At 49.0% G+C, this 71,689-nt stretch overlaps 1 pseudogene across 1 annotated transcript; it reads right to left on the reverse strand.

Moving 5' to 3' along the window:
* Positions 1 to 16,428: 16,428 nt before the first annotated feature.
* Positions 16,429 to 48,022, reverse strand: LOC308232591 (ankyrin repeat and MYND domain-containing protein 1-like; annotated as a pseudogene). Its single transcript has 13 exons — positions 47,379 to 48,022; positions 44,824 to 45,253; positions 43,608 to 43,824; positions 42,650 to 42,814; positions 40,910 to 40,962; positions 39,285 to 39,456; positions 38,661 to 38,801; positions 32,761 to 32,874; positions 31,493 to 31,654; positions 30,397 to 30,586; positions 29,108 to 29,174; positions 16,863 to 16,872; positions 16,429 to 16,443 (listed from the first exon to the last, which is right to left on the reverse strand). The product of its transcript is annotated as an ankyrin repeat and MYND domain-containing protein 1-like (transcript).
* Between the last annotated feature and the right edge of the window lie 23,667 nt (positions 48,023 to 71,689).

The raw sequence follows: 71,689 nt of genomic DNA on the forward strand, positions 1-71,689 counted from the left end.
ACAACTTCCGTGGGCAACCCATTCCAGTGCCTCACCACCCTCACAGTAAAGCACTTTCTCCCTACATATAACCTAAGCTTCCCCTATTTAAGTTTGAACCTGTTACCCCTTGTCCCCTCACTACAGTCCCTGATGAAGAGTCCCTCCCTAGCATCCTTGTAGGCCCCCTTCAGATACTGGAAGGCTGCTCTGAGGTCTCCACGCAGCCTTCTGTTCTCCAGGCTGAACAGCCCCAACTTTCTCAGCCTGTCTTCATACAGGAGGTGCTCCAATCCCCTGACCATCCTCGTGGCCCTCCTCTGGACTTGTTCCAACAGTTCCATGTCCTTTTTATGTTGAGGACACCAGAACTGCACACAATACTCCAAGGGAGGTCTCATGAGAGCAGAGGAGAGGGGCAGGATCACCTCCTTCTACCTGCTGGTCGCGCTCCTCTTGATGCAGGCCAGGATACGGTTGGCTTTTTGGGCTGTGAGCGCGCACTGAAGCCGGCTCGTGCTCATTTTTCTCATCAAATGTAGCATTAAGAAGCAGGCATTATTTATTATGGCACCCGATGCATGGGGGAATTGCTCCACCAAACGTGCATGTCGATTCTTACAGATTTCTTGCTTATGAGAATTCATCTCATTCATATACGTTATAATTCCCAGGAACCTTGTGCATAATTTCTTCCCAGAATTAACTGACGTAGGTTGCAACCTACTAGAGCATGCATGGTAGCTCGCTCTGGCGGTCGTAGGGGTTGTTACTTCTCTCTTGTCTTCCTCGGGTTATCCAAAGGTCACACGGAGGATGATGAAGATGTGATAGTTCATCTTTTTCTCGCTGTAGCAATCCTCCACACCGCAGTGTCAGATGTCCTTCTTGATTGCCTGCAAGAGCTGGTTCTCTGTGAAGCACATGTATATATTATAATGTGTTTCCATGGTATGAATGGGCTACTTTTAGCTGAGTTTGCAAGCCTCGAGTCACTTAAAACAATTGAGCATTGTAGGAGCGGTTTTAGATGTATTATCAGGGTGCGCTTCCAGTGGTGGAGACTGCTGCTGCTGCCACCAGCTTTTTCCTCTTCCTCCACTGCAGGCCTGTAAAGCAAAGGCTGGGGAAAGGAGAGAGGGGGCCCCTGGAAGCAGCCCAGCTGTGCTGTCCTCTCTTGCTGCAGCTGGAACATCTCTTGGGAGGCTTCCACAGGCTTAGATCTGGCAAGGGCCTTGGTCCTCACAGCGTGAGCGCTGCGAGCAATTGGCATCTTTTTCTCTTCCTCCCACAGGAGCCTTTTCACAGAGGTGGAGCTGACGAAACGCATTTCTCAGTCCAATCCCAGCTCATCCGCTCGAGGGCCACCAAAGTGTCATGACAAGGCCACAGCACTTGCAAGTAAGCTCAGCACTGGTTCTTGCTGCAGAGTCCTTGGGGGTGAGCTCCGAGAGCTGCACTGTGCCACAAGCCTGGCAAAATGTCACGAGTGGCTGGAGAAATGCAGGCTGCCCTGCTCTTCACCCCAGAGAGGTGGTGCCTAGGACTCGGTGCTTGCCTCCCTGCAGGGAGCCAAAACACTCTTGGCTGAGCATCCTGGAGAAGAGACCTCAAGAGAGAGGCCTAACTTTTCTCTGGTTTCTTTGCCCAGGGACGGTCTTCAGCCTTGTTTGCCGCCCAGCAAGTATCCTTGCATCCCCGTGGAGATACTTGCTGATCATGTGCATCTTCACTGTGTATGTACTACCTGTTTCTGCTGTTGGGCTTTTGGGGAGGCGGTAGCCTCATGCTGCAGGGGTCAGGGTGCAGGGAGGGAGGGGGTGAGAACTGGGCTGTGCTGCCGGCTGTGCTTCAAGCAGTGGGGACTGCTGCTGCCGCCGCCAACTTCTTGCTCTTCCTCCACTGCAGGCTGCATCTTTGCTGTAAAGCAAAGATGGGGAGAGGAATATGTATGTAACTACATGTTTCTGTGTTGGATACGGGGAGCAAGAAGACGTCTGAGGGCCGGTGCAAGCAAAGGGGAGAGCAAGGGGTGTTCCTCAGCCAGCTTCCCACTCTCACGAGCACTGCTCGTCTTGTGGCCATTCTCAGGGAGAGCCAAGAGTAAAGCCCCTGGGCGGTCTCACTGCCACACATTCGCCAGAGGCCCAGATTTTGGTCATGGTAGGACAAACTGCTGTGTAGCCAGATGCAGGGGTGCAGAGCCAACAGTCTTGATTTGCTCAACCTCTTTACTTTCTGGGAGTAGTGAGTCCTGGAAGTTCTTTTGGGGAAGAGCTGCTGGCAGTTTTGAAAGGTGTGGACAGAAAGTGTTCCTTCTGGGCGCTTCCCTGGCAGCTGTCTGTCAGCAGCAGGCTTCCAAAACAGTGGCTTTCCTGCCTGGAAGTGGTAATGCCGCTGCTTTGCTCAAAACCTGGCTCATTGACAGATATAGGACACCCTCCTTTTTCAGGCAAAAGATGGCCGTGCACAAGAAGAGGTGCTTGAAATTCATTATCTTCTTGCTTCCGATGGTTCTTGGTGAGTCTGCCTGAGCAAACATTTGAGAGTAACAGCCTGGTTGTGCTGGATGCCAGCTTTTCTTTTTGGCCCATACGTGTGGAAACTCGCAGGGTCCAAGTGTTTCTGGAGTGCGTCCTTGACAAGGACTTGCTTTTCAGCTACCAGTAAGACTGGTAGCCTCCCAGCCATGCTGCTGCACTGGCCACAGAACCAAAGGGTTTGCTTAGTCTGCAAGCCTGCGAGAGAAGGGAGTATGTATTTCCAAGCCTGAACGGGGGGATACCCAGAGGGGCTGTGCAGGGTGACTGATGCCCCTCCTGATACCTCTCCTGGCTGATGCAGCCTGGTCTTGGGGCTCACAGAAGCAGTAAGGGGAAATGGGGAATAGCTCTGGGTCACCGAGCACACCTGAAGATCGTGGCTACACAGTGCCCTGAAGCCTGTGGTGATGGCTTCCAGTCAGAGGCACGTCCTCTCTCTGCACCCCATGTTCCCCACCTCCTCGGCTTACCTGCTGCCCCAGCCACAAGGCAACCAGGAGGAGACCACGGTGCTGCAGGGATCACTAGCAACCCAGGTCAAGTAACTGTCTCTTGGTGATGTGTATTGCAGCTGGTGTTTACTGTGGGACCTCCCTGCCAGTGTGGACAATGCGGGCAGAGGCACAGAGAGAGGTTGGTGACCCTTTGGGACAGGCAGCTCCTGCAAGGGAGCAGTGCTGACAGTGGCTGGCTAAATCATGGGCTTTTCTGTGTGCACACAGAGTGACCCAAAGAAGCAGCAGCTTTTGCCGGGGCTTCCTAGGGAAGCCTCTCCTGGGAAGCCCCAGCAGCTCTGGGGGTGGATACTCTAACAGAGCGTTTTTCCCTTTCAGGATCTGACATGGGCATCTGCAGCAGAAACAAAGATGCTGAGGTAAGAGATGTTTCCTGGGCTGGAATTAATCTGTGCAGAAGCATCAGCCAACCTGTCACGGTTTAATCCCGGCCGGTAACTCAGCACCACGCAGCCTCTCGCTCACTCCCCCTCTTCTCTCTCCCCGTGCTCCCCGAGGGATGGGGAGGAGAATCGAAAGAATGTAGCTCCCATGGGCTGAGATAAGAACAGTCCAGTAATTAAGGTATAACACAAACCGTTGCTGCTACCACCAGTAACAATAATGATGAAGGGAATAACAAGGGAAGAGAATACAACCGCTCACCATCCGCGGACCGATACCCAGCCCGACCAGAGCAGTGATCGAGCCCTTCCGGGTAACTGCTCCGGGCTTCTATAGTGGGCATGAAGTGCTGTGGTATGGAATACCTCTTTGGCTAGTTTGGGTCAGGTGTCCTGTCTCTGCTTCTTCCCGGCTTCCCCTCCTCCCTGGCAAAGTGTGAGACTCACAAAGTCCTTGGTCAGAGTAAACATGACTGAGCACCAACTAAAAACATCGGTGTTATCAGCGCTGTTCCCAGGCTGAAAGTCAAAAGCACAGCGCTGCACCAGCTACTGAGAAGGAGAAAAATGACTGCTACAGCTGAACCCAGTACAGCCTCGTGCTACCTGCACCCATTTTTCTAACAGCCACGGTTCCCGTACTTCCCTCTGGCCATTGCCTTTCTTTCAGCCTGGGGAGGAAGGGAAGCATTCACAAAGCAGAAAGCCCCTGTGTCTTTGCTCCTTGCTGAGCTCAGACGCTCCCAAGGGAATGGGCTGCTCTCTGACAACATCTGCTTTCCTGTTCCTGCAGGAATTTGCACACCTCTTTGACAGAGCAAACCCAAAAGTTGCAGCTTCTGCTGGAGGAGATGGCTCATCTGGAGGTGGAGATAAGCAGTTTGAAGAAGGTAACCCTGCATTTTGGAGAAGAAGGCTTGGCTGGGCAGAAGCCCTGAGGAAGCACTCCTTGGGATTAGTAGTGGGCTCAGCCTGCTGGCCGCAGCAAGCCAGCCTTTGCCAGGGGATTGCTGGGTGAGCTGTGGCACTGCCCAGGCCCTTCTCTGGGCCCAGGTTAACTGGTGCTTTAGGCAATGTGGGTCTTCCAACAGCCTTCCCTTGGCACGGGCACCTCCGGCTGCTGTGGCTGGGCCCTGAGCAGCAGTGAGACCCAGGCCCTCTCCCATGGCCAGCCATCGTGTGCATGTCCTGAGCAAGGAAGGTGGGACAAAGGGAGTGAGGACACCATGGTCGTGGCCGCAGATACTGTGCTCATAACTCACGTCAGCTGCAGGCTCTGAGCTTACTGGACAAGGCGTGCCTTGTGTTTCTGACACTGACCCTTTGCCTTTCTGGGTGCTGGCAGCCATGCTGAACTGCCTGCTGATGTGCTCGTTTTCTGTGCTTGTTTGCGTCTTTCCCAGGAGAGTCAGGAGGTGAACCAGGCAGCGCTGGAGCTGGCTTCGGAAATCTACGTCGAAAGATCTGACTGGGCCCTGAAGAGTGCTGGTATGGACACAGCAGCCCATTCTCCTTGTCATGCACTTGTCTGTAGCACTCCCCAAAGGAGGATGTCCTCCAGGTGCTGCTCTCCAAAGCAGGGGAGCTGAAAGCAGGGGAGCTTCATGAGATCCGAGAGCAAGTCTGTGGCAGTGGCTCTCTTGGATTCCCTCCTGGTCCCACCTCTGCGCAGGTGCCTCTGGCACTGCCCCACACACATTCCAGGGCTGATGGAGGGGCTCCTTTCCTCATCAATGCATTTGGAAAGGGAACGGATGGCTCATCCTTTATTGCCCACACAGCAAGCCCTCAGCTTTGGTCTGCTGTCATTCACCGGCACCCTCAGACCTTCTACTTGTGGTGCTGAGAGGAGCAGACACCAGGTGTACGGGTGCTGCCGTCCTGTGCAGCTGGCACCCCTACCAGCATGGAGATGAGGAGAGGACTGACAGACACGGAGCTGTCCAGCAGCATCAGAAAGAGGGTCTGAGCACGGAGTCCTACTCTGTGGCCTCTTGCAGTCACCTGCTCTCCCTTCCTTACAGGTGCCATCATTGACATGCAGAGAACTTCAAAGACTTATGACTGCAAAGAGAATTGGGTCTGCAGGCTTTTACGGTTCCTCCACGCTCCCAACCCTCCTGATATGATTTTGCAGGTATTGTAGCAGAAATCACCGGTGCATGTTTCCTTCCTGTGGAGCTGGGGACTGACCTTAGGGGTTGTCCTCTCAGTCCAGTGGTGATGCTCAAGCCCACAGTGCTGATCTGTTGCCTGAAACCAAAGCTTGAACTCAGGGCTGGGCTTGCTAGAAAGCAGTGGTTCCCCTCAGGAGGGGAACAGAGCTCAGCTGCTGCATCTTGCCCACAGTCCTCTGTCACGGCTGGGTGAACGACTTTCTCCCTGGTGACCTCATTTCCATACTCACCCCTAACAGTACCTTTTTGGGGTGGGAGGCAGGGGGTCCTCTGCAGAGCCACTGGGCACAGAGGTGTATCTGTAAGGCCCGGACTAGGTTGGCTTAGTAACAGGGATTCTCCTCTTTCCGTAATACCGAGAGGCTGCTGCGTTTGCCCATTTCCCCAGACGTGCCTCATTTTCAAGCTGGAATAGACCCCCCAGACACACCAGCACCTGTGCTTCAAGCTACATGAGCAGCTGTGTTGAACTGAACGTGGGCTCACCTTTCATTGCTCTCACATTCTGATTGCAGCCGGATATTTCGCCAGGAAAGTGCTGGCCTTTACAAGGGCACCAGGGCCAGGTGGTCATCAGGTTGCCCGCACGAGTTCATCTGACTGCTGTCAGCGTGCAGCACATCTACAAAGAGGTCTCTCCATCTGGGACCGTCCTCAGTGCCCCTTGAGACATCGCTGTCTTTGTAAGTCTCTGCTGGGTGCTGCTGGCTGGCATGTGGCCCTGGGGGAAAGCTGTGACTGGAACTTGCTTGCTTTGTGCATCCTTGGAGGTTCGTGTCCTGCTTTCTCCTAAGCCCTGCAGCGCACTTGCAGGATACTTCAGGGGGTCTAGAGGTTCCATCCCTCTCAGGACTCGTTCTGGTGAGAGCACCTTGAATAAAACACAAGGTGGAGACAGTGCTTAACTGCTGCTAGAGCCCCAGGAGAGGCTGAGTAGATAACAGCCCACGCAGCATGTGCCGATCCAGCACACACAAACATCCTCTTTGTTGGAACAAGCCTGAGCTTCTCTCCTTCCTCCTTGTGCTTTTTCCTCGAGGGAGTGAATGTGGACAGAGAAGAGGAAACTCTCCTTGGGATGTTCGTGTACGACGTGGCAAAAGAGGCCATTCAAACCTTCCCTCTGAAGGTACGGTCCACGCAGGAGGGCAAGATGCCCAGGAGAAAACCAGGAGTGCCTGCAAGTCCGTGGCAGGAAGAGCGTGAATGCTCTCTCCCCTGGCACAGGGGCCCGGACCACTGCCGGGGAGGTGTGGTGGAGCTGGGAGGGCTGAGTAGCCTGCGGTGGTGGTAGCAGCAACAGCTTTGCAGGGGCAGGGTTGTTCCTGTGGGAGCTTCAGTCCTGAGAGAGCCCTGGCTGCAGCTGCTGCCTTCAGCGGAGCCAGCTGCACACAGGGCCTCTCCACCAAAGCAACATCTTCGTGCCAGGAGAAATAGAGATGCCTGGTGGGGAAAGCTGCCAGGCAGCATTGTCGCTCCACCTTGTGGCCTGCTGACAGGCTGGACAGTGTCTTTTGCTCCCAGCACAACACGTCCCTTTTCTCCTGGTGCCCTCACACCTGCCAGTAGGAAGGCAGGCAGAGAGGATAGCGGGAGCTTCATGGGGTTTCACACCACCTGTCTCACGCATAGGAGGACCTCCCCAGCCTCTCTGTCAGCACGGAGCAAGCCGCAGAGGGAAAGGGGCAAAGGGAAGGGAGGTGCAGTCCCCAGCAGGCCAGGTTGCAGAGGGTGCCTTCTCCCTTCCCATGCCTCCAGTCTCTGCAGGAGCCCCGCTGCCAGCAGGGAGCCTCGGGTGCCTACAGCCACTCCAACCCGCTTTTGGAAGCTTGTTCCTGAGCAGGAGCAGGGCTGGCAGGAGCAGAAACGTCAACGGCACCGTCACACTTAACGCCTCAGTTTCCTTGTCACTCTCTTCACAGAACACACAGAGAGCCTTTTCACACATCAAACTTACCGTGAAGAGCAACTGGGGAAACACAGCCTACACCTGCATTTATCGAGTGCAGGTTCATGGAAAGATGGCAAAACCAGAAAACCTCAACTGAAACCAGAGAAGGAAAAGAACACAAATAAAAAAGAGGGAGGAGGGATAAATGGTTTGTCAGATCAGAGTGGTGTAGAAGATCTGTCTCCAAAGTAGAGTGTGCAGGAAGGACCACTGGGGGATGGGTAGGAGCACCCACTGACATGGCTACAGGGCAGCCTGCAGGCAGCGGATGTGGGTCACCAACAATCCTTGGGACAGCTCCTTGGGGCTGCCAGGGGCTTGTGAGCTCCCCCTTTTAATTTCCCAGTAGAGGGGCTGGAGAAGCACCGGGTTCCCCAGTGCACCATCAAAGGGGTGTGTGTGATGGCTGCCTTCTCCCGGGGATGGTTTCAGGGGTGTGCAGCCAGGGGTACCCAGGGTTGTCCTTCCAAGCAGGGTCCCTGCACCCCAGGGGCTGTGTGCTGGAGCAGTCTGGGGGAAGTCATCTTCCTGCTGAAAGACCCAGCACAGGACAGCTGAGACCAAAGCTGATGGACAGATGAGATCTTCTGAACAGCTCTTTGATATCTCGTCTGAATTTCATCTGACACAACACCCCCATAGGTGCTCCCGCCATGTTCCTATTTCCTTACTGCTGGAGGGCAGGACTGGCTCTGCCAGAGCCCCCAGCAGAGCCCCCTCCTTCCACTGACACCCTCAGCCTGCAGCAACCAGAGCTCATGGAAGGGACCTGCCAAAAGTCTTCCTGAAACCAGAGAAGAGGCAGTTTCAGGGTGTTCTGTGAGAAATGCATTAGGTTTCACTCAGAGAATTCTCCCCTAAATTGCCACTGTCTTTTCCCTTTTGGAAAGCCCCCATAAGAAGAAGCAGCAAATGTCCAGTGGCAGCTCCGTCACCCGCTTCCTCCGCCTGCCATTTGCAGACACGTGGGAGCTGCAGCTCTTGCATGCCTGACTCTTCCTCGGCATCTACCTGGCTGTGCTCCTGGGCAACGAACTCATCCTCACCACCACAGCCTGCAACCAGTGCCTCCACACCCCCATGTACTTCTTCCTCCTCGACCTCCCCTGCTGGACCTGCGCCCCATGTCCACCACTGTCACTAAACCGATTGCCAGTTCCCTCTGGAACACCAGGGCCATCTTCTTCCTGGGATGTGCTGCCCAGGTCTTTTTCTTTCTCTCCTCAAGCACAGACGAGTTTTATCTTCTCACCATCATGCCCTACAACCACTCTGTGTCCATCTGCCAACCCCTGCATGACGGGACCCTCCTGGGCAGCACAGCTTGCGTCCGCAATGGCAGCAGCTGCCTGGGCCAGAGGGTTTCCCAGTTCTCGGCTGCACACTGTGGGACTTTGTCACTTCCCTCTGCTAAGGCAATGCCCAAAGGACCAAAGCTGGGGGAGCAGAGTGGGTTCCTGTCCCCTCTCTGCCTGTTCTGGGACAGTTCCGCCACTGTCCAGATGCTCTGGGAGAGCTTGGGAGCCCTTCCCTGAGGCCGTGTATGAGGAGATCGGTTACAGCTCAGCATGGAAGAAGCAGGCAAGGTTCGGTTGCCCATGTTCAGCGAGTCCCCTCCATGGGGCACATCCGCCAGGCTTTTCCCCCTTACTGCCCCACCCAGGGCTGACCCCTGCGCTGGGGTGTGTGGGGAGAGCAGCAAGGTCCTGGGCCCAAGAGAGGAGCTTCATCTCACCAGTTCTTCCTGTCCCCGCCAGGGACAGCCCCTCTCTGTGTGCTCCTGCGTGCTGCGTGACACCTGAGGGTTGAGGGAAGGTCCTGTCCCAGGGCAGCTCTGGGAGACCCTTTGAGACAGGGCTTGTCCCAGGGGAGCAGGGTGAGTCCTGAGCCCTCCTCCCACTCAGCCTTTTCTCCGTGGCTCCCCCCAGCAGTGAGCACAAGCTTGGCCACCAGAGCACATCCCATAACACCTCCAGGTTCCTATTCAAAGAGGTCCCTGACTTCTAAGATTCTGTGATTCTTTCAGAGCGTAATTCGTGATTCTCTCTCCTTAACTGTTGGTGTTTTGGGAGACTCCTCTGTGGTATTTACCCCATGGCAAAGGTCACGCAGAGCATCTGCCTTTCTGGCTACACCCTTCAGAGAAGCCACCTGTGTGCACTGCAAAGGGGAGTGCTGAGGTGGGCTGTGTCCTTGGGGAAAGCCCTGTTCCTGCGGGGGACACAGCCCTGGGAGAGAGCATGCAGGGAAGGGCTGTGCTGCATTCACAGGGCAGTGTTTAGCTCCAGTCAAGTGACGTGATGCTCTCAGAGCTCTGTGCCTTGCTCACGCTGCTCCTCTCCCTTCGTCCTCACCTTGCAGGGTTTTGGCTGAGGCACAGACATGGAATGACGACAGCCAGTCATCCTCAGCCATGCACACCCTCGAGCCATGGCCTTCCCACCAAGGAGGGCAGTGCTGGGGGCACCAGGGAGGAGCAGATCTCGGGCACCCCGTACACTCACCCTCACTGGGGCTCCTCACTCCCCTGGGACAGGCTGGAGCCCAGAGGTGAGGGCAGTCCCAGGGGAGCAGCCTCATGGCCAGGGTGCCCCTCTCTTTCACTGCCCTCCTTGGTGGGCTCTGCCACTCTGGCTTAACCTCTCCAGGTTCCCCCTCAGCCCCCCATTATGCATTCTCATGAAGCGGCAACTTGCAGAACATGCTGGAAGCAACAACATGCTCTTGCTGACAGGTTCCTGTGCCACTGGCCCTGGGCAAATACAGCTTATCAGCCACACACACACAGAGGAGGGATGACAAGAACAAACATCTCTCCTGTTGCCATGAGAGCTCTCTTGTTCCTGCAATTAGCTCCAAGTGGCTGCCTGAGGACAAGCGCCTGCTTCTCGGTGTCCCTCTGGATGGCCACATCCTGCTCGGGGACAGAGCTGGCCTGGCCAAGGATGAGGGCATTGAAGGGACATGCCTTGGGGACAAGGGCCTTGGGTGACCAGTGTCTGAGTGCCACCCAGGGACGTGGCTGGAGCCAGAGCCTTGTTGGGGACAAAGTCATTGTGACCCCCCATCTGGAGGCAGCTCTGCAGAGTGGGACTCCAGTGATCGGGGTGGGTATGGTGGCCCCAGGCAGTGGCAGGCTGGTGGCCAGGGCAGGGGATATTCTGCTCTGTTCTCTGCACTGGGGAGGCTGTGGCTGGGGACCAGACCAGGCTGGGGCCTGCAATGTGTGGGAAATGGGGTGGGCTGGAGCTGGGCATCGGGACCACCCCAGCACGCTTTCAAGCCGAACCCTCATCTCCCAGTGCCCAGCACTCACCAGTGCTCCCCATTGCCTCCCGTGACTGAAGGTCGCAGTCACCCGGCAGTATCCCCACCTGCCAGTACACCGCAGCTGTCCTCCCACCTCCCAGTGTTCCCTAATGCTGGGATCCTTGATGCCCCAGGAAGAGGGGTCATTCCCAGCCCCCTGTTTACCCAAGGGATGGAGAGGGGACAGGGACAGTTCTGCTTAGAGACCCCTGGTCTGAGGCTAGCATCATCCCTGGGGGAGTCCTGGGGGGAAGGACAGTCCTGGGAGGTAGGCGGTACTGGGAGATGGTAGTGCTGGGAGGTGAGGGACACTGGGAGATAGGGGGATCCGGCTTTGGGGGGCTGTTGGAGGGTGCTTTTGTGTTGGAGCAGTGGGCAGACACTGTAGGATGTCTGGCTGTCAGGGGTCCTTTGTCTGTTCCCCTTCACCACCCCCAGATGCCTGGGCACTTGCATGTCCAGCTGCCTCGTGCAGGAAGCTGGACTGATGCCGGCAAAGGTGGCTGAAGCCATGCTGGAGGCAGGGGTGACTGCGCCTAGGCCGGGCTTGCTGCCAGGGCTGGTGTCTCTGCCAAGTCTGGCTTTGCCCTGGGGGCAAAGGAGGAGTTCTGGGAGGGATAAATCTGCCCCTCACCTTCTCCAGCCTCATCCAGGACTCACCACACCGCAGAGAAACATGAAGGTCGCAGTGCTCAGCATGGCCCTGCTCTTCACCATCCTGCTGTGCACCCCAGCAGATGCTCAGGTGAGTCCCCAGTGCCTCATGGAGGGGCTCAAGGCTGGGAACAGGTGTTGGCTGCAAGACATCAGCTCCCCTGCAGGATGAAATCACAGTGGTGAGCACGAAACCCCTTGAGTTGGCTTCTCCCTTTCCCAAGCAAGAGGAAAGGGAGAAGCCCCAGGCGATGCAGCTTTCTGCCTTCCACAGTTCTGTCTGTTCCCAAGCTTCCCAGCAGTATAGCTCCTGATACCCAGAGCCCAGCTTCTTCACTGCATGGTCGGATCTATCTCCTCGCTCGGAGGGCCCCAAATGGTTTCTTTTCTCGATGCCCCCACACCCCTCCCTTTTGGGCCCCTTCATCCTTTTGGTCCCCTCAGGCATCCCCTCCCTGGGATCTCCTCTGTGTCCTACCTAGGGTCCCCAGATGCCCTCCCTTTGATCGTTCCCAATGCCTTTGGGACGTCGCCCCCCTCAGTCCTTTACCTTTCATCCTGTCCACTGTGGTAATGTCCCCAAAGCCACTTCCTTGAACCCCAGCTCCCAAACACTCTCCCAGTCCCCTCACTTTGGTCCTCTGCAGTCGGCCTTCTGCCTCTACCAACCACCACACTTGAAGTCCCCCTATCCTCTGCACCTGAATTCCTATACCCCACATTAACATCCCACACGGTCCTGTCCCTTCAATGCTATCAGCCTGGCTAGTTCACACCAGTGCCCTATCTTTGGGTCCCAGTCACCCCATCCCCTTTGGAGACCCCTAGTTCTCCAGGCTGTCCTTACCTCTGTCCCCACCCCTGGTCACTGCATGAACAGGTATCCCAGGTGAAACTTGGAGTAATGGGGTGGGGGGGAGCAGAAGGGATCTTCCTGCTCAGACCAGAGGGAAGCTGTGGGCCTGGGGAGGCTGGGGACACCTGTGCCCCACACAAAGCCCCACCGAGGTCCAATCCAGACAAGCTCTTTGCTCTCTTTCCCAGGCAGTCTTAGAAGAAAGTGGAGATTATGGCCTGAGTGTGAGTATTGGGGTGGACTTAGAGGGCAACCAATCTGGGGAACTAGATGGCAGTTTACGCCTCCCATCCCTTGCTGGTCCCTTGCTGGTACTGGGGACATACCAGTGACCAGTGAGGTTTTGTGGTCTCTCTACAGGGGGAACTCGAAATAGAGGAAGGGAAGAAGCCTGAGGTAGGTATCATGAGTTCTGCTGTCCCCAGATGCTCCCCCCTCACGGCCACAACACCCCAGTGTTTTTCCAGGGAGGCCCCCTTCCCCTGGGTCCCCCTTGCACTCCCATCCATCCCATTACAACCCAAAGCACCCCAGGATGCCCCAATACATGGCCATGCACCCAGGTGACCCCTTCCCCAGGACCCCCATTGCTTTCTGTGTACCACCATGCAAATTCTTGTACCCCATTTCTCCCTGAAAGCACCTTCTCCAAGGACCCCATTGCTCATCGCTTTTCCCTGCCTGCCAGTACACCCCAGTGCACCCAAGCGTGTCCCTAACCCTCCCTTTCTCCCCAGGTTCCTCTGGTGCTTCTCCGCCAGAAACGCCTGGCTGTAGGTCTTCGTGTCTAGGTGAGCAGCATCAGGGCATTTCCAGCCCCACAAGGGATTCTGAGGCCCAGGAAATCCCTGAGCCCTCAGGGGTGGCCAGAGCTTGGGTATGGAAAAGGGAAACAGAGGGGACTGTCCATGATCCATGTGCCAGGGCAAGCTGGACAGAGCTGCCTTTCCTTGCACTCAGCGGGGCTCAGCAGACCCAGAGGATCACTGTGCAGGCCAGGCAAGGGCTCTGGTGCCATACAGACCCCCAGGATGACCGTGAGGGCTGGGCAGGGCTCTGGGAGGTTTCAAGGCTTCCTGTTGTAAGGGAGTCTGGGTGCCCTATGGATCTCACAGGAGCCAAGCCCTATCCCAGGCATATTGGGGTCTCCAATTCCCTTCTCCTTCCTCAGGTCTCTGCAGAGAGACACCGGGGACAAGGCCCCTCTCGTGTTCCAGCAGACACCGCGGGCGGGTGTTTCATTTAGGGATCTGTCTTTCAGGACCGAAGTGGTGGTGACCTCCTTATCGTGTCCCCCTCCAGCGCCATGAGGAGATGGTCATCCCTGGAGGACCCCACCTGATCCCCTGGGAGCCCTGGGCCGTTTCCCTCTCATGATCAATAAACCCGTTCAGCAAAGCTGCACTCTGTGTGTCTGTGTCTGTGTCCCCTCTCCTCTGCCAGCGGCCGCATGCCTGGATCCTCTCCGGCTGCATCACCACAGTGAGCAGAGTGGCTGAGGGAATGTGGGCTCCTGTGGTGTCTGTGTAAAGGAGATTCCCTTCCCGCACACCGTGTGCCCCAGGTAAGGGCAGATGAGGGCAAACTGGAGTGTCCCTCTGTCCTGGTTTAAACCCAGCTGGTAGCTCAGCACCAGGCAGCCGCTCGCCCACCCCCTGGGTGGGATGGGGAGGGGAATCGGAAGAATGTAAAACCTGCGGGTGGAGAAAAGAACAGTTTAATAATTGAAAGCAAGTAAAAGATAGTGATAATATAAACAACACCAACAATAACAGAAATTATAATAATACTAGGAAGCAACAGAAAAAGAGAAATGAAAATCCAGAAAACACAAGTGTTGCCCAATACAATTGCTCAGCACCCGCTGACCGATACCCAGCCTGATCCAGCATCAAACGGTCCTTTCCGTCCAACTCACCCAGTTTCTATACCGGTCATGACATGCTGTGGTCTGGAATACCTCTGTGGCTAGTTCAGGTCAGGTGTCCTATCTCTGCTTCCTCCTGGCTTCTTGTGCTCCTCCTCACTGGCAGAGCATGAGAGACTGAAGAGTCCTTGATCAGGATAAGTGCTACTGAGCAACAACTAAATCACTGGTGTGTTACCAGCATTGCTCTCAGACTGAAGCCAAAACAGAGCACTGCACCAGCTACAGGGAAGAGAATTAACTCTGTCTCAGCCAAAACCAGGACTACTGCCTGGGAAAGGGAAAGCAGCCTGCCCGCCCCTCGTCCTCTGCTTTGCAACTACCAGCCCTTGAGTATCCCCACCTTCTGTTGGGGCTTCTGAGAACACACAACCACCTTAGCGGAGAGACCAGCCACAGGACAGCAGGCCTGCTCCCTGCCTTGGCCCAAAGCTGAGCAGAGGGAGGCCAAGGAACACATCTTTGCCTTTCACTAGCTCAGCTATTCAATGCTGATGCGCGCTCACACATCACGAGCTGTTCAGAAGGCATAAGCAGACCCTGGATCGGACCTTTCTCACACACTGGGGATCAGCTGGCAGAGCAGGGGCATCCAGCAATGTCTGGCTGGAGCTAGGAGGGAACTGGAGCTAGGACTTGGAACCAATTCCACTGCCAGCTCAGTTCCAGCCACGAGCTTGCCCTGCCACGTGGACAGGGCATGTCACTCCAGTTTGCATCAGAGACTAGATCTTTCCTTTGGGAGGCCTTCTAAAACCCCTTGAGGGATGTATTTTATCTGCCCCTTAGCTCTGTCTCTCTTGCCTTTATCTTCCTCACCAGAAAGGGGAGAAATGCCAGTCAGTAACAGCAGCAGACCATTAGCAATGTCCTGATAACACGGGAGTTTTCCATCAAGTTTTCTCCCCGCCACTGTGACAGGGGGACTTCAGCTAAAGGTGCCCAGGCATGCACACAGCAACACACAGCAACACACAGCAAAGGGCAAATGCACGTACAGCAACTCGTTATGCCAGACGCCTGCACTGCGGACAAGTCTTCTGGAGAACAAGGCGCTATGGGCACCTTCTTTTCCTCCCTTTTCCCCTTTCAGGTGATGCTGATCAAGCCACAGCCACCTGCTCTCTCTTTTGGGCTCAAGAGGCACTTTCCTCTTGTCCTGCTCCTTGTAAGTTTTGAAGAAGAGACTGACCCCCACCTCTCTCCATCCTCCTTTCATGTAGCTGTAGAGAGTGAGAAGGCCCCCCCTCAGCCTTCTCTTCTCCGGACTAAACACTCCTAGTTCCCTTAGCCATTCCTCACAGGACTTGCTCTCTGGACCCTTCACCTCCTCTGCTGTCCTTCTTTGGACATGCTCCAGCACTTCTCTGTGTGTCCTGTAGGGCACCTCCTGCATGTCTTTCAGGACTGCGAAGAACAGATCAACTTCCAAACTAACAGAAAGCTGCATCGGTTGTTAACACACCTGTGGAGAGAGAAGAGAGGGACAACTGGAATAAAAATAGCTTCAAATTCCTCCTGACCTTTGACAAAGAAGCAACCAAGTTTTCCATAGCAGTTGCACTGAGGTCTTGAACGGATTTTATCTGACCAGCCCCTTGACAGACATGATATTAATTTGCTGCTTTACTTGGATAATCTTGATTATTTCCACTTGGAATTGGGCAAAAGAGAGCAGCTAAATCATATGGTGCTCTCAAATCACAGGGGAAATCCATACGCCGGCCTCTTCATCATGTTACCACAAAATCTATTTCCTCTTTCATCGAGACAAATGTCAGTAATTCAGTTGGTGGGCTGGCACAGGACAGACGCTGTGGTGTAGGGATTGTTAATAGTAATTTCTGATTCATTGAGATTGTGCAAAAGCACCAAGAGTTGAAGACCAATTGACCCACGGTGGTCTGTCTCCAAAGGCTTACAAATTGGGGTTTGGGGCTTCTTTGTTTGTTTGGAGTTTTTAAATAGGATTTTTTAGATATTTTCTAAGTGGTCTTGCAAAAAAACAATCGCCACTGAGCTCTGAACAAAAGAAGCCACCTCATAACTTCTCTGGTGGTCCACCGAGTTTGTGGACTTTGATGTTCGCAAAGCCACCAACTCAAAAAGCCATTTCCTGGATGCAGCTGGTCTGTTACAGCCAGTCGTCCTGTGCAACAGGAGAGACAGAATTAGAGACATCAGCTTGTCTTGGAAAACTAAGTGGAGTTGAGCAGAGTAAATGCAGGAAGATCTCACAGCAGGAATCCAGTCCTGCAGGCATGATGCAAAAAAAGTGCACATCTCCCTTTTAGTGTCAGATGTGTTTTACTTGGCCATTCCTGTTGCTTTTATATAAAAGTCTGCCACACAACAGAATTACAGAATGGCGATGTTTAACTAACATATATTACAATAGTAAAAAGTGTGGGAAAAGACCCTAAGACCAGGCAGAGCCCTACTGTTTGCTTTAAAAACAAAACCCTACACAAACCCACAGAGCAGCGGAGCTGCTTTATGCAGCCTGCATGTGGCCTTCAGGACAATTCCACATTCAGCCTGTGCTTTGAGCCTCCCTATTCCTCTTACCCTCAGGCTCCTAGAGGGCAAGCCACAGACCAAATGGCAGAAACAGGTTAACCCTCATCATTCTTGTTGCTGGCAATCCCACATAGAGCTACCACTTGGGCCATGGAATGCACAGGCATTGAGAAATCCCTCTCTTTTCCCAGTGAAATAGCATTGGCTATGCTTCTGAAAACACATTTCAGGTGGTCACCAGGAACGTACAAATTCCAGGAAGCTGCAGGATCAACTGCAGCTGCTCATCACCTTCTGAGAAAAACACCCCCAAAAGAGCAACAAACCACAGAAAGGCAGCCAAAGGAGTTGCCCTTTAGGGTGTTGTAAGGGGCATATGAATAGGTACAACTCATCTAATTCTTCTCTGTCTGTCCGCCTTCACCACCCCCAGATGGCTGAGCCCTTCCATTTCCACCCTCCCCGTGCAGCGCTGGGGAAAATGAGGGGAATTAGAGACCAGAAGTAGAAGAACTGGTGCAGACTGGGTGAACGAGAGAGCAGACCTGGGAGCACAGGGGTAGGAGGAGAGAACAAAGAAGTGGCCCTGGAAAGGTGGGAGAGAAAGGAAGCAGAAGTGGGACCACTGGGGCAGACAAAGGGAACCAGGGAGTGGTGTGGGAGGGCACTGGGGCAGGTGGATGGACTGAGGGAGTACTGGGAGCACTGGGGTTCAGGGGGTTGAGGTGATGCTGGGATCGCACTCAGGGTGTATGGGATGACACTGGGGGCAGCACTGTGGAAATAGGGGTTGCTGGCAGGGGTGGGGTGACTGAAACCCTGGGAACAGAGAACCTCTGTGCCCTGCTGGAAGTTGTCACCTCTCTATTGTTCTCTAGAGGCAGCTGAAAATCGGAAGTGACCACAAGTAACCACCAGCCAGGCCAGGAGCCCCACATCTCTCCCCCCTCCAAGTCATTTAGATACTATCTGGTGGCTTCCCACCTCTCTCTCTTCTCACATTCAGGACCATTATCCCCCAGATGGCTCTCACAGTCCCTAGAGGTGTTGATTGAGGTGGTAATCAGTATCCTCCAGCCCCCTAAATTACAGGTCCTTGCAGATGATGTTCCAGTTGGGCATGAAGCTGTAGAAGGAGGCAGATCAGCTCCTGCATAGTAGGCTTCACTTGTATGCTCTGATACTGCTGATACAGAAGGTCCAAGGTACAGAAAGTCTCGAGTCAATTTACTGATGATAAAATCATTGCTGGTCCATTTGTGCTGCTCCCAGTGATATTTGTGGATGTTGGTGAGTGAGTGACTCAGGAAGGATGAAAAGGTAATGGATGGAGGGATGAAGGGATGGAGAGAGGGAAGAAATGAAGTGGGAAGGGATGGGGAAACCAACAGATGCTAGGTGAGTGAAGGGGGAATGGAGGGGATGGGGAGATAGAGGAAGAATTGAGCTCACTGCAAGGACGGAGCGAGTGGCTGGGTGGGCTGCACTGCCCACTGCACTTAACTACTTACATGCATGCAATGCCTTGAACAACGACTTCACAGCTGTGTCATAGCCCTCTGAAATGCTAATTATTCAGCACTCTGTGGCTTCAGCAGCTAATGCACAAGGCAGAACAATTTTCCAGTTGACTGCCTCTCCTTTAAACAATCTCCAAAGCAAATATTCAGAAGTGCTTGATATCTTCTCAGAACTGTCCAACAACAGTTCTCTTCTCTATACCAAGTCTTCTGTAAAGAACAAGCACTCATCATGTAATGGGTAATCTTCAGAAATGACCTTTAATGTTTCACTGGAGAGTCCCAGCTATTTTCAGCTCTCAGCCACACACAGTGCTTCTTTGTTCCTAGCTTTCCATCTGAATCGAACTAGGCAGGCTTTATTTGAAGCTACGACAGGAGTCTGTATCATAATGGAGACAAACCAGGTGACCTCTTGCTTCCCCTGAAATATCCCATGGGCTTCAAGATCCAAGTCAGGTTTTCCCCACCAGCCTTGTAGAATTATCCTCACAGTGGATTATTTTAGTTATTTTAGAGGGAGCAAGTGCTGAGGCTTCTGCTTGGTATGTGGAAAGACTGTGACACTTCAGGAGAGGACGAGTCTGAAGAATAGGACAACAACTTGGCATTCACAGCTCTGCTCTTCTGACACTGACCTCAGAGGGCCTCAGTATGGCCACTCAGTTCAGTGCTGCCGTTGCTCAGAGCGGTTGGTGGGTTTGCTGACAGTTGCACATGAGCACTTCTGATGTTCTGCTCCCTCGAGAGACTGGTAGACAGGCCACCCCAATAGGGATGGGGGATTGGAGTGGTTCTTTGGGAACAGCAGCCTTTGTCCCCATTCCTGGTGGGACACCTCAGCCAAGCTGTCTTGGGGAGGAGAGGTGAACGGGGCTGGAGAGAGAAACCTGACATGCTTCAATGGTTACCTTTCAGAAACAGGCAAGAGAAACAGATCTTTGTCCTGATGTGAAAATTGCCCGGGATTGGCCAGAACTATGAGAGTGCTCTCAGTGTTGTTCTCCTTTCCTTCTAGCAATGGCACGTGGACAGCATTTTGCTTGTCTCATGGAAAGAAGCCAGGCTGACAACCATGCTTTAAGGCTCTATTGCAATTGCAGTTGATTGTTGCGCACGATGAGGTTGCAGTGCTTGAAAACAGGCATGAACAGTTCCAGGCTTGGCAAGTTCCCAGGCTCTCATGGCTGCCCCTACCCCACACTGGTCAGAGGATGCTGCCCAGGATAGGCAGGGAAGGAAATCTCCCCAGTACCCAGGCATACCGGATGCTTCAACTGCCACAGCCCACCTGGGTCAGGCTCTTTCCAAGTTTCCTCGACAGGATCCTTGTCCTGTGGGCCCTGGACAAACAAAAAAACCCGCATCTTATCAGAGGTGCTGTGGGGACAGACATCCTTCCTACAGCCAGGGGAGCTCTGTTCCTGCAGTCAGCTCCAAGTGGCTGCTTGGGGACAAGCAGACAATTCATTGTGTCCACTCTGAATGGTCACATCTTGCTCGGTGACAGCGCTGACTTAGGCTGACAATGACGGTGGTGGTGTCGCAAAACTTCACACTGACTGAGGTAAGAGAGGTCAGGACACGAAGTACAGAATTACAAGAACAAATATTTATTCACGCACATAAGGTGTTTCAGCTAAATTGAGGCACCCAATTGTGGTTTTACACAGGGTGCATGGAACCTTCAAATGTTCAGGTAAGGCGTGAATCAAGTGATCACTAACATCTTTACAACCAATTAATAAACATAGTAAATCAAAGGAGGAAGATGAAGATCACAGTGCTCAACTTGGCCTTGCTCCTCAGCGTCTGGTACACCAAATCAGATGCACAGGTGACCCCAAATTATTAAACCTCATTAATGAATAAGGCTGGAGGTTGGTCTAGGCTGCAGGAGATCCCAATGACTATGGATGTTCTTTGCCCTCATGGACATCTGGGTCCCAGCATAAGGTATGGATCCGCCTCTGGAGTCCTGGGTCCTTAACTCTCATCCCATTGCCCTCTTCTCTCTCTCCAGAGCTCAAATCATACCTCTTTGATTGTTGAACTTGGACCATGTGGTAAGTGCCCAGATGGCCCCTCAGGTGCCAGCCTGGGGTAATGGGATCCCAGGGAGCCTGGAAATGCCCCTCCAGAGACATCTAGGGAGCTCTGGGGAGACTGGGGTAGGATTTCTCAGCAAGCTCATATCATCAATCCTGCAGAAGAAAGCTGCAATGTTGGGGACCAAGCCTCTTCGGCTTTGCCTCTCCCTGACCAATCAAGGGGCTACCCAATCCCATCAGTCCCTCTCCTTCCTTCCATAAGTCTTTCTTTCCCCGGAGCCCAGGTTCACAGTGAATAGTCACATCTGTCCCATGCCTGTGAAGACACATCCCAAACTCATGGAGGGGCCTCCACCAAGTCTATGGTTATGTGTCCATAAAGAAATCCTCCTTGCTCTCTCTCCATGACCTTTCAGTTCTTCCTAGATCTATGCTTATTATTTTGTCTGGTCCATAGCCTAAATTCCCCTAACAGTGGTCCTCCCAGGCCCCTTAACTTGGATCTGTTTCAGTTCTTTTCCTTCGGTGCCTACCAATCACCTCAGCTGGACTTCCCAAAATCCCCTCCCTCGACACTCCTCCATCTCCTCTCCTTGGGTACCCAAATTCCCTGCAGTGTCCTATGTGTCCATCTCCACCCAGCTTGTCCTTGCACGGTTAGACATCCCAGACAAACCTGGAAAGCAATGAGGCTGGGGGTGCACGAGGAGGAAGCCTGGGGAGGGATGAGGGGAAACATCTCTGATCCTCCCCACCTCTCAGGTCTCATCACAACTGCTTTGTGGATCTCCTTCCCTAGGACGTGGCAGATTCTCATCTCCCAGCAAATGGAGATGTTCCTTTAACCACAAGTAGCTGAGAGAGATTGGACTTGGTGCCAGACACCATGGGAAATCTGTCCCCTCTGCTCCCTTATTGCCCTTGGGAACATCCCTGTGACCCTCAAGGTTTCTCATGGCAACCTTCCTGTTGCGGGCGGCTGACATTCAGGAGGAGGAATCTCTGGCCAGCACCATGAGTTCTGCAAGCTCCTTCCTCTCTTCCTTCTCTCTCTTCTTTTCCTCTTCCCCAGACCCAAGGGAGTTGGGGAGAATCAAAATCATAGAATCATAGAATAGTCAGGGTTGGAAAGGACCTTAAGAGCATCCAGTTCCAACCCCCCTGCTATGGGCAGGGACTCCTTACCCTAGACCATGTTGCCCAAGGCTCTGTCCAACCTGGCCTTGAATGCGGCCAGGGATAGAGCATTTACCCACTTGGTTTTTTTGGGCAACCTGTTCCAGTGCCTCACCACCCCCACAGTAAAGAACTTCCTGCTTATATCTAACCTGAACTTCCTGTTTTAATTTGAACCCATCACCCCTTGTCCTGTCGCTACAGTCCCTGATGAAGAGCCCCTCTCCAGCATCTTTCTAGGTCCCCTTCAGATATTGGAAGGCTGCTATGAGATCACCACCCTGGGAGATAAAGGCAACAAGAACTGATGGATCAGGCACTATCAGGTGGAATATTTGTACCCAGTCATTGATGGCTTTTTGATCCTATACAAATTGGTAGGCAGGTTTTCCGTCCAGGCATAGTTTAGGTAGTTGTTAATGGGTTGTTAACTTTGCCTGCGGTTTGCTGTGTAAATGCGTCCCTAAGACGCTGGTTGGGCTGTTTTCAGATAGTACAAAAGAACGTGTAATTGATAGGTGGCCCACCTGGAAGGGTGTCTTTTCTGAAAAAGGGCACGTCTTGGGGACCTTTATTCAATTCCCATGCTGTATTGTAGTCCCACTGTGTCCATGTATTGTGGTCATTTGTTAGAATCGTAGAATAGTTAGGGTTGGAAAGGACCTGAAGATCATCCAGTTCCAACCCCCCTACCATGGGCACGGACACCTCACACTAAACCATGCCACCCAAGGCCTCATCCAGCCTGACCTCGAACACCGCCAAGGATGGAGCATTGACAACCTCCCTGGGCAACCCATTCCAGTGCCTCACCACCCTCACAGTAAAGAATTTCTTCCTTAGATCCAATCTAAACTTTCCCTGTTTAAGCTTTAACCCATTACCCCTTGTCCTGTCACTACAGTCCCTGATGAAGAGTCCCTCCCCAGCATCCTTGTAGGCCCCCTTCAGATACTGGAAGGCTGCTCTGAGGCTTCCACACAGCCTTCTCTTCTCCAGGCTGAACAGCCCCAACTTTCTCAGCCTGTCTTCATACGGGAGGTGCTCCAATCCCTGATCATCCTCGTGGCCTCCTCTGGACTTGTTCCAACAGTTCCATGTCCTTTTTGTGTTGAGGACACCAGAACTGCACACAATGCTCCAAGTGAGGTCTCAGGAGAGCAGAGTAGAGGGGCAGGATCACCTCCTTCGACCTGCTGGTCACGCTCCTCTTGATGCAGCCCAGGATACGGTTGCTTTCTGGGCTGTGAGCGCACACTGCAGCCGGCTCATGTTCATTTTCTCATTGACCAACACCCCCAAGTCCTTCTCCGCAGGGCTGCTCTGAATCTCTTCTCTGCCCAACCTGTAGCTGTTCAGAGATGAATGCATGGTGCCCATATCTACTGGGCACAGATAATTCCCCCCCTCCCCCTTCCTCCCCTGACGGGTGTGTGGGAACTCTTGACGTGGGTTTATGGTATTTAAAATCACGTGGGCTTTACTGAAGGTTGCTGTATAACAGATTCCCAGTAATTGTGAATTTTGGGTGTATTTATTTTCCTGTGCAGGTGCAGGGGACTGGATTTGGAAGTCATGGTTAAACTTGGCATAGCTTGCGATGCCAGAGAAAAACACAGCTTAAAGGGGTAATCTTTTTTCCAGTGGCCTTATGATTCACAATATTTGCAGCAATTGGCTTGGGCAATTTCAGGGGAAAAAAGTCCTTGTGGTATACTGTATCCTTGCCCTTGTCCCCTTCCTTTTGGGAAAAAGGGTCCTGGACCCCTAAGGGCTGTGGGAACTAGCAAGGGAACTTGCATTGTTCCTCAGTTTCTCCTTGTGATCCTTCCTCCCATTAAAGACAAAAGTTGCTACGCTAACAATTTCATCTCTTCCTTGCCCTTGCCGTGCTGGAGCATGTTTAGAAAAATCTTTTTGGATGTCAGGAGTGGGTTGGTTGACAAAAAGGGGAACAATTATTTCCAGGGTGGACCCTCCCATACATACCCCTTTGCTAAGCTCATCGAGCACAAACATCAGATGAGTGCTCTGTTGACCCTTACTGACTTTCCCTCACCTGACTGCAACTGGTTGTTTTTTATCCTGCTCAACTCCAGGGATTCTAAAAGTCCATCTCTACACTGTCTCAAGGTATCCCTAACTGCTTCTGTACCATGATCCCACCCTGGTTTGCCACCAGCTGCAGCCTTTTCCCAGAGGCTCCTGCAGCCCAGTGCTCCTGCACCCATGCCCGTCACTGTCTCCGTCCCCACACTCAGAGCCATACCCATCCAGCCTTCCCATCCCAGCGTCAATGCAGTCCCATCCCCATGCTCGCCCCTGGCTCCAGCTCCATGCTTGGCCATCACCTCCAAGTTCTGTGTGAGCCCTGACCCTCAGCTTGGCCCTTTCCCCACATTTGGTGTGGTCCCCAGCCCCATGCTCAGCACTCATGTCCCACGCTGGCAGGGTTTAACCCTGTGTCCTGGGTTCAGCTGTAGCAGTCATTTTTCTCCTTCTCAGTAGCTGGTGCAGCGCTGTGCTTTTGACTTTCAGCCTGGGAACAGCGCTGATAACACCGATGTTTTTAGTTGGTGCTCAGTCATGTTTACTCTGACCAAGGACTTTGTGAGTCTCATGCTCTGCCAGGAAGGAAAGGAAGCCGGGAGGAAGCAGAGACAGGACACCTGACCCAAACTAGCCAAAGAAGTATTCCATACCACAGCACTTCATGCCCACTATAGAAACCTGGAGCAGTTACCTGGAAGGGCTCGATCACTGCTCTGGTCGGGCTGGGTATCGGTGCGTGGATGGTGAGCGGTTGTATTATCTTCCCTTGTTATTCCCTTCATCATTATTATTATTGTTGGCAGCAGCAATGGTTTGTGTTATACCTTAATTACTGGACTGTTCCTATTTCAACCCGTGGGAGTTACATTCTTTTGATTCTCCTCCCCATCATGTCATGGGGTGCTTAAAGTCTTCCCTTAGGACTTGGGCCTATGAGCATGAGGTTTCTTCCAGCTGTTTGACAAAGACCTCATCTACTTCTTCCTGATCAGGCAGTCCATACAGATACCTCAACTCACATCACCCATGTTATTCTGCCGGCTAATCCTGAGCCATAACCTCTCAACTGGCTTTGTTCACCCCAAGGCAGAGCTCCATGGATTCCAGCTGCTGTCACAGTAAGGGCAGCTCCCGCTCATCCCTTTCCCGGTCTGTCTCTCCTAAAGAACCTGTGTCCATCCGTTTCAGCACATCTGTCATGTGAGCTTCCCCACCACATCTCTGTGACTTCACTGAGACTGTAGCCCTCTAATGGCATGTAAACTTCTAATTTCTTCTGTGTGCTCCCCATACTGACTGCATTAGCATACAGACACTCCTGAAAGATGAGGAACAACCCCCACACACCCCTTGCTAATGTCCCCTCAGCAATTCCTTATTTGTGAGTGTGCACCGTTCTTCCCTGTTCTGTAGATTTTGAAAACCGTCAACCACATCACTCTGCACCTTTGCTTGCCAAACCAATTCACCGCTTCCTCACTTGAAGTCATCATCTCCCTCCTATCTTATTCTAGTCTCCTCAGGTTTGCCAGTCTGTTAGCAAAGAGGGGTTTCTACCTTCTTTGTCGGGAAAGTTCTACTTGTCCCTACCAATCCTTGACCCCCAAAGGTGGTCCTGTGGTTTTAAAATCACACCGTTGTCATTGACACAGCTGCACAACAACATGCTGAACCTCAAGATACATCCACTCCTCCTTAAGCCTTTCTAATTTGGCAATAGGATTAAAGAGAAAACCATCTGGACTCACGCTGACCTTAGCCCTCATCCCCCCAGCCATGTAGTCACTCTCGATATGCTCAGATACTCCCTCCCTACTGGAGTATTTGTGATGATGTTTAATAAGGGGCAATAGTGTGGTTTAAAATGTATATACATATATATGTGGCATTAGACCATTAAAAGCAATCTGAAGTTCACTGTATTTCTAATTGCAAAAATTTATAGAAACACATAGCTTGCATATACATACACACACCGGTTTTCGATGGCATTATAATCCTTGAGCTCATATGCAGTATCTTCGAAAGATGGGTTTGGCTTTACTTTCTCAAAACATGTCAAATTAGATCACTTTCAAGCTTAGCAGAAGTGCATCACAAGGCAGAAAGAACAGTGGAATTAAAACTTGTCCTAACAACAGCAGGAGTGACTTGAAACAAGTCAGTCATTCTTTGCGATGCTCTCTTCCACCAGTCCCAGTTTTACTCTTTCTTCCACCTCTCTCTTCATCTTTTCTTTCTCTTCCATTTTCCCCCTTTTTGCCAGTGACATTCTTTTGGCATCCTGCACTGCTTCCATCCGGAGCTGCTCGAGCTGTACTCTTCTCTGAAAAAAAAAACCAAAGCCGGCCACGTTTCTTTGTGTGACTTTTGTTTCTCTGAAACAATAAACTGGAAGCACGTACAAGATTCCTGGAAGTTCCTGTTTTGGCATAGTTTATTAAATGTGATGCTAACAGACACAACTCTTGGGGTAGCTGCGGCTACCTACTCACCTATAAACTTCCTAGCAAACAATGACTACATATGCGAGTGTAAATGACACTTGCTTCTTCCAGTAAATGTATCTGCAGTTAATACTATTAGTTACTTCAAAACTCAGATAAACATTGAGAGTTTTGCTTATGAAGTACAAAATAAATGCTAATCACATCGTACTACAGTGAAAAGGAATCAGGAAAGGGGGCGAAGGGCATCAGAGCCTCTCAGAGCAACAGACTGAATTGCTAAAACTCATCTGAGGGAATTTCAGGTCATTTTAAATCAAGGACACAACGGGAGAGAAAATACTATAACAAAGGAACAAACAAAACCCTTTCCACCTCAAAATTAACTAGACAGGGAGACACTACTGAGGAAGCTTGTTTATTACTGAGAAAAATTCTGTCTACAGAAAGGCATTCACACTTGCTCTGAAGTCACTGAATCTGAAGTTAATGAAATTTTGCATTTGCCATACAGGAAAAAGCTTACCTCAAAGAGCTTAAATAACGACCAGTTAACATCCTGATGTTTCACCCAGCTGTACCCATAATGCACTAAATTTTTAAACACAAGGTAGGAAAATTCTGTTTTCTAAACGAACGTCCTTTTTTTCATGTTTAAGTCCTTCAGTGTACAGCTGCCGTATACAGCTGCCAACTTTCAGTCTGATGTCTATTCTGTTCCGTTCTGTAATATTTTGATTCTCTAGAGCCCATACTGGTAAACATCTATGTTTGATATAACTTATCTCCAGTGGGACAGACCCCACTATTCCAAACACACAGGGTTTTATATGTATCCAAGATTTAAAAGTCCCATTCAAGGCAGACGCTAAAAGATACATCAGTTGCAGAACTTCTGTGAATAAAGCAGTTCTGTATCCACCTCACACTTCATACGTCAGATTTCTCATTCAATCTATGTGAGCATCTGATATAATTCAAATAGTGTAATTTCTACCTTGCCAGTCTTCTACTGCTAGGTAGCATGGGGCTTCATTTTTATGAGCACAAGTGTGGTTTCCAATAAGCACAGTGGTGTGGTATTAACGACTCCATGCGTAAAAGTCAGAAATCTCATTGATTTCTCTTCTAAAATACAGGTACAGATGATTAATTGGTAGAATTTGTACCGAAAGCTCCACCCTGCCTAACTTGTTTGCTCTATGGTGGTCTTTCAGCCTGGAAAGTTGTCTATGGATGTTCACAGTAGCTAACCTTAGTCTCGGAGAGAGCATTTCCTTTGCTCTGCACTCACCTTAAAGATTCTTTTCTCCTCACGTTCCAAGTAATGACACAGTAGCAGCTCTCTTAAAGCTGGTGGGTTTACAAAGATCACAGCCACTAAAGTGAATGAACTGAACCTTCTTATTTAAATTCTTTTGTAAAACACATTTTACCGGTCCGTTACATGGAAGACATACCCCAGTCAGTATACAAGCACAAACCACTGTACTCAGATCGTAATGATGGGAAGACTTGCTCAGCAATCCCAAACACTCCTGCCTATGCCGCTCATTCCAGGATTTCTTTTTGCAAATATCACTGCAAGTGAAGACTTCATGACAATGCTGGCAAGGTGAGAGCTGAACACCAGCTGAACGTCCACACTGATAGCAGTATTTAAATAAAGGTAATCTAGAACAAAGACAGTTGTAAAATGAAAGCACACTGTTGTTTGGTTAATGCTTTCCTCAAGCTGACAGCATGTTTGCAGATCACAGTAAAACTGCATTAAAACGGCTACAATACAAAAATAATAATGTTCAACAATAATGCTCAGCAATAAAGAACAGGAGTCTCTGCAGCTTATCACAGGGGTTTGTGGGGAGCAGACTGCGTACCAGCTGCAAAGCCAGCCCCCAGAAAAGCCTAGTGAGAAAAATGACCAAGCTTTTACCAAACCAACATCCACATCCTGCCATACACTAGCACACTGCATGCTTTAGTGTACACTCGGCCTGGAGATGTCTCTTTTCAAACTGGCATGCAAACAGATCATATATGGCCAGAGATAACAAAGCCAAGCTGGCAAACTTAAAACACTCACAGAACACCCTGGAATACTGCAGAGACAAACAAGGGCTTTCATAGGCCTCTGCACCACAACAGTTATTCCAAAGTTGGAACATAAAACAGATTGCTTGGACTAAGGCTGTCAGTGGGACAGGGAAGCAGAATATTAGATATAAGTGCAAGCTGGACTACAGATTCACATCCTTTTAAAAGCATCTAAGGATCATTTCCAAATAGCAAGCTTCACTAAGGTTTCATTTGTTGCTGGAAGTCATCATTGAGATTTATTTGTAAAATCTTGGTGTACTAGTTTAACTTTCCAGGTTTTAGTTTGAGTTAGTTCATGTTCTTCTAGGTATTTCTGCATCTTATGCTACTATTGATCTATCTTGGTTCAGAAAAAAATGCTACCTCAAAATTTCTGTCTTCAAAAAGGCCCCAGCTCCTGACACCTATCTTACTTCCTCTTGATTCAAATACTGAGGCAAAGTTCAGAAGCCTGTGAATTCCATACAGTATGAGAAACTGGTGACAGAATTCAATATCCTTGAGGCCAGTATTCCATTATTACTCAAACTTTTGTTAATACACAGTTCCAAGAATAACATTCAAACTGTACAACTTATTCCTGAAATTTCTGGAGAAATGTAAGCTACAAAATTTGTACGGGCCTAATTCTTAGTATTTGCATGCTCCTCTAATGTACTGATGTCATTAATTGGTTTAAAACACAAGGACACTCTGCTTCTCACAAGAAGACTGAATATTATAAACAGTAATAGCAAAGTCTGGAGCTGAAAAGGAGGGATGTGATCAGAGCCCAGAAAGAACCTAATGGCAGCTGGTAAGTCTGGATAGACTGGAGAGAAACATTAGAAAGGAGAAAAATGGCAGGGCGACAATAATTTTGGTGAGGAAGAAAAATCCCCAGGGCATAGGATTTTTGACTTGTAATAGTCAATCCTTGAGAGCAGTATCCTGTAGTACTGTCCTACCTCATTTCTTCCACATGCTGGCTCCCTCCTTTCTTCTTTGAAACACGTTTATGAATGGCTGAATCCGCTACACCAGCAAAAGAGAACAGGGGGGAAAACAAAAATTGGTATTCTGACATAAGAATTCAAATACTAGTCACAAGACCCACTGTCATTAAAAGTCTGCTTGGCTTTGTCTACTGTAGAAAAATTGAAGATACATAATAAAATGCATCTTCCATCCACAAGCTTCAGAAGCCAAGAAAATAGGAGCCAATTGCTGCCTGTCACAGCCAAGAGGAAGAAACCATACAGATAACTTATTCTTACAACCTGCTTGTGACAAGCCACAGAGTCACAGGTGATGCTGAACCGCAAAGGTAACAGCCTTACATTCTGAGTTCACTTCCCGAGTGTGCTACATCTTTTGTCCCAAAGACCTATCAGAGACCTAGGATCTAAGCCTCATTTCACCACGCATTTGACCAGTACTGAGGGTGTAACTCAGACCATCCAAATTAAGATTTATGTAACATATTAATATATTCATTGTTGCTACTTTAATAGCAGAAGAGCACTGACATAATGGGAGAGGACCTGATAGTCAGTTGCCATAAGGAATGAAGGTACACTAGATATCCGCAGTGACCACTGCATGTATCCTGATCCCTGCAGTAATGACAAGCAATTCCAAAGTTCTCCCATGAAAGAAGAGCCAACTCCTCCAATCACTCCTTAACACATGGTAGTAGATCTTGTACAGGGATTTACCAGGAAGCAGCTGACAGGCACTAAACTCATATTCAGATTTCTTCACAAAGCCTGTTCATTCTCTTTAATATTTGTAGAATTGGGGAGGGACTCTTCATTAGGGACTGTACTGACAGGACAAGGGGTAGCGGGTTCAAACTTAAACAGGGGAAGTTTAGATTGGATACAAGGAAGAAGTTCTTTACTGCAAGGGTGGTGAGGCACTGGAATGGGTTGTCCAGGGAAGTTGTGAATGCTCCATCCCTGGCGGTGTTCAAGGCCAGGCTGGACAGAGCCTTGGGTGACGTGGTTTAGTGTGAGGTGTCCCATGGCAGGGGGGTTGGAACTAGATGATCTTAAGGTCCTTTCCAACCCTAACTATTCTAGGATTCTATAACCCCTGCATCTCCTTACCAAACATGGATAAGCAGGTTTTATTAGGAGTTACCTTTTCAGACAATAATGAGAACTATAATAATCAATTCCCCTTCACACCAGGTGATGCTACCTTTAATCTTGAACTAATCTTAGACTTGAACTAATCTTAGACTTGAACTAACATTTCTTGGATCTTCTCAGCTCTTCCTGATCCCACTCTTTCTCTTTCAGGATGACACGCTCACGGAGCTTCACTCTAAAGTGTTCCAGCAGTGATCGGCGTGTTTGAAAAGCTTCCTGCTCAGATGCTGGCAGTATGTGGTATGGTGTGTGAGCAATTCTATCCTGCAATATGAGATAATTCACTAACACCTGGGAACAGTAGCACACAAGTTAGTGTTTCAGAGTTAAAGCCAACCAATTCCAAAAGCACAGCATCGTCCCTGCTGGATCCTGGCTTGGATCTCAGTTCATGCTATGGAGCACAGAACATGTCCAGGTTAGATGTCCTAGTTGTTCCAGTTATCGGTTTGGTGAGTGCTCAAGAAATTAACTAAAACAATTTCCAGATGTTTCTTCAAGAGAAAATCATAGAATAATAGAATAGTTTGGGTTGGAACAGGCCTTTAAAGGTCATCTAGTCCAACCCCCCTGCAATAAGCAGGAACATCTTCAACAAGATCAGGTTGCTCAGAGCACCACTAAGCCAGAGATGGTGTTTCCAGGGATGGGGCATCCCTTCCCACTGGAATAGGTTTCACAGAGAAGATCTTTCACATCTTCTCTGTGAAACCTATTTCAGTGTTTCACCACTCACATTGTAAAAAATTTCTTCCTTACATCTAGTCAAATCTACTCTCTTTCAAGTTTAGAACTCCTTGTTCTATTGCAACCAGCCTGCTAAAAGGTTTGTCTCCATCTTATAAACTCAATTTAAGTACTGAAAGGATGCAGTACGTTCTCCCCGGAGCCTTCTCTTCTCCAGGCTGAACCAGCCCAGCTCTCTCAGCCTGGCTCCAGAGCAGAGCTGCTCCAGCCCTCGCAGCATCTCCATGGCCTCCTCCAGACTCGCTCCAACAGCTCCACGTCCCTCTTGTGCTGTTGCCCCAGAGCTGGATCAGGACTGCAGGGGGGGTCTCCCCAGAGAGCAGCAGAGGGGGAGAATCCTCTCCCTTGACTGGCTGCTCATGCTCTGGGGATGCAGCCCAACACAGGGTGAGGGGTTCTGGGCTCCAGTGCACACTGCTGGGCCACATCCAGCTTTTCAACCACCAGTACCCCCATGTCCTTCTCTTCAGGGTTGCTCTCAATCGCTGCTTCACCCCCAGCCTGCACTGATACCAGGGGTTGCATGGACCCATCTGCAGGACCTTGCACTTGGAAGCTGCCCTCATCTTGCAGAGCTCTTCTCCCAGCACGTCTGGAAGCACCACGAAGTTTCTTGAAAATTAAAAGACAGCTGGGGGGCACTGTTTGCCCACTACTTCACTCCTCAATTTCCCGTGCTACTTCCCTGTAGCAAGTGCCAGGAAGGAGAGCATAGAAAAAACGTCCAGAGCAAGACAGTAAGATACATGGAGTACAGTGATCAAATTTGACCTGTGATTACAGCTATGAATTGCTTAATTTATTTTCCTGTTTGAGAATCAGCTATGATCACAAGGTAATATCTACGCAGAACATTGGTGAGGGATGAAGAAACCCTCAGTAGTTCTAAGCAGGCTGCTCTGTGAACAAGGTGACCATTACTATCGTTCTTTTCAGAACAACTGCTGTTTATGTTTCAGACATAAGCAATCTGCTCAACATGTAAGTTTTCTTGTTAATAAGAATACTATAAAAAAAAAAAGAGGTTTAATTGAACTGTCACAGAATCCCAGGCCTTTTTAAAGTAGTTTTTTTAAACAAATATATACAGAAAAAACACATCAGCAGAAGTTTCTCATTATACTTCACAGTGAGATTCTTTTTATAAGGCATTACTAAATGATTAAAGATCCCTTTAGTAAATTCACTTAATAAATATATATTTAGTTATTTATCTATAACATATAATGCATAATACATATTTTAATGTATTTTTTATTTAAATATATGTATTTTAGTTAGGAAATCCATTATTTTTAAATTTGACCAATAATGTCCTCTCATGGCTTACAAGACATCAAAAATTAACATGATTTATAACCCATAATAACTTCCCCTGATTTGGTTGTAGCCTCACAGAAACACACACTATTTTTGGTTTTAATGCCCAAGTTTAAGACTACGAGTAACCCTGTTCAATCAGATTATGAATGGAATCTTACGATAAGATGGACAGCAAGGATTGTCTTTACAGGCAAAACTATCAGAGGGTGTTGAAACTTAACTGATTAGTGTTTCATTTGGTGCTGAACTGAGTCTCACCAAAAAAAGAAGAGAAAATCAAATTTCCATAAAAGGTTTTGAAGGAGGCCCTGGTCAATTCATAAGGACATAACAGGCCATATATTTGAATGGATGCAAATGCACAGGACTTTCAGATATGGAAACTGAAGTTATACCTGGTAATACTCATAATAGGCGTAGTCAACAACTGTTCCCACAGCTTTTCTCTGTCCTTCCTGAAGAGTAACTGGTGCAAGGATATCTGCACCAGCTTCAAGCAGCTTATCAACCTGAAGACAGCAAATCATGACACATTCAAGCAAAAAGAAAACCTTCCCAGAAACTGCATTCATACCACAGCTACAGAGACAGTGCTGAGCATCAGAGCTTAACCTCTGTTTGTGAGACCATTTTGTGCACCAAACCATGCATTTCTTCTGCCCCTTTAGAGCTGATGATGAATTGTCAAATCTAAACATGTTCTGTAAGTAAAACCTTCTTGCAGGCAGTAGCTATTTGTTTCTGGATATCTCACGATATTCCAGCAACACATGAAGCGCAGACAACTAGTGAGGGAGGGTTCAGAACAGAACCCACCTGAGGAAAATTCCCTCCTCTCCCAGACCCATCAGCTGTAGCCTTTCACCTCCACTCCGAATAAGATCAGCCCTGTGCTCCCTTGGATGAGGAGAAAAAACTCCAGTTTTCACAAGGCCAAATGCTGTCATTGACCTAATTATGAATGAGAAAGCTCACTCATCACCAGTGGTATTGAATATTTTACATTAACAATCAAAGACAACGCAGCTCTCTTCATGTGGATGCTGGTTGGGTTCATAAACAAGGTTATAGTCAGATTTGATAGGACTGTGGGCACTACAACTACCCCATCTGACTTTAATGCAGTTTTTCCTTTTCTACACAAGGAAGTTATCATCCTCTTTACTTGAACATGAAAATGAATTTCCATACAAAACACCTGTTCCTCAGGACAGAAATAAACAGCATTAGGAACAGACACAGGAAGAGTGGGGAGAAATCAGATTACCCATTACAGAGAAAGGAGACAGAACTCTCTGGTTTTCTGAGGTTTGAAAAAAAACCCAATAAACACCCAGAAGTTATCTCACCAAGGCAATCCTCTGTGCTGCCGTCCTCTGCTGCTCATAAGCCGTACTGACAGCAGCACACAGGGCACTTCTTACTGCTCCAATCAATGGCAGATTTGGGTCAGCCCCATGTCTGAGGAGTTCAATCACTGCCTGCAAATGTGCACATGCAAATGTGACACGTTAGTGACTGGAGAAGCCTTTATTGACAGTTCTACAGCAGGAAACCCAGACCCTGGTCAGATCAGGCAAAGCCCTAAAGCTTTACAGTATTTACCACAGCACACTTGCAGTATCGGCCTGTATTTGTCATAGCTTCAGTAACACTCAAAAATTTAGTCACCAGACAGTAGTTTTTACTTCTTTTAGCATGAATCATAGCATCACCATTGAATCTGGAATATTGTGTCCAGTTCTGGGCCCCTCAGTTCAAGAAGGACAGGGACCTGCTGGAGAGAGTCCAGCGCAGGGCAGCTAAGATGATCAAGGGAGTGGAGCATCTCCCTTATGAGGAAAGGCTGAGGGAGCTGGGTCTCTATAGTTTGAAGAAGAGGAGACTGATGGGTGACCTTATTAGTGTATATAAATATATAAAGGGGGAGTGTCACGAGGATGGAGCCAGGCTCTTCTCAGTGGCAAACAATGATAGGACAAGGGGTAATGGGTACAAACTGGAACACAAGAGGTTCCACTTAAACTTGAGAAGAAACTTCTTCTCAGTGAGGGTGACAGAACACTGGAACAGACTGCCCAGGGAGGTTGTGGAGTCTCCTTCTCTGGAGACATTCAAAACCCGCCTGGACACATTCCTGTGTAACCTCATCTAGGTGTTCCTGCTCCGGCAGGGGGATTGATGATCTTTTGAGGTCCCTTCCAATCTCTAGCATACTGTGATACTGTGATACTGTGAAAGGGTAGCTTTAAAAATCACCTGGTCTGAGTCATAACGTATTTGGAAAAAAAAAAACACCAAAACCTTTACTACAAAGATAAGGATTAGATAGGTTGATCCCTTACAGCCTATTAGATCATTACTTTATCAGACATAAGGAACCAGTAGAAATTGTTGGATATGGGACTATTTCATTAAAAATCATGAAACCTAAATTTTTGTGTTGCAAGAAAACACTTTTGCCCAGAAGAATACCAAAATTGACTTTAAAATTATGAAGACAGCATACGGAAAAAGGTTGAGAAACAAAGACTTGATACAGAATCTATTTCATGTTGTATGCAGTTGTCAGCCCTTTCATAGCACACACTCTAGCTCCTCTAGCTGTATATATTGCATTCAGATTTATTTTTATAGATATTTGATACCCTTCCAGTGAACGGAATATAGTTAAAGAACAGCAACACACTACAAATATTTTCTTTGTTCTACTACTTATCCTATGTAAAGTATAAATTTTGTAGTGACAGAACAAAAGGTAGAATGTTGGTTTCATAAAAAATACTGAAAATGGTTTCCTCTAGATTTGCTCATGGCTGAGTTTCCAACAGAATGCCGCTCTGGATTATTGGTATGCTTTTGTATTGGAGAAAGATAAACAGGGATGCAGAAACCACACTCCAATCCTGCCCCTTTCAGCTTTTCGGAACTGCTAGGCTTGCCTCCCTTTGGAGTGTTCTTACCATGGCTTGCTCAGCCCCACAAAAACAATAGCCACCCTTTTCCTACTTTCTTTACATTCATGTCTTGCTGGCTTTCGCACTACTCACTAGGAAGTTTAGTAAAACGACTGGAGAAGTCTGGGGATAGCAAATTTGAGAGATAGATGTTAATAACTTTCACTGGGCCACATGACAGAGAGTTGGGCGTGAGAGGGAAGCAGCAAGCTTTCAGGCACAAAGGACCTGCCTTGAGTGGGGCTCATTCACATATTCATTTAAGCTCTATGAATAAAGGGTTACCAGATCAATATAAAAGTGATATTTGAAAAAGTAAATTTTGCCTAGACTGTGTCTGGGCATTCTGTAACTAAATACTGTTGATAAATAGGTATTAAGTTCTCCTGTTTACTAGTTAAGGACAAAGTACTAAAATACAACTCCATGGAGATGAAGCAAGCAAGTCCCATAACAGACATATATATCTTCAGACATTTGAGTATGGATCTCTGTCTGGGGACAGGTGATGAGTCAACAGAGAGCTTGTGAGTCACAGTCAAAGGAGATCTCGTACAAGCTGCTGATCAGGAGGACTCTCTGGATGAAGTGCTCTACAGACAGATAGGAGCAGCCTCGTGCTCATAGGCCCTTGTCCTCATGGGGGATATCTGTTGGAGGGACGGTACAGCCTGGCACAAGCAGTCCAGGAGGTTCCTCCATTGTGCGGAAGACAACTTCCTCTTGCAAGTAATAGAGGAACCAACAAGGAGAGGTGCCATGCTTTACCTCGTACTCACCAACAAGGAGGGGCTGGTTGGGAAAGTGATGCTCCAGGGCAGCCTTGGCTGTAGCAATCACAAGATGGTCGAGTTTGAGATCCTCAGGACAGTAAGAAGGGCACACAGCAAGCTCACTGCCCTGGACTGCAAGAAAACAGACTTTGGCCTCTTCTGGAACCTGCTTAGTAAGGTTCTGTGGGATAAAGCCCTGAAGGGCAGGAGGGCCAAGACTGCTGGTTGATATTCAGGGATCAACCAGGTTGAGGGAAGGGATGCTTATATCCTGACTTACAAGCTCAGGAGTGTTGTGTAACAACTAGAAGGAAATGTGGCAGGAAGGCCAGGAGACCTCCATGGATGGATAAGGAACTGCTGAGAAAACTTAGAGGGGAAAAAAGAGGCTTATAAAAGGTGGAAGCAAGGACAGGCAGCCTGTGCAGAATACAGGGACATTGCCCAGGAAGCTAGGGACCAGGTTAGGAAAGCTAAGGCCCAGTTAGAATTAAATCTGGCAAGGGAGGTGAAAGATAACAGGAAGGGCTTCTATAGGTATGGAGCAAACAAAAGACAGACTAGGGATAATGTCGGCCCTCTCCAGAAGCTATCAGGAGAACTGGCTACCCTGGCTTTGGAGAAGGCTGTGGTTCGCAATGACTTCTTTGCCTCAGCCTTCATCAGCAAGTGCTCTGACCACGCTGCCCAAGTCTTGGAAGGCAGACACAGGGACTGTGAGAATGAAGACCTTGGGCCCACTGTAGGAGAGGATCAGGTTCAAGACCATCTTAAGAACCTGAACGTGCACAAGCCCATGGGACCTGATGAAATCCATCCGCGGGTCCTGAAGGAGCTGGCAAATGAAGTTGCTAAGCCACTGTCCATCATATTTGAAAAATCATGGCGGTCAGGTGAAGTTCCCGACGACTGGAAAAAGGGAAAAAAAACCCCTCATTTTTAAGAAGGGGAAAATGGATGACCCAGGGATCTACAGACCAGTCAGCCTCACCTCTGTGCCTGGCAAAATCTTGGAGCACATTCTCCTGGAAAGCATGCTAAGGCACATGAGAAATGGTTGGCGGTTGGTGACAGCCAGCATGGCTTCACTAAGGGCAAATCATGTCTGACCAATTTTGTGGCCTTCTATGATGGGGCTACAGAACTGATGGATGGGGCAAAGCAGTTGAAGTCATCTCTCTGAACTTGTGCAAAGCGTTCGACACTGTCCCGCATGACATCCTTGTCTCTAAATTGGAGAGACATCAATTTGATGGATGGACCACTCAGTGGATAAGGAACTGGCTGGGTGGCCACATGCAAAGAGTTGTGGTTGTCGGTACTGGGACCAATCCTGTTCAACATCTTTGTCGGTGACATGGACAATGGGATTGATGCACCCTCATCAAGTTTGCCAGCACCACTAAGTCGTGTAGTTCTGTTGATACGCTGGAGGGAAGGGATGCCATCCAGAGGGACCTCGACACGCCTGTGAGGTGGGCCAATGCCAACCTCATGAAGTCCAACCAAGCCAAATGCAAGGTCGTACACCTGGGGCGGGGCAATCCCAGGCATGGCTACAGGTTGGGTAGAGAAGAGATTCAGAGCAGCCCTGCGGAGAAGGACTTGGGGGTCTTGGTCGATGTGAACATGAGCCGGCTGCAGTGTGCGCTCGCAGCCCAGAAAGCAACCGTATCCTGGCCTGCATCAAGAGGAGCGCAACCAGCAGGTAGATGGAGGTGATCCTGCCCGTCTCCTCTGCTCTCATGAGACCTCACTTGGAGCATTGTGTGCAGTTCTGGTGTCCTCAACATAAAAAGGACATGGAGCTGTTGGAGCAAGTCCAGAGACGGGCTACAAGGATGACCAGGGGACTCGATCACCTCCCATATGAAGATAGGCTGAAAAGGTTGGGGCTGTTCAGCCTGGAGAAGAGAAGGCTGCGTGGAGACTTCATAGCAGCCTTCCAGTATCTGAAGGAGGCCTACAGGGATGCTGGAGAGGTACTCTTCATTAGGGACTGTAGCAACAGGACAAGGGGGAATGGGTTTAAACTTAAATCGGGGAAGTTTAGGTTATATATAAGGAAGAAGTTCTTTACTGTGAGGTTGGTGAGGCACTGCAACAGGTTGCTCAAAGATGTTGTGAATGCTCCATCCCTGGCAGAGTTCAGGGCCAGGCTGGACAGAGCCTTGGGCAACATGATCTAGGGTGAGGTGTCCCTGCTCATGGCAGGGGGGTGGGAACTAGATGACCTTCAGGTCCTTTCCGTAACTATTCTATGATTCGATGATTTTATGATTTGTACTGGACTACACATAAGAAACTTCTAGACTCTGTCTTATGTAAGACATGACAGAGTGTTCTGGGGCACCGGAAGCATGTGTTTATTTACAACCTAATACAATACACTTCAAGTGACTCTAGTTTTTTGGGGGTTTGGTTTTCTTTCTTTTTTTAAGGCTCTTTCAGGGAAATGCAAAGCTTTCACTGCAAAATCAGGCAGGCAGTAATCTCAACTCCCTGCTCAGGTCCTCTGCAATCTGAATTTCAATAGCTGAAAGATGAGCTCAAAAAGCAACATACCTTGTCTGGACCATATAGCTCATTTCCATCTTCTGCCCTTGCATTAAGATCTGGGGCAGAATGCAGGAGGTACTGAGTTATCTGGACCCCTTCCTCCCCAGGAATCGAGGCAGCTATGTGGAGAGCAGTTAACCCCCCTAACTGAAAACACAAATATAGCATTAAGACTCCTGTTTATCAGAAGCAGCACTTAAATAGTGATAAATATTATTTTAAGAATAATCCAAGCTCACTCTTCCCATATGCTGCGCCTCACAGACAGCCACCAGAAATCTAGAGCCCAGACTTATAAGACTGTGGAATACTAAAGGCCCCAGACACTTGGCCTGTTAAAATATCACAACAGCTATAACCAACGTGAGGACCAGCTTTGCAAATATTCCTCAACCACTCACAAGCTTGGCAATCAGAAAACATAGTAAGAAAGAGAAACTTGGAGAGTAAGGAGCTTTGAGTTCTTTCTACTAAAAAACAGAAAAATAAATCTTTGAACAGGATAATCGCTTTAAACAGCTTTCTGGCCATTCTAAAGCTGATTCTGACATGCAAGATATTTTACAGTAGGGCACTGAAGCTGCAGTACACACCTTGAATCCCATATTATGAAATATCATTCAGTAAAACCTTCGATGGAAGCCGCACATCAGACATGGCTCCCCTTTTTAAGAGGAGTTCCACTGCTTCTGCGTCTGCAGCTTTATCAGCAAAGAACAGAAGGTGTGGTGGGGCCCAGGATGCGTTGGGATCTGCACCTCGATGAAGCAGTAGCTGGATTGCTTCCCATCTCTTCTGTCGTCTAGAATTGACATAGAAAATACCAGAATAACATATTAGCACCTTCCAAGAAAAGCTAGTGGACTAAAATGGCTTGCAGGTAATAGACATTACAACTGTCACTTAGCAGAGGGAAGACATGGCAGTCTTTAGGGTCACATCACAACTGTCATACACCAGTCAGGCAACAACATTATGACCTGAAGAGGAGACAGTACAGTCAGTGTATCTCAGCCCTCTAAACTAAAGCAGTGGCATGCAAAGAGCAGTCTCTGCAGTCATGAAAAGCTGCAGCATAGGGACAGGTAAAAAGCTAGGCAAGGTTATCTGCGTCTTTACCAGTCTCACATGTGACTTGTAAAACATTTAGTCTTCGTATTGTTTAATGAAAGAAACAGAGTCCTCCCTCCTGCCATCAAAGACTGCTTGGAAGTTTCTTTCCTCAAGTAAACTTCATTCACCCATCCATCCCAACAAAACAAAGGTCCAGTGTTTCTCTTAAACAAAAGCTGGAACCGGAGCTATGCTAGATTAGGACAGTATATTCCAGGTGCCATCTGCATTTCTATGGAGGCAAACTATCCACACACACAAAAGAATCTGACACCCCTACAAAATGAAGCAGACAGCACTTGGATGCTTGGATATCACCCAGAAATTCCATCACAAAGTGTTCTCACGGTATACTCATCTTTGCAGGCATTGTAATAACTCGGCTTTACCCACAAGCCCTACATTCAGCAGATCTCTATATTCCAATGAACAATATGCGGTATGCACAGTATTTCAGACAACAAGAATCATGGGAGGTGGGAGCATGTTTTACTTTTGTGCCACAAAAGTAAAATGTGGCACAAATAAGGGATGGAGGTCAGAAGGCCAACCACGAACTTTCAGTCTGAGGGGTCTGAGATGTCAAAACGACCTACACTGCCATAAAACCCACACAAAAATTTTGACATCTTTGGTGACTGCTCTGTAAGCAAAGCAAAAAGCAAAATGTGTCCCTTTCAAAGATCCACAAATGCAAAACAGTTGGACTGTTTCAGTTGACACTGGTGAACAGACACTTGCAGAAAACAACAAGCAAGTTCCTATGTAGTCAAGACTTCAAGTAACAAATATATTCTCCTTCCTCAGGTCTGCACTACACTGCAACTCTCCTTGGCATATTTAGAAGCTTTTCACAATCTTCTAACAAGAAATCTTGTCTTGTTCAAGCATGATGTCCTTTGCTTGAACTGCACTTTTCAACTATAGTCTTTCTCAGTGCTGCCGTGAGCCACATTAGAGCGTATAAACAGTTAGTGGTTTCTACTCGTAAACAAGGTTTGCCCAGTTAAACAATCAAAAAATATCTTTCCTTGCAACGGATGCACATTTATGTGAAATATGTGAAATAATGTTACCTTCTTTTTGCAAAACCATTTATGAGAGTTGGTCTCCCATTTCTAGCGCATGAGACTTACTCTCACACTATGCCTTCAGCATCACTCACAGTTTCTGAGGATTCTGATTTTTCAGTCCACTTAAAGATTAAAAAAAAGAAAAAAGAAGTGTTACTAAAATGAAACAAATCTTCTTCCAGTGCATGACTCAGTATATTAACACACCTGTTAATCACAGCTTTAACGCAATACAGCATATAATGATACTGGAATTTTGTTAAGCGCTGTTAGGGATATAATTTAGAAGTAAATTGTAACTAAGTTTTTGCTTGTTCATTTGTTTTAATTTCTTAAAATAACAGAATATTTCTCTTGTTCAATTTCAGGGCAAGTTCAGGTTAGATATAAGGAAGAAGTTCTTTACTGTGAGGGTGGTGAGGCACTGGAACAGGTTGCCCAAAAAAGAAGTGGGTAAATGCTCCGTCCCTGGCAGTGTTCAACGCCAGGTTGGACAGAGCCTTGGGCAACATGGTCTAGAGGGGTTGCCCGTGGCAGGGGGGTTGGAACTGGATGATCTTAAGGTCGTTTCCGACCCTCACTTTACTATGATTCCATGGTGTCTAAAGCGTGTTCAGAACAGTTGAATCTTTCTTCCAGTATACATCACCTAACTTAAGAGAAAAAGAATTGCTGAAATAACACGAGACACACACAGATTTTCAACCTGCATTAGCTTGCATGAGAATCTGATACTAGGATCTACAAGGCTAATTTTTCCAAATCTGGATGCAAGTTCAACTCAGAGGAAAAGTGAAAGCAGTGTATGTCTACTCGCCAGATCTCACAGACTGCTACAGACAACGACCAACATAGAAAGATCCCCTCTCTACTCCTAATTACCTTATAGTACTATGAGAGGTAATAGCTCTACACTGATTTTCTGTGTAGTTTTCAGCAGCAGTTCTCTCTCACTCCCCTTCTCCCTTTCCCATATAGTTGCCTTGCAACTTTAGCAGTGTTTCGCACGACCACATGATCGTACTCTTGGAACTGGAACAGTGACTTCAGAGCAACCAAGGATTATTTGGTACTTAATTTCCAACAAGTTTCCTCAAAGCACAAGCCTAATCTGTCTAACCTCATGTGAAAGTTCCAGAGGCACCCCTCCATTTCTAGGCTACGCGGAAGCACTTCTAAGACCACACAGTTCCTGCCCAGACCCCTTTTTCAGCTGTTTTCTCATCCTGGCTGGTGAGTCCCAGCATCCTTGCTTTCATTGCTTTCCCATTCCCAGGTTTGTACCCTTACAAAATTCATATCCTGTTCCTACACAGGAAGTAAAAGCAGGTGTTTCATTTTGTGGCAGAAGAAAGGTTAGGGATACGACTCTTCCTTTTTGAGTACTCCCCAAGCATCACCAGACTTCTGACAGAACAATCGCTTCGTAGTAGCCACCTCCATGATGCCAGCAAGGTTACGTAGTACCAGGAGAATCACCTACATCCTACTGTTCTACTTACATTTTTGTAATTCCCATTAACTCTCCCACTGCATCTTCACTGTGTTAAACACCTAGCCAGCACAGCCTCGCATTCTGCTATTGATATAGTGCCTTATTTCAACTGCTGAGTAAGCTTGTAACTGCATAGGAGCATGTTCTTCGACTTAGGAAGTGAGTGCAGTGAGAGCAGAGATTATTCTGCAGTTTCAGAATGTAAAATGTATTAAAGTTCTGAGTTTTATATACAGCAAATTTTAAAAGCAAGCTTGCAGGTTGGCAAAATACTACATTATGATTCTGTTATTTTAGATTAGAAGTAAACAAACCTTGTAACTGTGCAAGCTCCTCTCAGCAATATTACCCTTAAAAGATTCTTCTGGATAAACAAGAATAAAACACATGGAGAGAGCAGAAAATCCTTCATCACTACACTTACTCACATCAGCTCCACTATCAAGAAGAAGATTGACAAGAGCATTACGGGAAGGAACCTGTAGAGGGGAAGCATCCATATTTGCATATATAAGTACACACTTCTTGCCCGGGACATGGAAAGAACTGACAGCACAATTTTGAGGTAATGATGCTCTACACTGTTTATCTAATTCACATTGATATTTTCCTCAAAACAGAAGCTCAATGTCTTACAGGGTTCAGAACATAACTTTTTTGGTTAATTTCAACTAATGGATTTTGCAGGAATTCATCGAGGTTTCATGCACAGAGAGACTAGAAATGACTGAGACGGCTATAGGAGAAATACAGTGTTCTAAATTATCTAGCTTCTGCTTGGCATTTACAGTGAATGCTGAGTATTGAGGCAGCTGACAGAAAAACAAAGAAAAAGGCAGGGGGAGAGATTGCATCCCCCTCCTACAGAAACTGGAGTTGTACATGCGTAGTTTCAGCCACAACCGCTTTTCAGCAAAAACAAAACAACTCTGTGTGCATCTGATTTCAAATAGGATCAAAAATAATAAGGGCACAATCACATCCAAGAACATAGATCTAGCCCACTGCATAATCACAACCTGAAATCAAACCTGACATTTGAAATCACTGCTAATATTTACTGAAGGGCTTCTTTTAGGTTCTTTGTTTACCATGGGGGTTGGCACGATACCAGTCATTACAGACACTACTCATGCCACACCGCTTTTCTGGGTTTCCTGCTTGTTGAACATTCCTTCATACTATGTAATGAAACAAGAGAAAAAATTAATCCAGCCTACTACGCCAGGAACTTTCTCATCATGTGGTAAAGAGTCATGCTTAGAATCTTACAGCCGCAGCAGCAAGTGCTGTGTATCCATGTTTGTCAGCTATGTCTGGATGAGCAAGCCCGTTCCTCAGAATCGCAGAGACCCCATCATAGTCTCCTCTTGCTGCCTTCTTAATTAGCTGCTCCGAGGCAAGTTCTCTGGGGCCTGAAGGCCCATAAGCATTGCGGGCTCCACTGAGAATGAGGTTGACATCTGAATTGAACTCCACTTGACAGCGCCTAGAAAAGGAGAGAAAAGCACAGCACATTTAAGCAGCTAGGTACTCTTGGACCACTACTGCAGCTAAAGAAAATGCATCAAGAATAAAATATGCTGGTCCGCAAGATGGGAAAATAAGGCCAGCTATCATTTTAAGAGCTATTTTAGATAGTGTGAGCTTGCTTATATTAATGGGGTGCTGGCAGTAGCATATAGATTTTATCTAGACAAGTTAAAAGTATTTTAGTAGATGTTTGATGGACGGGTAAGAAAACAAAATCTAACTACCATGTGTTTTTATGACCCAATTTATCATGCACAGTCATGACATTTGTTTATGATCTAATTTTCATCACCTGCTTTAACTATGACTATAAAATATACGTATGTAGCTTGTGTTCCTATCAGAAAAGCAAACAAGGAAATCCTCCGTGGGCTCAAAAAGCATCTGCACATACAAGTACCAAGCTACATAAAAACTGATGTGCAGTTGGCAGTTCTACTAGCTGTTGACTTTTTTGTTACAGCGTATTTTGAATAGCCTTGAAGAAGAACAAGAGTCAAGACAACCACAAAGAGTTATCAATATCCATATTTTCAGTACTTTTGAAAACCTGGCGCTATGATTCCCCATATTTTTTTTTCTATGCCAGACTACACTCTCCGGACAGCGAAGGTCAGAACAGGTCTCTACAGCCCTTGACTCCCAATTCTTTTCAAAACTGGACTTCCAGAAACCCTGACTTGTTAATGAGTAATGGGATTATTTTTCTAGGTGTGACCAGGATAAACCCAATGTTTAACTTAAAGGAATAAAATCTATAAATTGAGAGATGAATATGTTATTTGCTTCCTTTTTTAACAAAAAACAACCCTTATTGGCAACTTGTAATCTCAAGGCCACAAAACCCAATCTCGAGTGCAGCTTTTATCCTGCAACGTAAATTTGAAAACAACAAACACCCATGGGTAGTAATTGTTAAAAATCCACACATAATAAACAAATCATCAGCAGTTACCTCTGCTTATGCACGTGCATCTACCTTCGAACCAGCAGGGAGGTTACATTTGCAACAGGCCAAGGGTCCTCCTCAGGCAGCTTCTTCTGAAAATACAGAGCATCACACTCTCCAGGAAGGAGTGAGTCAGAGTAAGACGATCCATGTTACGAGAATATGCAAAGACTCCTTCAGGTAAAATATCATTACCATCAAAAGGGAGATGTTTATAGCTACGGAGAAATGGGTCTTCCTCAAGTGAAATATACCCCTTCTGAGATCTGTCATCAGTGTACCTGTAGTGCGCTGGATAATCCAAGACAGGAAAATAACCAGGTACTTCAGTACATAGCTTAATTAGATGATCTCTGAGCCACAAGCCAACATCCTGACAGCCATCTGGATAGCTCTCAACCCCTGGTCCAAATCGCTCATCAGATTTGTACAGCCCCTTAAGAAACAAGTAAACTCACGAGTATCAGTCAGAGAGCAAACAATTTGTACAGTTAAAGTCTGGATTGTATTTAAACCAATCTGGCTGCTTTTGGCCTTACTGGTCCACTTACTATTGACAGAGCAATAACTGCCAAAGCCAATCTGAACAGCAAAGCCTTCACGTTCACTTTGGTCTATTAACAGCAAACACAAATCTTCCAGCACACGAACAGTGGAAGGCCCTAAATTTAACTACAGTAGGATGTATATGTTTAGATTACAATTCCTGACGCTTTTAAGGCCTAGGCAAGATTTTATTTTAATTTTATTCTGTGATCAATTTTAGATTGCAGCCTTTTGGTCCAGGACAGGTTTTTGGTTAGATTTTACTGCCTTCTCAAAACAAACATTTCTGAAACACATCTGGCGCAGACACAGATTCTGGAAATGGCACATTTCTTTTCTTACAATGTAACTAAATTTAGGGTATCTATAGTCTTGCAAGCATGACACGACATGCCAACGGAAGAGTCTCAGCAGCAAATAGCGCACTACAGGACAGGAGTTTCAGTCTTCCTACAAAAGGTATCCTAGTTTGACCTTGACACTGTGGTAGGTAAGGCATAAACATCATCAAATTCAAGCAGACTCATGCGTATCTGGACCACACAGATGGTTCGAGACAGGTTCACACTGAGCTATCACAACCTCAAAACAGCCATTTGGAGCAAAAATCAGCAACTTCACACTGAAATGTTTAGCTACACAGATAAATGAGTAGGACAAAAGCACTATCACTGGCAGAATATACTGGCAAGAAAAAAATTCTGAGTATGGTTATGATCTCAAGTTTCTCTGTTTTTCCCCGAGCTTTAGATTTTACATCATATACTCAAACTAAAGCTCTCCTAAATCTGTAATTAACGCCACATTATCAACACTGAGCAAGAATGCTGTGTTCTTGTTGATGTCTCCTCAGTGTTGATTGGCCCTCTAAATGCAAACACTGTTATGTTGTTTCTCTCTATGTTTTAGATTATTTGAGGACTTGCAGAGATACCCAGGGATCAGCAGGAACAGGTGGGCACTGTTCCCCTACACTTGGGACTGGTCAGATATACCTTTTAGGAAAATAAAGAAGGACTGCAAGCTCTTAGAAAACAAGATTTCCAGCTTCTACTAGCAACATCAGGGCTGAAAATGATGCAAACCAGCCAACTAGCTACCTGGAAACTTCAGAGTGCTATCTTCACAGTTTCCTAAAATGCAGTGCTTTTCCAGTTTCTAATTCATCCTAATATGCCTTTTGAGAGTACTGTCTAACAAATAAGCTCTTCATCAAAGAAGGAGAATAAATACCCAAATTACATACATCAGATACGTGAACAAGAAACTTTTCCAGGCAGCACTGGTGAGGCTGCACCTCAAATACTGTGTTCAGTTTCAGGCCTCTCACTACAAAAAAGGCATTGAAGTGCTGGAGCTGGTCCAGAGAATGGCAGTGGAGCTGGTGAAAGGCCTGGAGCACAAGAGTGATGAGGAACTGGGGGTGTTTAGCCTGGAGAAAAGGAGGCTCAGGGGAGACCTTACCACTCTCTACAACCACCTGAAAGAAGGCTGTAGTGAGGTGGGGGTTGGTGTCTTTTCCCAAGTAGAAAGAGAAAATGGCCTCAAGTTGCACCACAGGAGGTTTAGTCCGGATATTAGGAAACATTTCTTCCCTGAAAGGGCGGTCAGGTCTTGGAACAGGCTGCCCAGGGAAGTGGTGGAGTCACCATCCTGGAGGTATTTAAAAAGACATGTAGATGTGGCACTTACGGATATGGTTTAGTGGTGGACTTGGCAGTGCTGGGTTAATGGTTGGACTGGATGATCTTAAGGGTCTTTTCCAGCTCAAATGATTCTATTATCATCTCCTTCGGTATTTCCCCATGGGAAAGTTGAGTACAGAAGCTAAGCTGTTGAAATAGCACCCTAACTCATGGGAGATCAAAGCATGACAATTTTGCTCTAAAGAACTAAAATACTAAGGGAGCTACTCGGAAAAAAAAAAAAAAACAACCAAAAAACACCAAACCAAACCACTGCTGACTTTGAAAGGCACAGGAATTGCAGTATTAGCACAGCAATTTCCCAGTTCCCTGAAATTTTCTGACATCCTTCCATTCCAGCATCCCATAGGCTTCTACACGGCCAAGATAAACAGCTCCTGTGAATTTGGAACCATCAGGCCTGTAGTTAACCCCATTTCTGTGGCGGTGGCCTATGTACAACTTTCCCACATATCTCTGTAATCCACAAAAGAGGACAAGACAAGAAGAATGATACAACTGATAGGACAAAAATAAGTGAAATTGCATTCTTACTGCAGCAGAGCAGGACTAACAAGATGCAGGCAACTGACACACGAAGAGGATGAATCTGTTACACAGTTAAGACTGGGCACAGTCTCAATGTCACTTTAGTTGTGGGCTTCAAAGCCCAGCCAAGATTTTACCAATTTCTCTAGGAGCTCTTCCATCACATAGCAATCAGTAGTCCATACTACTTCAGTAGATGTATCTCAGTGCTCATATTCTCATTGCTAAATGACAGAGGAGAAACCAACATCTATTCAATCATTCAACAGCTGTCCTAAAGACCGGTATGCCAATATACCTTCAGCATTCTGCATTCAAAACAAAAGGTAAAAGTCTTCAACTGCCAGATGCATGTGAAGTGACTGGATTATTAAAACTTTACACACCACTTGCTTTAAAAGTGCTCCAAAACTGCCACTTTAACCCTTCCGGAGAACGCACTGATGAAATTTTGTACCACAGGCAAACAAAGTGCTGGGCTGTATGAAAGTGGCTGATGCGCAGTAAAAAAGTTGTCCATAACCCCCTCTCTTCTGTGAAGAAAACCTTAGCTACCAACCTGCTCATCTGACTGTACCTGACTGAAATCTGATAGTCATTGATTTCAGCCACAAACACTTCAAGGTATTCACCACTTTGAAGCAAAACCAAACATTTGGAAGATATTTTATATAAATCAATCAAAAATTGTTAATTAAAAGCAAAAACCACTTAAATAACAATCTCAATTCTTCACTTCTTCTGTTGCATTAAAAATAATCATAAAGTATGCAGCCTTGCCACAGTCTTGGCACTTTGTGGCATAAAAGGAGCGACTGCCCCTGGCTTAAAACAAAAGAACATTATGGTGCTAATAACAGCACTCACAGAAACCATCTACCATCTTCTCTGGGACTGAGGACAGACTGAGTGGTCCGAGGGAGAGAACAGAGGGTGTTATGTGAAACCGTGGAGCTCAGTTTTTATTTTCACAGTGGACGTGTTACCAACCCAGACACGGACTGACAGGAACACCAAGAAGAGCAGTGAGGGCTGATTCCCCAGGTGAACGTGCTCTCAGACATCACACGGATGCTGTGAAAGCTCTTGCCTTACTCAGAATAAGCTCAGACTGAGTTTGGCACCAGTAGAGGGCGAGCAGGGAGAGAAAGCCCAGGGAAGGCAGCATCCGAGCCGCTCTTCTTCCAAGGAGGAAGCAGGGCCTCCAGACCGCCCCTCCCCTGCCCACGGACGGGCAGGGCTCCCAGCGAACACACGCTGGGGGACACGTGGCCACGGCGCATCACCGACAGCCGTCCGGGGCCCGCGGAACGCTCGTACCCGGGTGGCAGAGCGGGGGGCCTCCGGCGGTCTCTCCCCGCAGCCCAGCATCAGCACCGCGCACGTTGCCGGTCCCCGGCCCGCGGGGCAGGCCCTGCCTGGAGCTGTGGCCACAGCTAGCCGCCCTCGCCTCTTCCGTGCCCTTGGCCGCCAGCAGAGCGAAAACTCGCCCCACATCGACGGCCATGGCCGCGCCCCCGACAACACTGCCGACTCCGCCTGGTGGGGTGCGAGGCCCCAGATCATGGCCGGCGCCTTGCCGTGGACACCCCGGCGGCCTCGCCCGGCGCTGGGGCCTAGAGGGAGGCCCGCGTAGCCACCCTGCGCCGCCCCCCCGCGGCAGTACCGTATAGGACAGCAGGCCTGACCGTGAGCCCGGCCCTGCTCACTCCAGCCCTTTGGCCTGCTCTTTCTGCCAGCGCTCGTCGTCTCTTCTGCAGACTCTCGCAGCTCTCCTGGCCGCCTTGCTCAACCTTGCTGTGAAATACGAGCTCACTCCTCTAAACGAGATAACAGGGTTTTATTGAGGGACAGAGTCAGTAAAGCAAAAGCAACAGCGCTGGGTGCACGACCGTAGCCAGAGGCGCGCTGATGAGCATTTGTTACAGGTTTATATACTTTCACTATTGCATTACCCATATACATATTCATAATTCCCGCGTATAGGCAGGGAATATTATATCTAGCTCCAGGACCTTATTATCATAAGTCTCCTCCTCTTGGCATCTGCGCGCTGCTCTGCGGTGATTGTGGGCAGGGGTCTTGAGGATGAAGTAAGCAGTCTTCCTCATGTGAGGAGGGGTCTTCAAGATGAAGTAAGCAGTCTTCCTCACGGTGTACTCTTCACCTTTGGCACACTTGGATGCCCCAGTAATCACAGAACTAGCTGAACCCAGCCGTATCTGTAATTCTTCTGATAGCTGGCAAAGATTTAGAACAGCGTGACCTTCCTGCAAAATTTATTGCAGGAGGGGCAGACAGGGAGTATCCCAAGCTAGCAGATGTTTGGGAGCTTCTGTCTCTAAACTAACTGATAAGTAGAAGGATGGTGTGAAATAACTCATTCAGGTTTAGTCAGGCCACTAAATTCCACAGACTTACAACACAAACATTGATCTTTCTCTTCGACCTAAGTTAGGCTAAAAGTACTTTAGCCCTATGTTGTCCAGGCACTAGCATTCCTCAAATCAAAACACACACAACCCTTTTCTTTTATTTTTACAAATTCTTTTGTTGTTTGACTCCATTTTGCTCAAGAGTCCTGGCCATTTTCAACTTGTTGCCTAATCTTGTGTCTTCAGCGAGCTTTGTTTCTGTTACTGCGAACTCACACAGTTACATCCACGTAGTAACACCTATGATTTGCGAAAGCCAGTACATTTATGTGCTTATCACAAATGAATATGCATGTTTGTGTGTAATAAATATCTGCTTGCTTAACCCCTCGGTGTGCAAGTCAGGAGGAGTGACCCCCCTTGCAGCCGGCGCCATGATAAACATACCTGCTTTATAACTCCCTTTGAGTTGTAGAGTCTCATTCCGTGCATCAGTTTCTTTTCTCAATAATCTTGTAAAAAGTATTAAAGTCTTGTTTTTGCAGTTAGCCGAAAGATGGCGGTTAAGGCGTGAAAACTTTGGCAGGAGCTGGGTTAGTGCTTACAGTGTAGGGAAGCCATCCCACACAAGCAGGTTGGCGGGGCGGGGTCGGGGGTGGGAGGGTAGTGAGCTCTCAAAGGAAGCAATGCACTCTGTACCCGGGGGTGGACTTGGTGTGGGTAACTTAGGCACTTCAGATAGGCTGTAAACCTTGGAGTACCTAGCCAATAGGGAAACAAGGGAGGGACTCTGCGGTTGGAGGTGGGCCATCAAAAGGTCATAAAAGCCTTGTGACCAGGGTGTGCCTCCTTACTACAAGGCCTGTTTTTGCAAAAACTTGAAATAAAGAGATGCTTCACTGTTGTGTCTAAGCTGAGCCTTTACAAGAAGCATTTTTAAGTTTCTAACAATCCTACGGCAAGCACAGGCCACTTTGTGAAAGCCAAGTCAAATGAAGCTATTTGCAAGTTGTTCCTAAGGAGCAGGCAACTTCCATGTTGCCCCACGGGAGCCCAGAGGGAGCCCTGCTCAGCCCCACTGTGACATCATAGAACTGGGCACCCATACAGCGTGGTGGGGCAGGGAGAGAGCCCACAGCTGCGCGTGACTGTTGCCCTGAGCAGGGACACTCCTGTGGACGGGCAGTGCGGAGCTGCTGCTGGAGCTGGTTTTGCCTGAGGAGCCCAGATTGCTGAGGCTTAGGAGGAAGAGCTGAGCAGGGAGGCTGCCTTTGCCCAGAGATGGAAAGGAGAAAGGCATCACGGAAAAGAGGCCAAGGGGCCTTAAACGTCTCCTTTGAGAGCGAGACTGACCAGCAGTCAGTAGGAGAGACTGCAGGGCAGAGCCACCGCCAGGCGACTAGGTACGAAGTTGGCTGCTCGTGCCTGGGGCATCAGGTTAGGACGGTAGCTGGGACATGGCCTAATACAGCCAGCAGGTCATGGATCAGCATGGGGAAGCTGACAGCCACTTCTGCACAAGAGCCCTGTGCATTGCCAAGCCCCCTTCTGGTGGGCCTTGGCTGAAAGCATGGCTTGCTCTCCCAGCCAAAAGGCAGTGTGCAGCAGGGGCTTCCTTATACTGTGAGGGTTGGGGCCCAGCTTTGCCCCGGGGAGGGGGGTCCCAGCCCCTGGCACCTCAGGTTGGTCTCCTGGGACCCGCCTGACTGACAGAGGGAGGCTGCATGGGGAGGAGAGCTCAGCCCCAGGAGGAAAGAGGTGCGGGATAGTGATTGGGGCAGCAGTCCGTGCCCCTTGTGTGAACAGCCACTGAGAGGAGCTGCTGAGAGGCATGTTGGGGCAGGGAACACGGAGGGAGGGGATGAGAATCAGGCTGTGCTGCGGCGTCACCGAAAGTCGGTAGAATAAGACTCCTTAACACCAGCCATAGAATCCTAGAACAGTTAGGGCTGGAAAGGACCTTAAGATCATCTCGTTCCAACACACCTGCCATGGGCAGGGACATCCTGCCCTAAATCACCCTTCAGATACTGGAAGGCTGCTCTGAGGTCTCCACGCAGCCTTCTCTTCTCCAGGCTGAACAGCCCCAGCTTTCTCAGCCTGTCTTCATACAGGAGGTGATTGAGCCCCCGATCATCCTCGTGGCCCTCCTCTGGACTTGTTCCAACAGTTCCATGTCCTTTTCATGTTGAGGACACCAGAACTGCACACAATACTCCAAGGGAGGTCTCATGAGAGCAGAGGAGAGGGGCAGGATCACATCCTTCGACCTGCTGGTCGCTCTCCTCTTGATGCAGGCCAGGATACGGTTGGCTTTTTGGGCTGTGAGCGTGCACTGAAGCCGGCTCGTGCTCATTTTTCTCATCAAATGTAGCATTAAGAAGCAGGCATTATTTATTATGGCACCCGATGCATGGGGGAATTGCTCCACCAAACGTGCATGTCGATTCTTACAGATTTCTTGCTTATGAGAATTCATCTCATACATATACGTTATAATTCTCAGGGACCTTGTGCATAATTTCTTCCCAGAATTAACTGACGTAGGTTGCAACCTACTAGAGCATGCATGGTAGCTCGCTCTGGCGGTCGTAGGGGTCGTTACTTCTCTCTTGTCTTCCTCGGGTTATTCAAAGGTCACACGGAGGATGATGAAGATGTGATAGTTCATCTTTTTCTCGCTGTAGCAATCCTCCACACCGCAGTGTCAGATGTCCTTCTTGATTGCCTGCAAGAGCTGGTTCTCTGTGAAGCACATGTATATATTATAATGTGTTTCCATGGTATGAATGGGCTACTTTTAGCTGAGTTTGCAAGCCTCGAGTCACTTAAAACAATTGAGCATTGTAGGAGCGGTTTTAGATGTATTATCAGGGTGCGCTTCCAGTGGTGGAGACTGCTGCTGCTGCCACCAGCTTTTTCCTCTTCCTCCACTGCAGGCCTGTAAAGCAAAGGCTGGGGAAAGGAGAGAGGGGGCCCCTGGAAGCAGCCCAGCTGTGCTGTCCTCTCTTGCTGCAGCTGGAACATCTCTTGGGAGCCTTCCACAGGCTTAGATCTGGCAAGGGCCTTGGTCCTCACAGCGTGAGCGCTGCGAGCAATTGGCATCTTTTTCTCTTCCTCCCACAGGAGCCTTTTCACAGAGGTGGAGCTGACGAAACGCATTTCTCAGTCCAATCCCAGCTCATCCGCTCGAGGGCCACCAAAGTGTCATGACAAGGCCACAGCACTTGCAAGTAAGCTCAGCACTGGTTCTTGCTGCAGAGTCCTTGGGGGTGAGCTCCGAGAGCTGCACTGTGCCACAAGCCTGGCAAAATGTCACGAGTGGCTGGAGAAATGCAGGCTGCCCTGCTCTTCACCCCAGAGAGGTGGTGCCTAGGACTCGGTGCTTGCCTCCCTGCAGGGAGCCAAAACACTCTTGGCTGAGCATCCTGGAGAAGAGACCTCAAGAGAGAGGCCTAACTTTTCTCTGGTTTCTTTGCCCAGGGACGGTCTTCAGCCTTGTTTGCCGCCCAGCAAGTATCCTTGCATCCCCGTGGAGATACTTGCTGATCATGTGCATCTTCACTGTGTATGTACTACCTGTTTCTGCTGTTGGGCTTTTGGGGAGGCGGTAGCCTCATGCTGCAGGGGTCAGGGTGCAGGGAGGGAGGGGGTGAGAACTGGGCTGTGCTGCCGGCTGTGCTTCAAGCAGTGGGGACTGCTGCTGCCGCCGCCAACTTCTTGCTCTTCCTCCACTGCAGGCTGCATCTTTGCTGTAAAGCAAAGATGGGGAGAGGAATATGTATGTAACTACATGTTTCTGTGTTGGATACGGGGAGCAAGAAGACGTCTGAGGGCCGGTGCAAGCAAAGGGGAGAGCAAGGGGTGTTCCTCAGCCAGCTTCCCACTCTCACGAGCACTGCTCGTCTTGTGGCCATTCTCAGGGAGAGCCAAGAGTAAAGCCCCTGGGCGGTCTCACTGCCACACATTCGCCAGAGGCCCAGATTTTGGTCATGGTAGGACAAACTGCTGTGTAGCCAGATGCAGGGGTGCAGAGCCAACAGTCTTGATTTGCTCAACCTCTTTACTTTCTGGGAGTAGTGAGTCCTGGAGTTCTTTTGGGGAAGAGCTGCTGGCAGTTTTGAAAGGTGTGGACAGAAAGTGTTCCTTCTGGGCGCTTCCCTGGCAGCTGTCTGTCAGCAGCAGGCTTCCAAAACAGTGGCTTTCCTGCCTGGAAGTGGTAATGCCGCTGCTTTGCTCAAAACCTGGCTCATTGACAGACATAGGACACCCTCCTTTTTCAGGCAAAAGATGGCTGTGCACAAGAAGAGGTGCTTGAAATTCATTATCTTCTTGCTTCCGATGGTTCTTGGTGAGTCTGCCTGAGCACACATTTGAGAGTAACAGCCTGGTTGTGCTGGATGCCAGCTTTTCTTTTTGGCCCATACGTGTGGAAACTCGCAGGGTCCAAGTGCTTCTGGAGTGCGTCCTTGACAAGGACTTGCTTTTCAGCTACCAGTAAGACTGGTAGCCTCCCAGCCATGCTGCTGCACTGGCCACAGAACCAAAGGGTTTGCTTAGTCTGCAAGCCTGCGAGAGAAGGGAGTATGTATTTCCAAGCCTGAACGGGGGGATACCCAGAGGGGCTGTGCAGGGTGACTGATGCCCCTCCTGATACCTCTCCTGGCTGATGCAGCCTGGTCTCGGGGCTCACAGAAGCAGTAAGGGGAAATGGGGAATAGCTCTGGGTCACCGAGCACACCTGAAGATCGTGGCTACACAGTGCCCTGAAGCCTGTGGTGATGGCTTCCAGTCAGAGGCACGTCCTCTCTCCGCACCCCATGTTCCCCACCTCCTCGGCTTACCTGCTGCCCCAGCCACAAGGCAACCAGGAGGAGACCACGGTGCTGCAGGGATCACTAGCAACCCAGGTCAAGTAACTGTCTCTTGGTGATGTGTATTGCAGCTGGTGTTTACTGTGGGACCTCCCTGCCAGTGTGGACAATGCGGGCAGAGGCACAGAGAGAGGTTGGTGACCCTTTGGGACAGGCAGCTCCTGCAAGGGAGCAGTGCTGACAGTGGCTGGCTAAATCATGGGCTTCTCTGTGTGCACACAGAGTGACCCAAAGAAGCAGCAGCTTTTGCCGGGGCTTCCTAGGGAAGCCTCTCCTGAGAAGCCCCAGCAGCTCTGGGGGTGGATACTCTAACAGAGCGTTTTTCCCTTTCAGGATCTGACATGGGCATCTGCAGCAGAAACAAAGATGCTGAGGTAAGAGATGTTTCCTGGGCTGGAATTGATCTGTACAGAAGCATCAGCCAACCTGTCACGGTTTAATCCCGGCCGGTAACTCAGCACCACGCAGCCTCTCGCTCACTCCCCCTCTTCTCTCTCCCCGTGCTCCCCGAGGGATGGGGAGGAGAATCGAAAGAATGTAGCTCCCATGGGCTGAGATAAGAACAGTCCAGTAACTAAGGTATAACACAAACCGTTGCTGCTACCACCAGTAACAATAATGATGAAGGGAATAACAAGGGAAGAGAATACAACCGCTCACCATCCGCGGACCGATACCCAGCCCGACCAGAGCAGTGATCGAGCCCTTCCGGGTAACTGCTCCGGGCTTCTATAGTGGGCATGAAGTGCTGTGGTATGGAATACCTCTTTGGCTAGTTTGGGTCAGGTGTCCTGTCTCTGCTTCTTCCCGGCTTCCCTTCCATCCTGGCAGAGCGTGAGACTCACAAAGTCCTTGGTCAGAGTAAACATTACTGAGCACCAACTAAAAACATCGGTGTTATCAGCGCTGTTCCCAGGCTGAAAGTCAAAAGCACAGCGCTGCACCAGCTACTGAGAAGGAGAAAAATGACTGCTACAGCTGAACCCAGTACAGCCTCGTGCTACCTGCACCCATTTTTCTAACAGCCACGGTTCCCGTACTTCCCTCTGGCCATTGCCTTTCTTTCAGCCTGGGGAGGAAGGGAAGCATTCACAAAGCAGAAAGCCCCTGTGTCTCTGCTCCTTGCTGAGCTCAGACGCTCCCAAGGGAATGGGCTGCTCTCTGACAACATCTGCTTTCCTGTTCCTGCAGGAATTTGCACACCTCTTTGACAGAGCAAACCCAAAAGTTGCAGCTTCTGCTGGAGGAGATGGCTCATCTGGAGGTGGAGATAAGCAGTTTGAAGAAGGTAACCCTGCATTTTGGAGAAGAAGGCTTGGCTGGGCAGAAGCCCTGAGGAAGCACTCCTTGGGATTAGTAGTGGGCTCAGCCTGCTGGCCGCAGCAAGCCAGCCTTTGCCAGGGGATTGCTGGGTGAGCTGTGGCACTGCCCAGGCCCTTCTCTGGGCCCAGGTTAACTGGTGCTTTAGGCAATGGGGGTCTTCCAACAGCCTTCCCTTGGCACGGGCACCTCCGGCTGCTGTGGCTGGGCCCTGAGCAGCAGTGAGACCCAGGCCCTCTCCCATGGCCAGCCATCGTGGGCATGGCCTGAGCAAGGAAGGTGGGACAAAGGGAGTGAGGACACCATGGTCGTGGCCGCAGATACTGTGCTCGTGACTCACGTCAGCTGCAGGCTCTGAGCTTACTGGACAAGGCGTGCCTTGTGTTTCTGACACTGACCCTTTGCCTTTCTGGGTGCTGGCAGCCATGCTGAACTGCCTGCTGATGTGCTCGTTTTCTGTGCTTGTTTGCGTCTTTCCCAGGAGAGTCAGGAGGTGAACCAGGCAGCGCTGGAGCTGGCTTCGGAAATCTACGTCGAAAGATCTGACTGGGCCCTGAAGAGTGCTGGTATGGACACAGCAGCCCATTCTCCTTGCCATGCACTTGTCTGTAGCACTCCCCAAAGGAGGATGTCCTGCAGGTGCTGCTCTCCAAAGCAGGGGAGCTGAAAGCAGGGGAGCTTCATGAGGTCCGAGAGCAAGTCTGTGGCAGTGGCTCTCTTGGATTCCCTCCTGGTCCCACCTCTGCGCAGGTGCCTCTGGCACTGCCCCACACACATTCCAGGGCTGATGGAGGGGCTCCTTTCCTCATCAATGCATTTGGAAAGGGAACGGATGGCTCATCCTTTATTGCCCACACAGCAAGCCCTCAGCTTTGGTCTGCTGACATTCACCGGCACCCTCAGACCTTCTACTTGTGGTGCTGAGAGGAGCAGACACCAGGCATACGGGTGCTGCCGTCCTGCGCAGCTGGCACCCCTACCAGCATGGAGATGAGGAGAGGACTGAGAGACACGGAGCTGTCCAGCAGCATCAGAAAGAGGGTCTGAGCACGGGGTCCTACTCTGTGGCCTCTTGCAGTCACCTGCTCTCCCTTCCTTACAGGTGCCATCATTGACATGCAGAGAACTTCAAAGACTTATGACTGCAAAGAGAATTGGGTCTGCAGGCTTTCACGGTTCTTCCACGCTCCCAACTCTCCTGATCTGATTTTGCAGGTATTGTAGCAGAAATCACCGGTGCATGTTTCCTTCCTGTGGAGCTGGGGACTGACCTTAGGGGTTGTCCTCTCAGTCCAGTGGTGATGCTCAAGCCCACAGTGCTGATCTGTTGCCTGAAACCAAAGCTTGAACTCAGGGCTGGGCTTGATAGAAAGCAGTGGTTCCCCTCAGGAGGGGAACAGAGCTCAGCTGCTGCATCTTGCCCACAGTCCTCTGTCACGGCTGGGTGAACGACTTTCTCCCTGGTGACCTCATTTCCATACTCACCCCTAACAGTACCTTTTTGGGGTGGGAGGCAGGGGGTCCTCTGCAGAGCCACTGGGCACAGAGGTGTATCTGTAAGGCCCGGACTAGGTTGGCTTAGTAACAGGGATTCTCCTTTTTCCGTAATACCGAGAGGCTGCTGCGTTTGCCCATTTCCCCAGACGTGCCTCATTTTCAAGCTGGAATAGACCCCCCAGACACACCAGCACCTGTGCTTCAAGCTACATGAGCAGCTGTGTTGAACTGAACGTGGGCTCACCTTTCATTGCTCTCACATTCTGATTGCAGCCGGATATTTCGCCAGGAAAGTGCTGGCCTTTACAAGGGCACCAGGGCCAGGTGGTCATCAGGTTGCCCGCACGAGTTCATCTGACTGCTGTCAGCGTGCAGCACATCTACAAAGAGGTCTCTCCATCTGGGACCGTCCTCAGTGCCCCCCGAGACATCGCTGTCTTTGTAAGTCTCTGCTGGGTGCTGCTGGCTGGCATGTGGCCCTGGGGGAAAGCTGTGACTGGAACTTGCTTGCTTTGTGCACCCTTGGAGGTTCGTGTCCTGCTTTCTCCTAAGCCCTGCAGCGCACTTGCAGGATACTTCAGGGGGTCTAGAGGTTCCATCCCTCTCAGGACTCGTTCTGGTGAGAGCACCTTGAAGAAAACACAAGGTGGAGACAGTGCTTAACTGCTGCTAGAGCCCCAGGAGAGGCTGAGTAGATAACAGCCCACGCAGCATGTGCCGATCCAGCACACACAAACATCCTCTTTGTTGGAACAAGCCTGAGCTTCTCTCCTTCCTCCTTGTGCTTTTCCCTCGAGGGAGTGAATGTGGACAGAGAAGAGGAAACTCTCCTTGGGATGTTCGTGTACGACGTGGCAAAAGAGGCCATTCAAACCTTCCCTCTGAAGGTACGGTCCACGCAGGAGGGCAAGATGCCCAGGAGAAAACCAGGAGTGCCTGCAAGTCCGTGGCAGGAAGAGCGTGAATGCTCTCTCCCCTGGCACAGGGGCCCGGACCACTGCCGGGGAGGTGTGGTGGAGCTGGGAGGGCTGAGTAGCCTGCGGTGGTGGTAGCAGCAACAGCTTTGCAGGGGCAGGGTTGTTCCTGTGGGAGCTTCAGTCCTGAGAGAGCCCTGGCTGCAGCTGCTGCCTTCAGCGGAGCCAGCTGCACACAGGGCCTCTCCACCAAAGCAACATCTTCGTGCCAGGAGAAATAGAGATGCCTGGTGGGGAAAGCTGCCAGGCAGCATTGTCGCTCCACCCTGTGGCCTGCTGACAGGCTGGACAGTGTCCTTTGCTCCCAGCACAACACGTCCCTTTTCTCCTGGTGCCCTCACACCTGCCAGCAGGAAGGCAGGCAGAGAGGATAGCGGGAGCTTCATGGGGTTTCACACCACCTGTCTCACGCATAGGAGGACCTCCCCAGCCTCTCTGTCAACACGGAGCAAGCTGCAGAGGGAAAGGGGCGAAGGGAAGGGAGCTGCAGTCCCCAGCAGGCCAGGTTGCAGAGGGTGCCTTCTCCCTTCCCATGCCTCCAGTCTCTGCAGGAGCCCCGCTGCCAGCAGGGAGCCTCGGGTGCCTACAGCCACTCCGACCCGCTTTTGGAAGCTTGTTCCTGAGCAGGAGCAGGGCTGGCAGGAGCAGAAACGTCAACGGCACCGTCACACTTAACGCCTCAGTTTCCTTGTCACTCTCTTCACAGAACACACAGAGAGCCTTTTCACACATCAAACTTACCGTGAAGAGCAACTGGGGAAACACAGCCTACACCTGCATTTATCGAGTGCAGGTTCATGGAAAGATGGCAAAACCAGAAAACCTCAACTGAAACCAGAGAAGGAAAAGAACACAAATAAAAAAGAGGGAGGAGGGATAAATGGTTTGTCAGATCAGAGTGGTGTAGAAGATCTGTCTCCAAAGTAGGGTGTGCAGGAAGGACCACTGGGGGATGGGTAGGAGCACCCGCTGACATGGCTACAGGGCAGCCTGCAGGCAGCGGATGTGGGTCACCAACAATCCTTGGGACAGCTCCTTGGGGCTGCCAGGGGCTTGTGAGCTCCCCCTTTTAATTTCCCAGTAGAGGGGCTGGAGAAGCACCGGGTTCCCCAGTGCACCATCAAAGGGGTGTGTGTGATGGCTGCCTTCTCCCGGGGATGGTTTCAGGGGTGTGCAGCCAGGGGTACCCAGGGTTGTCCTTCCAAGCAGGGTCCCTGCACCCCAGGGGCTGTGTGCTGGAGCAGTCTGGGGGAAGTCATCTTCCTGCTGAAAGACCCAGCACAGGACAGCTGAGACCAAAGCTGATGGACAGATGAGATCTTCTGAACATCTCTTTGATATCTCGTCTGAATTTCATCTGACACAACACCCCCATAGGTGCTCCCGCCATGTTCCTATTTCCTTACTGCTGGAGGGCAGGACTGGCTCTGCCAGAGCCCCCAGCAGAGCCCCCTCCTTCCACTGACACCCTCAGCCTGCAGCAACCAGAGCTCATGGAAGGGACCTGCCAAAAGTCTTCCTGAAACCAGAGAAGAGGCAGTTTCAGGGTGTTCTGTGAGAAATGCATTAGGTTTCACTCAGAGAATTCTCCCCTAAATTGCCACTGTCTTTTCCCTTTTGGAAAGCCCCCATAAGAAGAAGCAGCAAATGTCCAGTGGCAGCTCCGTCACCCGCTTCCTCCGCCTGCCATTTGCAGACACGTGGGAGCTGCAGCTCTTGCATGCCTGACTCTTCCTCGGCATCTACCTGGCTGTGCTCCTGGGCAACGAACTCATCCTCACCACCACAGCCTGCAACCAGTGCCTCCACACCCCCATGTACTTCTTCCTCCTCGACCTCCCCTGCTGGACCTGCGCCCCATGTCCACCACTGTCACTAAACCGATTGCCAGTTCCCTCTGGAACACCAGGGCCATCTTCTTCCTGGGATGTGCTGCCCAGGTCTTTTTCTTTCTCTCCTCAAGCACAGACGAGTTTTATCTTCTCACCATCATGCCCTACAACCACTCTGTGTCCATCTGCCAACCCCTGCATGACGGGACCCTCCTGGGCAGCACAGCTTGCGTCCGCAATGGCAGCAGCTGCCTGGGCCAGAGGGTTTCCCAGTTCTCGGCTGCACACTGTGGGACTTTGTCACTTCCCTCTGCTAAGGCAATGCCCAAAGGACCAAAGCTGGGGGAGCAGAGTGGGTTCCTGTCCCCTCTCTGCCTGTTCTGGGACAGTTCCGCCACTGTCCAGATGCTCTGGGAGAGCTTGGGAGCCCTTCCCTGAGGCCGTGTATGAGGAGATCGGTTACAGCTCAGCATGGAAGAAGCAGGCAAGGTTCGGTTGCCCATGTTCAGCGAGTCCCCTCCATGGGGCACATCCGCCAGGCTTTTCCCCCTTACTGCCCCACCCAGGGCTGACCCCTGCGCTGGGGTGTGTGGGGAGAGCAGCAAGGTCCTGGGCCCAAGAGAGGAGCTTCATCTCACCAGTTCTTCCTGTCCCCGCCAGGGACAGCCCCTCTCTGTGTGCTCCTGCGTGCTGCGTGACACCTGAGGGTTGAGGGAAGCTCCTGTCCCAGGGCAGCTCTGGGAGACCCTTTGAGACAGGGCTTGTCCCAGGGGAGCAGGGTGAGTCCTGAGCCCTCCTCCCACTCAGCCTTTTCTCCGTGGCTCCCCCCAGCAGTGAGCACAAGCTTGGCCACCAGAGCACATCCCATAACACCTCCAGGTTCCTATTCAAAGAGGTCCCTGACTTCTAAGATTCTGTGATTCTTTCAGAGCGTAATTCGTCATTCTTTCTCCTTAACTGTTGGTGTTTTGGGAGACTCCTCTGTGGTATTTACCCCATGGCAAAGGTCACGCAGAGCATCTGCCTTTCTGGCTACACCCTTCAGAGAAGCCACCTGTGTGCACTGCAAAGGGGAGTGCTGAGGTGGGCTGTGTCCTTGGGGAAAGCCCTGTTCCTGCGGGGGACACAGCCCTGGGAGAGAGCATGCAGGGAAGGGCTGTGCTGCATTCACAGGGCAGTGTTTAGCTCCAGTCAAGTGACGTGATGCTGTCAGAGCTCTGTGCCTTGCTCACGCTGCTCCTCTCCCTTCGTCCTCACCTTGCAGGGTTTTGGCTGAGGCACAGACATGGAATGACGACAGCCAGTCATCCTCAGCCATGCACACCCCCTCCCACCGCAGCTGAACGTGAGAGACCAGCTCTTGGGGAGTGCTTTTTATTAGACTCATATTGGAAGTAGTAGAGGAGCCGTGTAGAGGGAATGTCGGAGGCCGAAAGAGAGAGCAGGCATTCCAAAATTGAATACAAGAGATTGTATAAAATGTCAGTGTTCAAATGTCTCCTTCATCTTCTGGAAAAGGAGAGGGTACCTTATATAAAACATGGCTCGCTGTTGCTCTGTGGGAAGGCATACTGACCCTTGCAGGAATACGAATGACTTGCCAGGACATAAAAAAAATCAAGCTGTTTCTAGAACTGCTCACTATGATTTTATTTATGTTGGAAATTCCCAAATTACTCACTTCCAGGGTAACTGCAAGACATACCTCCTCTCTGGATTTTAAAGAGAAGTACAGTATGGACAAGGCCTGCTGCATGCAGTATGTTTTGGAATAAGGTTTTGTTTTTTCCTCTACTTTTTGTTATGGAAGCTGCTGCTGTTTAGCAACAGCCCTGCTGAATTCCTCACCCTGGGGACTGGTGGTGAAAACACAGACCTAACTGGAGATCCTCCAGCTCTCTGGTTCTACTGCAGTGCTCAGAAATAACCAAAAGACATGGTCTACAGCAGCAAGAAAAGAGTAAGAAAAAACTGATAAATTAATCCCTCTAGATAGCCTAAATAAGTGTATAGCAGCATCCTTGTCCTATACGGTACTGCCGCGGGGGGGCGGCGCAGGGTGGCTACGCGGGCCTCCCTCTAGGCCCCAGCGCCGGGCGAGGCCGCTGGGGTGTCCACGGCAAGGCGCCGGCCATGATCTGGGGCCTCGCACCCCACCAGGCGGAGTCGGCAGTGTTGTCGGGGGCGCAGCCATGGCCGTCGATGTGGGGCGAGTTTTCGCTCTGCTGGCGGCCAAGGGCACGGAAGAGGCGAGGGCGGCTAGCTGTGGCCACAGCTCCAGGCAGGGCCTGCCCCGCGGGCCGGGGACCGGCAACGTGCGCGGTGCTGATGCTGGGCTGCGGGGAGAGACCGCCGGAGGCCCCCCGCTCTGCCACCCGGGTACGAGCGTTCCGCGGGCCCCGGACGGCTGTCGGTGATGCGCCGTGGCCACGTGTCCCCCAGCGTGTGTTCGCTGGGAGCCCTGCCCGTCCGTGGGCAGGGGAGGGGCTTTCTCTCCCTGCTCGCCCTCTACTGGTGCCAAACTCAGTTTGAGCTTATTCTGAGTAAGGCAAGAGCTTTCACAGCATCCGTGTGATGTCTGAGAGCACGTTCACCTGGGGAATCAGCCCTCACTGCTCTTCTTGGTGTTCCTGTCAGTCCGTGTCTGGGTTGGTAACACGTCCACTGTGAAAATAAAAACTGAGCTCCACGGTTTCACATAACACCCTCTGTTCTCTCCCTCGGACCACTCAGTCTGTCCTCAGTCCCAGAGAAGATGGTAGATGGTTTCTGTGAGTGCTGTTATTAGCACCATAATGTTCTTTTGTTTTAAGCCAGGGGCAGTCGCTCCTTTTATGCCACAAAGTGCCAAGACTGTGGCAGGGCTGCATACTTTATGATTATTTTTAATGCAACAGAAGAAGTGAAGAATTGAGATTGTTATTTAAGTGGTTTTTGCTTTTAATTAACAATTTTTGATTGATTTATATAAAATATCTTCCAAATGTTTGGTTTTGCTTCAAAGTGGTGAATACCTTGAAGTGTTTGTGGCTGAAATCAATGACGATCAGATTTCAGTCATGTACAGTCAGATGAGCAGGTTGGTAGCTAAGGTTTTCTTCACAGAAGAGAGGGGGTTATGGACAACTTTTTTACTGCGCATCAGCCACTTTCATACAGCCCAGCACTTTGTTTGCCTATGGTACAAAATTTCATCAGTGCGTTCTCCGGAAGGGTTAAAGTGGCAGTTCTGGAGCACTTTTAAAGCAAGTGGTGTGTAAAGTTTTAATAATCCAGTCACTTCACATGCATCTGGCAGTTGAAGACTTTTACCTTTTGTTTTGAATGCAGAATGCTGAAGGTATATTGGCATACCGGTCTTTAGGACAGCTGTTGAATGATTGAATAGATGTTGGTTTCTCCTCTGTCATTTAGCAATGAGAATATGAACACTGAGATACATCTACTGAAGTAGTATGGACTACTGATTGCTATGTGATGGAAGAGCTCCTAGAGAAATTGGTAAAATCTTGGCTGGGCTTTGAAGCCCACAACTAAAGTGACATTGAGACTGTTCCCAGTCTTAACTGTGTAACAGATTCATCCTCTTCGTGTGTCAGTTGCCTGCATCTTGTTAGTCCTGCTCTGCTGCAGTAAGAATGCAATTTCACTTATTTTTGTCCTATCAGTTGTATCATTCTTCTTGTCTTGTCCTCTTTTGTGGATTACAGAGATATGTGGGAAAGTTGTACATAGACCACCGCCACAGAAATGGGGTTAACTACAGGCCTGATGGTTCCAAATTCACAGGAGCTGTTTATCTTGGCCGTGTAGAAGCCTATGGGATGCTGGAATGGAAGGATGTCAGAAAATTTCAGGGAACTGGGAAATTGCTGTGCTAATACTGCAATTCCTGTGCCTTTCAAAGTCAGCAGTGGTTTGGTTTGGTGTTTCTTGGTTGTTTTTTTTTTTCCGAGTAGCTCCCTTAGTATTTTAGTTCTTTAGAGCAAAATTGTCATGCTTTGATCTCCCATGAGTTAGGGTGCTATTTCAACAGCTTAGCTTCTGTACTCAACTCTCCCATGGGGAAATACCGAAGGAGATGATAATAGAATCATTTGAGCTGGAAAAGACCCTTAAGATCATCAAGTCCAACCATTAACCCAGCACTGCCAAGTCCACCACTAAACCATATCCGTAAGTGCCACATCTTCATGTCTTTTTAAATACCTCCAGGATGGTGACTCCACCACTTCCCTGGGCAGCCTGTTCCAAGACCTGACCGCCCTTTCAGGGAAGAAATGTTTCCTAATATCCGGACTAAACCTCCTGTGGTGCAACTTGAGGCCATTTTCTCTTTCTACTTGGGAAAAGACACCAACCCCCACCTCACTACAGCCTTCTTTCAGGTGGTTGTAGAGAGTGGTAAGGTCTCCCCTGAGCCTCCTTTTCTCCAGGCTAAACACCCCCAGTTCCTCATCACTCTTGTGCTCCAGGCCTTTCACCAGCTCCACTGCCATTCTCTGGACCAGCTCCAGCACTTCAATGCCTTTTTTGTAGTGAGAGGCCTGAAACTGAACACAGTATTTGAGGTGCAGCCTCACCAGTGCTGCCTGGAAAAGTTTCTTGTTCACGTATCTGATGTATGTAATTTGGGTGTTTATTCTCCTTCGTTGATGAAGACCTTATTTGTTAGACAGTACTCTCAAAAGGCATATTAGGATGAATTAGAAACTGGAAAAGCACTGCATTTTAGGAAACTGTGAAGATAGCACTCTGAAGTTTCCAGGTAGCTAGTTGGCTGGTTTGCATCATTTTCAGCCCTGATATTGCTAGTAGAAGCTGGAAATCTTGTTTTCTAAGAGCTTGCAGTCCTTCTTTATTTTCCTAAAAGGTATATCTGACCAGTCCCAAGTGTAGGGGAACAGTGCCCACCTGTTCCTGCTGATCCCTGGGTATCTCTGCAAGTCCTCAAATAATCTAAAACATAGAGAGAAACAACATAACAGTGTTTGCATTTAGAGGGCCAATCAACACTGAGGAGACATCAACAAGAACACAGCATTCTTGCTCAGTGTTGATAATGTGGCGTTAATTACAGATTTAGGAGAGCTTTAGTTTGAGTATATGATGTAAAATCTAAAGCTCGGGGAAAAACAGAGAAACTTGAGATCATAACCATACTCAGAATTTTTTTCTTGCCAGTATATTCTGCCAGTGATAGTGCTTTTGTCCTACTCATTTATCTGTGTAGCTAAACAGTTCAGTGTGAAGTTGCTGATTTTTGCTCCAAATGGCTGTTTTGAGGTTGTGATAGCTCAGTGTGAACCTGTCTCGAACCATCTGTGTGGTCCAGATACGCATGAGTCTGCTTGAATTTGATGATGTTTATGCCTTACCTACCACAGTGTCAAGGTCAAACTAGGATACCTTTTGTAGGAAGACTGAAACTCCTGTCCTGTAGTGCACTATTTGCTGCTGAGACTCTTCCATTGGCATGTCGTGTCATGCTTGCAAGACTATAGATACCCTAAATTTAGTTACATTGTAAGAAAAGAAATGTGCCATTTCCAGAATCTGTGTCTGCGCCAGATGTGTTTCAGAAATGTTTGTTTTGAGAAGGTAGTAAAATCTAACCAAAAACCTGTCCTGGACCAAAAGGCTGCAATCTAAAATTGATCACAGAATAAAATTAAAATAAAATCTTGCCTAGGCCTTAAAAGCATCAGGAATTGTAATCTAAACATTACATCCTACTGTAGTTAAATTTAGGGCCTTCCACTGTTCGTGTGCTGGAAGATTTGTGTTTGCTGTTAATAGACCAAAGTGAACATGAAGGCTTTGCTGTTCAGATTGGCTTTGGCAGTTATTGCGCTGTCAATAGTAAGTGGACCAGTAAGGCCAAAAGCAGCCAGATTGGTTTAAATACAATCCAGACTTTAACTGTACAAATTGTTTGCTCTCTGACTGATACTCGTGAGTTTACTTGTTTCTTAAGGGGCTGTACAAATCTGATGAGCGATTTGGACCAGGGGTTGAGAGCTATCCAGATGGCTGTCAGGATGTTGGCTTGTGGCTCAGAGATCATCTAATTAAGCTATGTACTGAAGTACCTGGTTATTTTCCTGTCTTGGATTATCCAGCGCACTACAGGTACACTGATGACAGATCTCAGAAGGGGTATATTTCACTTGAGGAAGACCCATTTCTCCGTAACTATAAGCATCTCCCTTTTGATGGTAATGATATTTTACCTGAAGGAGTCTTTGCATATTCTCGTAACATGGATCGTCTTACTCTGACTCACTCCTTCCTGGAGAGTGTGATGCTCTGTATTTTCAGAAGAAGCTGCCTGAGGAGGACCCTTGGCCTGTTGCAAATGTAACCTCCCTGCTGGTTCGAAGGTAGATGCACGTGCATAAGCAGAGGTAACTGCTGATGATTTGTTTATTATGTGTGGATTTTTAACAATTACTACCCATGGGTGTTTGTTGTTTTCAAATTTACGTTGCAGGATAAAAGCTGCACTCGAGATTGGGTTTTGTGGCCTTGAGATTACAAGTTGCCAATAAGGGTTGTTTTTTGTTAAAAAAGGAAGCAAATAACATATTCATCTCTCAATTTATAGATTTTATTCCTTTAAGTTAAACATTGGGTTTATCCTGGTCACACCTAGAAAAATAATCCCATTACTCATTAACAAGTCAGGGTTTCTGGAAGTCCAGTTTTGAAAAGAATTGGGAGTCAAGGGCTGTAGAGACCTGTTCTGACCTTCGCTGTCCGGAGAGTGTAGTCTGGCATAGAAATAAAAATATGGGGAATCATAGCGCCAGGTTTTCAAAAGTACTGAAAATATGGATATTGATAACTCTTTGTGGTTGTCTTGACTCTTGTTCTTCTTCAAGGCTATTCAAAATACGCTGTAACAAAAAAGTCGACAGCTAGTAGAACTGCCAACTGCACATCAGTTTTTATGTAGCTTGGTACTTGTATGTGCAGATGCTTTTTGAGCACACGGAGGATTTCCTTGTTTGCTTTTCTGATAGGAACACAAGCTACATACGTATATTTTATAGTCATAGTTAAAGCAGGTGATGAAAATTAGATCATAAACAAATGTCATGACTGTGCATGATAAATTGGGTCATAAAAACACATGGTAGTTAGATTTTGTTTTCTTACCCGTCCATCAAACATCTACTAAAATACTTTTAACTTGTCTAGATAAAATCTATATGCTACTGCCAGCACCCCATTAATATAAGCAAGCTCACACTATCTAAAATAGCTCTTAAAATGATAGCTGGCCTTATTTTCCCATCTTGCAGACCAGCATATTTTATTCTTGATGCATTTTCTTTAGCTGCAGTAGTGGTCCAAGAGTACCTAGCTGCTTAAATGTGCTGTGCTTTTCTCTCCTTTTCTAGGCGCTGTCAAGTGGAGTTCAATTCAGATGTCAACCTCATTCTCAGTGGAGCCCGCAATGCTTATGGGCCTTCAGGCCCCAGAGAACTTGCCTCGGAGCAGCTAATTAAGAAGGCAGCAAGAGGAGACTATGATGGGGTCTCTGCGATTCTGAGGAACGGGCTTGCTCATCCAGACATAGCTGACAAACATGGATACACAGCACTTGCTGCTGCGGCTGTAAGATTCTAAGCATGACTCTTTACCACATGATGAGAAAATTCCTGGCGTAGTAGGCTGGATTAATTTTTTCTCATTTCATTACGTAGTATGAAGGAATGTTCAACAAGCAGGAAACCCAGAAAAGCGGTGTGGCATGAGTAGTGTCTGTAATGACTGGTATCGTGCCAACCCCCATGGTAAACAAAGAACCTAAAAGAAGCCCTTCAGTAAATATTAGCAGTGATTTCAAATGTCAGGTTTGATTTCAGGTTGTGATTATGCAGTGGGCTAGATCTATGTTCTTGGATGTGATTGTGCCCTTATTATTTTTGATCCTATTTGCAATCAGATGCACACAGAGTTGTTTTGTTTTTGCTGAAGAGCGGTCGTGGCTGAAACTACGCATGTACAACTCCAGTTTCTGTAGGAGGGGGATGCAATCTCTCCCCCTGCCCTTTTCTTTGTTTTTCTGTCAGCTGCCTCAATACTCAGCATTCACTGTAAATGCCAAGCAGAAGCTAGATAATTTAGAACACTGTATTTCTCCTACAGCCGTCTCAGTCATTTCTAGTCTCTCTGTGCATGAATCCTCGATGAATTCCTGCAAAATCCGTTAGTTGAAAATTAACCAAAAAAGTTATGTTCTGAACCCTGTAAGACATTGAGCTTCTGTTTTGAGGAAAATATCAATGTGAATTAGATAAACAGTGTAGAGCATCATTACTCAAAATTGTGCTGTCAGTTCTTTCCATGTCCCAGGCAAGAAGTGTGTACTTATATATGCAAATATGGATGCTTCCCCTCTACAGGTTCCTTCCCGTAATGCTCTTGTCAATCTTCTTGCTTCCCTTTTGTTGCTGGGGTCTCGTCTCCGGGTGAAGAAACATCGTCGAGGAGTTTTGAGAAGTTTCGAGAAGCGTCTGTCACCAGCCTAACCACTATCTTAACCTCCATCTCCTATATGCTCATTTGTTCAATGTATAGGTTTCACAACGTTTTGTAACAGGATATAACTTTTACCCAACCGCCCCCCTTTTTCTCCCTCAGAGCATTTAAGCAACTTTAACAAAGCATAATCCTTTCACAATAATACAGTTAACCAAGGGGATTATTCCGTTCCTTCTTTCCCCACTTCACAATGGCATTGACAGAGATTTTCATCATATTCTTTGCGTTAAGTACAATAATCACAAAAAATCATTGTTCCACACAAAGTACAATAATTACTAGGACTTCTGAGTTGTTGACACGAATCACTTCCATATATCTCACATTTAGTGAGATTTGTTTCTGTTACTGCGAACTCATACAGTTACATCCACATAGCAACACCTATGATTTGCCAAAGCCAGTACATTTATGTGCTTATCACAAATGAATATGCATGTTTGTGTGTAATAAATATCTGCTTGCTTAACCCCTCGGTGTGCAAGTCAGGAGGAGTGACCCCCCTTGCAGCCGGCGCCATGATAAACATACCTGCTTTGTAACTCCCTTTGAGTTGTAGGGTCTCATTCCGTGCATCAGTTTCTTTTCTCAATAATCTTGTAAAAAGTATTAAAGTCTTGTTTTTGCAGTTAGCCGAAAGATGGCGGTTAAGGCGTGAAAACTTTGGCAGGAGCTGGGTTAGTGCTTACAGTGTAGGGAAGCCATCCCACACAAGCAGGTTGGCGAGGCGGGGTCGGGGGTGGGAGGGTAGTGAGCTCTCAAAGGAAGTAATGCACTCTGTACCCGGGGGTGGACTTGGTGTGGGTAACTTAGGCACTTCAGATAGGCTGTAAACCTTGGAGTACCTAGCCAATAGGGAAACAAGGGAGGGACTCTGCGGTTGGAGGTGGGCCATCAAAAGGTCATAAAAGCCTTGTGACCAGGGTGTGCCTCCTTACTACAAGGCCTGTTTTTGCAAAAACTTGAAATAAAGAGATGCTTCACTGTTGTGTCTAAGCTGAGCCTTTACAAGAAGCATTTTTAAGTTTCTAACAATCCTACGGCAAGCACAGGCCACTTTGTGAAAGCCAAGTCAAATGAAGCTATTTGCAAGTTGTTCCTAAGGAGCAGGCAACTTCCATGTTGCCCCACGGGAGCCCAGAGGGAGCCCTGCTCAGCCCCACTGTGACATCATAGAACTGGGCACCCATACAGCGTGGTGGGGCAGGGAGAGAGCCCACAGCTGCGCGTGACTGTTGCCCTGAGCAGGGACACTCCTGTGGACGGGCAGCGCGGAGCTGCTGCTGGAGCTGGTTTTGCCTGAGGAGCCCAGATTGCTGAGGCTTAGGAGGAAGAGCTGAGCAGGGAGGCTGCCTTTGCCCAGAGATGGAAAGGAGAAAGGCATCACGGAAAAGAGGCCAAGGGGCCTTAAACGTCTCCTTTGAGAGCGAGACTGACCAGCAGTCAGTAGGAGAGACTGCAGGGCAGAGCCACCGCCAGGCGACTAGGTACGAAGTTGGCCGCTCGTGCCTGGGGCATCAGGTTAGGACGGTAGCTGGGACATGGCCTAATACAGCCAGCAGGTCATGGATCAGCATGGGGAAGCTGACAGCCACTTCTGCACAACAGCCCTGTGCATTGCCAAGCCCCCTTCTGGTGGGCCTTGGCTGAAAGCATGGCTTGCTCTCCCAGCCAAAAGGCAGTGTGCAGCAGGGGCTTCCTTATACTGTGAGGGCTGGGGCCCAGCTTTGCCCCGGGGAGGGGGGTCCCAGCCCCTGGCACCTCAGGTTGGTCTCCTGGGACCCGCCTGACTGACAGAGGGAGGCTGCATGGGGAGGAGAGCTCAGCCCCAGGAAAGAGGTGCGGGATAGTGGTTGGGGCAGCAGTCCGTGCCCCTTGTGTGAACAGCCACTGAGAGGAGCTGCTGAGAGGCATGTTGGGGCAGGGAACACGGAGGGAGGGGATGAGAATCAGGCTGTGCTGCGGCGTCACCGAAAGTCGGTAGAATAAGACTCCTTAACACCAGCCATAGAATCCTAGAACAGTTAGGGCTGGAAAGGACCTTAAGATCATCTCGTTCCAGCATCCCTGCCATGGGCAGGGACATCCTGCCCTAAATCACATCACCCAACACTCCATTCAGCCTGGCCTTGGACATTGCCGGGGATGGAGCCTTCACAACTTCCGTGGGCAACCCATTCCAGTGCCTCACCACCCTCACAGTAAAGCACTTTCTCCCTACATATAACCTAAGCTTCCCCTATTTAAGTTTGAACCTGTTACCCCTTGTCCCCTCACTACAGTCCCTGATGAAGAGTCCCTCCCCAGCATCCTTGTAGGCCCCCTTCAGATACTGGAAGGCTGCTCTGAGGTCTCCACGCAGCCTTCTCTTCTCCAGGCTGAACAGCCCCAACTTTCTCAGCCTGTCTTCATACAGGAGGTGCTCCAATCCCCTGACCATCCTCGTGGCCCTCCTCTGGACTTGTGCCAACAGTTCCATGTCCTTTTTATGTTGAGGACACCAGAACTGCACACAATACTCCAAGGGAGGTCTCATGAGAGCAGAGGAGAGGGGCAGGATCACCTCCTTCTACCTGCTGGTCGCGCTCCTCTTGATGCAGGCCAGGATACGGTTGGCTTTTTGGGCTGTGAGCGCGCACTGAAGCCGGCTCGTGCTCATTTTTCTCA

The sequence above is a fragment of the Psittacula echo genome (genome assembly GCF_963264785.1).
Source record: "Psittacula echo genome assembly, contig: SCAFFOLD_93, whole genome shotgun sequence".
NCBI classification, from domain to species: domain Eukaryota; kingdom Metazoa; phylum Chordata; class Aves; order Psittaciformes; family Psittacidae; genus Psittacula; species Psittacula echo.